The sequence below is a fragment of the Rhododendron vialii genome, chromosome 3a, assembly GCF_030253575.1.
Source record: "Rhododendron vialii isolate Sample 1 chromosome 3a, ASM3025357v1".
Lineage (NCBI taxonomy): Eukaryota > Viridiplantae > Streptophyta > Magnoliopsida > Ericales > Ericaceae > Rhododendron > Rhododendron vialii.
In genome coordinates this window covers 3099967-3160563 of record NC_080559.1, presented here as the reverse complement: position 1 = coordinate 3160563, position 60597 = coordinate 3099967, and the positions used below count along the sequence as shown (strand labels likewise).

Here is a 60597-nt window from a genome sequence, read left to right as displayed (position 1 = left end):
GACTTATTATGTTGCCATTTTGAACTTTGCAGACTTGAGAGCGACTGTGTTGTGCAATTTGAGTGCGCAAGTGTTTCGTACAAAGAGTGCTACTAGAGTTCTTTGCCTTGAAAAATTATTTGGTGGTCTTAGGGCACCACCACACTAAATAATTGGTTATGAATAAGGGGTTGTCTTCGAAATGTTGTTTTAGAGTTCTTGACCCTGAAAATTGCGCATCGTCACGTCATTTAGTAGAAAACACTTAAAAGGGAACAAAACGATTATGGTTTTGGGCCTTATAATTCATTCAAGGATTGTGCCGGTGATCACGCCCCTGTTGGGTATTTTTAAAGACAGTGGGTATTTTTTGTGTTTAACAAACTTGGTTTTAGCTTCTTATTTTTATAAAAGCATTTAGAAGTAATTTTCTATATCGATATGAGGAATAAAAGAAATTATCGAAATAGGAACCGAAATTAACAAAAAATTTAAAGAATACACTTTAAAAGACAAATGGATCTTATTTGCCGAGATATCGCTTGCCTTTCGAAAGGGTAGCTTGCTCGTGTGCCGTGCTCTCGTGAATTTCATCGGGAATGCATTGATTCCTGGCTGGATCTTATTCGCATGTGTCCGGTTTGCCGCTTTGCCATGCCCCGCTCTGCTATATACGATGGGGCGTAAAAAGTTGGTTGCATGTTATCGTTAGTTTTGAGAGGCACAAACACATTTGCATAGAGTATGTACTAGCGTTGTAACCGTTCGATGAGTATGACAAAAAAATTACATTGGTTGGCCTAATCGGATAGTCACCGTTTTTTTTCGTCTCTTTCCAAATTCGTAACTGATATTTTGGTTAACAAAAACTGTTCTTACATTTTAATGGAAATAATAGTAACATAACTTATGAATGGCTATCAATGATACCACTCTCTTATTAAATTGTTTTTCATTTTGTGAAATTATATGTTCGAGACATGTATGAATTTGAGATGCAAATAATTTAACATAATACTACAGATAATTGATAACGGCGTGTATATATAGTCAATTCGGTGCTCATTTTCCGTAAAAGAAGGGTCAAGATACTAAACAATTATTTGACAACCACATCGACAGTAAAATTATTTGTCATTTCTCAAAAGTGACGAAAGAAACGGCAAATAAGGTGTCACCCTCACATCGTCATAATTTTCTCAAATTTGGCGAATGCGATGTCCTTTGCCATGCATGAGTCCATGACAAAATTTATGGTAAACTTGTCATATTTTGATTGGGAGAGAGGTAGAGAAAATAAGAATGGCAATGGCAAACAACATACAAATGGGCCCGAAAGAAGCCCATTTGTTGGAAAATCGAAGGTAGAAGCCCAAGCGGTTGTTAGTAGTAGCCAGCAGGCGACCAGGCTCTAAATGAAGCCCACAAGCCCAAATGAAAATAAAATTGGCCAATAATAATTTAGGCCTTCACAGATGGAAATGACCCACTAACAACAGGCCTATTCAGCACTGACTTAGGGAAAATGACGGCCAAGGACGTGTTTGATAATTAATACTCTCTAAGGACATTTTCAGCATTAATAAATATTCTCAAATGTTCTCAGCATATCCTTAGCGGGTATTAATTATCAAAACACGTCCTGGGCCGTCATTTCCGTGAGCCCAACCAGAAGAATAAAATACTCCCTCCGTCCCATAAAGTTAGTCCCTACGAAATTACGAGTAATTTTTAAAATTAAAAAATAATGCTCTAAAATTCAAGTTACATCGAGAAAATGTCCCTTACGTACAGAAATTGCTCGAGCTTGATCAGTAGAATTCTGTAAAAACAATGAAAATAGTGAAACTATATTAAGTTCATACTGTCTCGTCTATGACAATTAGCAATGTTAAATTTCTTGAAGGGTTACGATCCAAAACCAACTGGCAAAAAGCCTCTAACATATATTCATCTAAACTCCCGAATAAAAACACAAATACAATTTTGACAAGTTATGAAATACTAATATGTAATAAATTTAGGGATTAAGTCTTAATTGTTGCCCCCTGCTATATCTTGTCGCTACGGAGTAACACAAACACTAAGACGACTACACAAACCTGTGAGAGTGCGAACCAAGTGTCGACGACTTCACAAACATGCGATTGTGTGAAACAAGTGTCGATCGTCAATCTCCTGAGCTAGCGATGAGGTAATATATATGCATGTGTAATGTTATGGAAATTAAAAGTGACTGTTCTTGTAAATTTGTAATCTCAATTTTGAGTCTTATCGATACGAACTCACTTTGTCTGTTTTTTTTTTTTTTGCGATGATGAAATCTGAAATGTTGTTGAAATTAATCGATGATGAAATCTCACTTCTTCTTCTTCTTCTTCTTTTTCATGTTATGTAAAAAGCGATTGTTCTTGTAATATTAATTTTGGCAGTTACCGATAAGAACTCACTTCGACGGTCATTGTAATGTTAACGATGACTAAATCTGAACTGTTGTTGTGATGTTATCGATGATGAAATCTCACTTTATGTTATGTAAAAAGCGATTGTTTAGAATTCATCATAACATGAAAATTTTCATTCTTATACTTTTTGTTTTACATCCCTATCCAAAAATTCCAAGTGGAATACTTAATACCCATTTTGGACACCCATATTAAAATACAATAGGGGCATGAGTGGGAAAAGGATCCCAACAAAGGATATGGTTCCCTCAAATCCAAGCGTGCATCCAATTAACAAGTCTTGTTGTTTGACCATTTCAGATTTTGCTCTGAAAATTGAAGACACTCAACAATTTCTGCGTAATAATTTCCATATTGTTGGCAAACCTTATGCCACATAAAAGAAACCCCCCTTATGACCTCGCTCTCAATCTTCTTTCTACAATCATGTTCTCGATTTTTGCTTCCGCAAAGCTTAGTAAATTGGGATGTCTTCGTAAGACGCTTTCACGTTCGCTCTCAATCTTCTTTCTGCAATCATGTTCTCGATTTTCGCTTCCGCAAAGCTTAATAAATTGAGATGTCTTCGTAAGACGCTTTTCACATTTGCGATGTGGCTCACACTTATACAACGTGTATTACGTGACTATGGGCCCAATACCTTTGGGACACTTTTGTCGCACACCAGTCACCCTTGCCGCAACCCCAAATGGGAAAGCAAAAACGTGGTTGGCGGAGGAGCACAAATGTCAAAAACAGGCCAACGTACATAACGCCGTATGACTTTTGTTGTTTCTGCTGCTTTCCTCAAAAGAACTACGTATTGACATTTTAGGATATTTTATTTTATGGTATATAAATACTAGTGGAGGCCGGGGGTATTAAATTCTATAGTCAAGAAAGCTCAGCTGCCCAACTAATAAATCAGAACCTTCCAATTTTCCAAACCACAGCGCGCGGTGTCACGCTACAACCTTGATGCAATCCATCCATTCGGATTAGATTGACATCCCTAGGTATGGGCGGAGTGTTGGATCAAGTACTAACCAATTCACCTAAAAGCAATTACTCTTAGAGAAAAACGCAACTTAATCTTTAAAAGGCGGCGTAGAGCCCTGCATTTAGCGGCAGATGGACATGAGGGGCTTCGCAATGCTGTCCATACAACACCGACGGGTTAAGGCGGTTAGTCCTCCCTATACGCTTGCCCCGCGCCAGTAGGGAGCGTAACAAGTACATGGTAGATGCTGGCCCCCATAAAGCCAACACGGAGGCACTAAGGGACAAGTACTCACTTTGATTTTTCACAAGAACATTTGATAATTTGCAACCAAATTTTGCTATTTTGACCATACCAAAAATCTCTAAATTGCTCCAACTTATTTTAAACACATAGAGAATTTCCAAGCTTTTTCTTCTTTTCGAGAGTTGATAGTACTAGAAATGAGACTATCATGCATTATTTTTCAAATATAACAAGTCTTTTGGGACCAATTATGAGGGGGGAAATGAATTATTAGTGCATTTCGATCTTATAATTAACCTCTTAATTTAGTTATTTTTGGACTTGTGCGTAGAAAAAATATATTGCATATGAATCTAATTTTTGACCCCACCAACCAAAATTTCTGGCTCCGCTCCTGTCCTAGGGCAGCTGATTAAAATTGTTCAGCACTTAAAAAAATAGTAGAACGTAATAACTTTAATAGGGATTTATGGAAAAATGCATTTTCTTCCAATTTCATTGCAACGTGTTTATAAAAAGGGAAAGAATTGGTGTGGAGATTGCAAGCACGCGCTGGACTGATGGTTATGTTGCACATTTTCTGCTTCTTCCAATTCTCAGAAAAGGAAAGCCCCGCGATAAAGTCAAAAAGACACTTCCTCCAAAGCCGCATTGGATAATGATGGGTGGAAGAAATCAAAATATGAACAGTACGCGCGTAAGAAAACACTTTTTGTTGGAATGTACTGTGTTTCGGGTCAGCTTGCTTGCACCTCTGGTTAATCCCTACAGCCGTTTCACACACTTAAGCACAAAGGTGAGGTAGCCCCAAAATTAAGTTGCGGGTAAAGAGAATCGAATCTAAGACCTTACGAGGAAACGAACCCCCGAGTCCCAAGTCCCGGACCAAGAAAGCCTTGGATGGAGGGATTTGCACGTTAGAATTTAGAAGGATGAGGAAAGCATCACCTCACCAACTCGAATAAAATTGGCCTATAATTATCCCTTTTTTTTTTTGATCCGCGCCTATCATTATCCTTCAGACTGAAAAATTCCCAAGAGAGATAGAGTGATACAATTCCCACAAAACCATGTCCCATGTACCCATCAATCTCAATCCTTAATGGGTAATTTTTCAAAGTGTTTGTCCAACCAGACCACTTGAATTTCTTGATTATTCTTCAGTCAAATTGTTCTCTTGTTCACAACTTCATCAATCAATCTTCCATCTTTTGTCTGCGGATCAAAAAAAAATAAACTTCAATTTTTTTTCTTAACTTACTCAAACTCGAATAATTTTTTGGAGGACCAATTTTACATACTGTCCATTTAAGGTGGGGTCAAGAATTGGAGAAATTTTTCGGTACCGGGTGCATGGGTACCACGTGGTGCCTGCTCAGCGCATCCGGACCGTCTAAAAGTGTATTGAATGATCCTGATTGAAACCCTCTCTTTCATCTCACCTCACCACAATCTCTCATCTTTCTCTCTCCTTTTACTCTCTCCAAATCCGATCCATCCAAAATCGAAATGGACGGCCCGAATGTGTGCCGAGCGAGCAGCATATGGTACCACCCGGCACTAAAAAATTTCTCACTTGATAGCTAGCACATAAGAGATTTTTTGAACTTAAACTTGTTGGAAGGAGCAAAACCTTAAGTTCCATGTTGACCAGGCCAACCTCTCTGGCCTTTGGGGTTAGTTAATTAATCTCCTATCTTTCTTTCTTTTTTTTAATCTCCAATCTTGGCCACTAGTTTGATCAACAAATTTTGTGTTTAAGTAATTTAAGTGGAACCACTAGATTAAAAATTTTGGGTTTAAGTGTAACGTTTGTGAAATGAGCAATGCTATGGTGACCATGTCTGAATACCACATTTGGGTATTATGTGAGATGTCACTGTTGCATTAGTAAAAAATAGCACATTCTACCAATACAGTGGTGACAAATTATCACATGGTACCCATATATAATGTGCATGGTACTCTAACAGGGTCACTAGAACAATGTTCATTTTGGGTTTTAAGGTATTTTTTGGGATAATGAGTGGAGAGAGAGAGAGAGATGAGGGTAAAAATTTATTAAGGCCCGTGTGCAGAGAGAAAAGTTTGAGTCTAGAGTCCCAAAATGAATATGGCCTAAAGTATTACTGTTATAAAAATTATTTCCATTCCCATATGCATGCGTAATGGAGATGTTCTCTTATGTCATTGATTGCTTGTAATATATATACTCTAAGCTAGAAGAATTTTATTTTCAATTTTTTTGATAAGAAAGCACTGGTCAATTCAGGAAGCTTCTCAGGCATTGCATTAATAATTGCTCACAACCTTCTTTGATCAAAAGCACTGAAATAGTCATGCATAGTGTTTGACTGTTTTCCCTAGTAATACCTGATCTATAGCTCCCTCTATTTCCAATTCCACCACCACCAGTAAAATATATGCTCCTCCCGGTACGAAAATAAATGTCTGGTTCATAAAACGAAAATTTAAAAATAATATAAATTGACGGATTTCACATGTACTACAATCACGTTTGTGGATTACTTCAATTCCAGTGGCGGAGCCACCCAACGCCAACGGGGACGGCGGACCCCGTTTCCACGGAAATTTTATAATTTAAACTCCACTTTGATCTACAAGTTTGAAATTTACTTTTCTCTCTATTTTCAAAATAGAATATTTGCTCCTATTATCCCCTAAATTCTATGTTGAATTTCAAAAGAAATCTTGTAAGTTGCTGACTTTAGTTGCGATTTTTGTTTTATATAGTGTGGTCTTTTTAACTTGCACATGTTATCCATGACAAACTAAAACCTGGTAATTCTATCGTGAAACTATATTGTATATCCGTAAGTGGGCAGTGAGATTTTTCTTTCAGAATTAATCGAAGTGTACGTAAGCTGATTCGGACACCTGAGTTATAAAAAGAATATCGTATACCCTCGAAGCTTCCCAATGAATACATCAGTTTTGTACTTGTTTTCAGAGCTAAAGAAATTACTATTTACAGTTGACTATTATTTATTAATGGCATAAATTATTGAGGGTTAGCTTAAGAAGCAAATTCCTACACGTACATTTTTGGTTATTTGATAATAACCCTACACCTATATTAATAAATACTCGTATGATCGATCGATTCCTGCTATAATAGTCCGACACACCAATTAAGGAACACGATTGGTGCAAAAGGGGACTAGTATTTCTGACTAGTAGCGGTATGGGATGAGGAAAAATTATTCAATGCCTGGGGCACCACGACGCAGCAAACTATTTTTTCATCACATATTTGTGTGGTTTCCACCACGGTGTAGAGCCCGCACAAATGGTGCAATGAAAAAGAGTTTGGGGCACTGCCATGTGAAAGACGGAATCAACATTATGAGACAGTAAATTAAAGGGCATGTCCTTAAAGGGGGTCGTAAGGTCGAATTCCGAAGGAGAAATAATTCAAGCTTTGGAGTCACATAAGATCAGATTAGTCGAGATGTACGCAACATGAGACCCCGATTATAAAAAACCAAAAAAGTAGGAGTAGTATATATCTAAGAAAGGGGGGCCAAAAACATACAGCATACGTTTCAACCTTTCTAGAGAGAGAGAGTGAGAGAGAAAACGATCAGGCAAAGCAAAGCTCTTGCAAATCTCATGAACTGCGGAGTCGTGTTGGGTTTCTATTGTTGGGGTTGGGAGTTCTTAACCGCCCTGCTTCTCTTCTCCTCTTAATCATCTCTCTCTCTCTCTCTCTCTCTCACCTATATATTTCTCTCTCTCCTCTCTCTCTCAAGATTTTTCATGATGATGGATTCTGGTGAAAACACTAGTGATGATAATAAGGGTAGTGGTGGTGGTGTTGGTAGTTTGATGGAGTATGTGATGATGAGGAAGTCGTCGCCGCCGCCGTTCTTGATGAAGACGTACATGCTGGTGGAGGATCCGGCGACGGACGCGGTGATATCGTGGAATTCGGAGGGGACGGGATTCGTGGTCTGGCAGCCGGCGGAGTTCGCCAGAGATCTCCTCCCTACGCTCTTCAAGCACAGCAACTTCTCCAGCTTTGTTCGCCAACTCAACACTTATGTACGTATACACAAACTATTACTAGTGCAACTCAACACTTATGTACGTATACGACCCCGCGTAAGCCCTACATATTATGCAAGGGAAGAGAGTATACTCCCGAAGTATTGATGAATACTTATCCAGAATCCAGTGTGTTTTAAATAGGGGATATATTTTTTAGAGGTCAGCTTGTTTAACAACAACACTACAGCTGTGAAGGATATATGATGATATTTTTGGTAACTATATGTGACACACTCTATTGGGATCGTATATCTAAAGCATGTTTAATTCATTCGAGCCAACAAAATTTTAACCAATATATGAGATATGTGATCAAAACAGATATACAGTCCAATCATATATATATATTCGCATATATATAGTCCAATCTGATATTCGCATCTGATCGATCAAACAAACGAGCCCTTGGTTAAGTTACAAGATCATGTATATGTGGTCCATGTGGATATTAGATATCCAATATATAACAGTACTATATTGATAAATATCAATATTGTAGGTCCAAAATCTCAAACATATTAGAATTATTTTAACTTCCGTCCAAAAAGTATAGGATAATAGATAAAAAATAAATGTATTGATATTTGAAAAAAAACTGTATTGATATTTGTAAAAGTGTATTAATATCCGTGAGATATCCAAACTTGTTTGAAATTATGTGCATATTATCATCCGCTTAGTGGAAGAAGGTTAGCAAAATCGAACATATTATACCGGTACGATGAAACAATTGGCTAAATTTGCATATTTCATCATTTGATAGTGGGCAACAAAAAGTCTATGCACCTTTAATTAGTACTCTAGTATGAATATATATAATTAGTAGGAAGTGTGAGGATCATTTTGTCGTGTTTGCATGGTTGATCATCAACTCCATCATTTGCTAGCAAGTTTCCAATATAGGTATATAGTTTCCTTTTACTCTTACTTTTCCTTTTCCTTTTCTTTTTTAATTCCTCTTGACTATTATTTTCTTGAATCAAAAGTTGCCCAATCTATTTCAAACCTACCTTACACTTAGAGTATATTTTATCTTATTTATTTAATTTTATTTGACCAGATTTTGGTGGAATCCAAACATGTAAAAGTATGTGGTTTGAGGTGGGCTCCATACCTTGGGTTTTGTTTGGAAAATGGGCCAAGGATGAGTATGCCACACATTCAACAACCACCAATCAAAGTTACTTGTGTCTACCACCAAAAACATGGCCTTATCACATTAATTAGTTGGTTCTTATGCAAATAATATACATGAAACTTATACCATAAACTAATTTGTGAAAGAGATTGAAAACCATTTACTTGGATAAATTCATAAATTTAATTGCAGCACCACTTGTTTAGTAAATTATGAGGATCTAGATTTTTTGTATCAACTTCAAAAATTAATAAAATTTCTTTTGTTGTTAAAAAAAAAAAAAAAAAAAACTTACGGTGGGAATGTATGGTAGTCTTTTTTCATGATTAATGGATGTAAAAGAGCTATGTGAATAATATTTTTCGTTTAGCGGTAACATAATTGGGTGACATGGCACTCTAACAACCACAAATCACCTATTTTTTCTCTTTAATGTACCCATCATCGAGTTATCTATATAAATCTTCTTCGCCGATAAAAAAATAAAATACAACTCACCTATTTTCATGGATTCTGATGATTGATAGGGGTTCAGAAAGGCGGCAACAAGCCGGTGGGAGTTCTGCAACGACATGTTCCGCAAAGGCGAAAGAGACCTACTATGCGAAATTCGTCGAAGGAAAGCGTGGGCAAACAAGCCACAGTCGGCACCACCACCCCAATCTCTGCCGAAAGAATCCGACGAGGATCAGAGTCCATCATCAACTTCATCCTCCTCGGGGTACAGTAGCCTCGTGGACGAGAACAAACGACTGAAGACAGAGAATGGGGTGCTGAGCACCGAGCTCTCGAGCATGAGGAGGAAGTGCAAGGAGCTTCTTGACCTAGTGGCGATGTACGCGACGGCAAGCTCGGAGAGGGAAGAGGAGGAAGAAGGAGAAGACAGCGACGACGAGAGGCCAAAGTTGTTTGGAGTGAGGCTGGAAGTTGAAGGAGGTAGAGATAGAAAGAGGAAGAGATCAGCAGAGATTAATGGAAATGCTGCAAGGCTTTTGCTATCTCAGTCATGCCAGTAATTTAGTACTAGCCAATTAGTACTTAATTAAGCATATGCTACTTGAAACCAAGTGGGATTTGCACATATAGGTTTTAAGTTCTATCATCAATGTATGCCTATATAAATATATACATGTGTAATTAAGCATGTAATTTGCAATGCCTTAATGAACTGTGAAGATAGTTCAAGTACAATTAGTGCAGGATTTATGTAGTGTCTTTTTAGAAGTGAGAAAATAAGCACAAAAACATTGGACTGGGAGGTGAAATAATATTGTGCATAAAAACATGTTCGATATTAATATTTGTGGGGGAAAAAATGATCTAGAATGTCTGACACTTTTTTTTTTTTGAAACAGAAAAAATATTATTAAAGAAAACTCGATGGGGTACATCGATGTCTGACAGTACATATTAACTGTGGCATTTTTGGATTATGTGTAAGAGTGATCATAAGTCTTTTGTTTGAGATGAAATGATCATAACAAAATGCCAAATGATATCATTCTACCCGAGAATTTTGTGTGTGTGTGGAAATTTATGTTTGTAAACTGTTAGCTTTATGTTTCATCAGTACAAGGATATTGAGGAAAAGCAATTTCCGATGATTTAGGCCCATGGTGAAGAACTGAAAATGATTGAACAATTTACTTTACTCTTTAACGGAAGTGATAGGGTACCATACGCTAAACATATATAAATATAACAACAAATTAAAAGGAAATGGTTGCACAGAAGCAAATTATTTCTTGTAGTATCTTTTATTGGTGCATATATAAATATAAAAACAAAACGCAATGATTCTTACTAATTAAATTACCGAAACAAATTGTACATAATGCATTGGCTTTTCCCGGATTAACTGAAAGATGAAATGAAAACGGTATTCATGGAACAAGAGAAAGATTTTCCATTCCTTAGTCGGAAAGATATGTAGCCATGAAAGAGGGATTAAGTGGAATAGAATGACTGGATGGTAAAGTCGTGGAAACTTCTTTCTTCCCTATTTTTGTACCTTCATGGAATAATATGCTACTGCTAAAACATGGAAGAAGTGAAATTTGAGATCAAAACACTATGTATGGATGGTATGAACTGTTTAAAAAAGAATTCTTGAAAGTGATCGAGCTTTAGATATTCACGACCAAGAAGTATTGGATTCTCTTTGTACAGAGAGAAATACTTACCGAAATAATACATAACACCCTATCTATCTATATATTTTGTACCTACTACATTTGAGTATAAGTAAGAAACAATTGATCGAGTTCGGTACCATGAGGTTGGTTTGAGTCTAAATCAGAAAATCGAACTGCAGTCAATGATTCTTACTAAATTCTTGGCAAGAGAACCTAAGCATTCATTTGAAAAACAGGACCATGTAGCTATCAGAGTCCAACTAGCTAGTTCAAGCGCAAGTCGACTAATTCCACAACTCTTATGTCAAATGACCGAGCAAACTCCAATGGCCCCGGCGTAGACCATACAATTAATAGGGTTTGGTAGTTGGTACAGTCTGTATCAATTTTTCGATTCCACCGGTTTCATGAACAACCAGAGGACAATATGTAAAAAGTGCATCAATATCTAATAAAAATGTATTGATATATGTAAAAGTGTATTAATATCCTAACTTGTTTGGCATTATTTGCCTATAATTATCCTACGCCTACTAGGCAGAGGTTAGCAAGACCCTCTCTTTGAAGCTATTTCTAATCTAGCACAACAAGTTTTTGAAGAGCTTACACATTTCTCGCCTAATTTTGAGACTCCGAAATTAACGAACGAGAAAATCTCTAATGAATGACCTCAGGCCATATAGTAAGGTCTGGTACAGACTGGATCAGAATCTACTTGGAAGTCACTATCTTCTCTCTATAGCTATTTACTAAGCACAACAAATTTTTTAATAATTTATACGCACCTCGACTAATTTTGAAACCCTAAAATACACGCTCAAGAAAAACTCAAATGAACACAGACCGTATAGTAGGGTTTGGTGCAGACTGGATCAGTTTCTATTTGGAAGTCACTGTCGTCTCTTTATACACAGCTATTTTTCCAAGCACTCAACAAATTCCAAGTTGCACTTTTCCGCGTGTTTGAAAGTAAGGTTTGGGAAGGATGACTTTGTTTAAGCCATCATCATGATTTCCATTTTTTTTTTTTTTAATACAGGGTGTTCCGGGCTATTCTGCGCGCACCTCAGACTAATCTCTACAGCTCATCCCACAACCATTTCACACGCTTACAAGTACAGGCCGGTGAGGTGGACTCAAGAATTGTTGGTAAGAAGAATCGAACTTGAGACCTTAGGATGGAGTAAAAACCTAAATCGATCCTAGGTCGAGATCACTTGTCTTGGCCAACCCCTTCATGATTTCCAACTTCACCTGTGACAAAGAAATATTTTGGAAGTTTCATGGAATTGTCTAATTAAAGGTCAACAATGGCTACCATAATTTTTGGAAGGGATTGATGGTGGAAAGTGGAAGAAAACGATTTGGTCTTCCGTTGACTGCAGTACTAATTTAATTAGCATTAGCAAAAAGTCTATCAATGTAGCGTAATTCCATTTCATACATTTTTAATTCCGCGTGTGTGCGCGAGAGAGGACCGGATGCTATGTGTTAGATTATGTTGCGGATATCACGTCGCATAACAAAACGCGTCAACCGAGGTTCTGAATACCGTACTGGCATGAATTAATACCAATTTTTCTTCTAGTGATATACCAAGTACCGTTTCAAATTTATATCTATTAGCGTCAATTTCGTTCATCGAAAAATCTAGCATAATCTATAAACTAAAGATAGACGGCTTCATCAGGTACCAACTAGCTGATAAAAAATTATTACAAATCTAAAATACTGAATTTATAAAAAATAAAAAAAAACGTTTCAAATCGATCGTTGGCCTCAACTCAAATACCACGTTAATCCATTGGTTTTAATGCCTCTCTCTCTCTCCCTCTCTCTCTCTCTCTGCCGTGAAAAAAAAAGATGGGGACTAATTTTTTTTTTTTCCAATAATTACTCCCTCCGTCCCATGTTGACAATCCCCTTACGTGGCCCAAACAAGCCAGATGGGAACTAATTTTTTTCACATGGTTAGCAGGTTACTAATTACTCCATCCGTCCTATTTTGATAGTACCTTGCAAAAAGAAGTGCAATTTTTAAATAAAAAAAATAAACTACTTCCATACATAAATTTTCGAGTTTCTTTGCACCAAATTAAATATATCGATTAATTCTTTAACTTGGTGCAAAAAATTATGACTAGAAGTAATTTACTTTTTAATCCAAAAATTGCACGTATCTTCATAAGGAACTATCATTTTAGAACGGAGGGAATAACAAATTACAACAGACCAAAGTTTCCTTCCCCGACAAATTCGGGGCCTATTCGATTAGTAGTTGATACTTACTCGGATTTTGTGTGCATAGAGACAAGAAAGAGTATGCCAAAGACTCAGAAAGTTCAAAATTTTCCACCATGTCATGCTCTTGAACACAACATAGTAATATATAATCAATGGACAAAGTCACAAGTCACAAGTGCATTTTGTTTTGCATGTTTGGAACATATGTTGTGCAAGTTTACTCACAGGTCAAGCAGCACTCAAGATGTCTCCTTCCACTTTTGCCCTTCCCCAAATAGTAAAAACTAGCATCATCCCCACCATGAAGTTGATAAATGGCTATCTTTTCAACAACAGAAAGGAAGGAAAAAAAAAAAAAACAAGAAAACAAAATGTAATAAAAGCAGCTATTCTTTACTCCTCTTTTTTTTTTTGGGTTTAATTAACAAAATGACTTTCTGGAGCCCTTGGTCGTTGCCTGGCTAGCATTATTGTACCAGGAAGGGAGGTGCGGTACCAGGAATTCTACTAGAACCACTTAGACGTCAATCCAATAAGAAGGATTTCCTCTCGCGAGAGTAAATTGAATGAATATGGACGCTCGTAAATAAACAGCTATTAAAACAAACACCGAAGGTTTAACGAGGGAAAAAAGAAGCAAGAACTAAATTGCCACGTAAATCACTTTTTAAACCAAATCTGAATGTAAGTGGAGTGAAATGCAGTTAGTATCTCATTTATACTCTTATGCACATGGGCAGTGTTTGATTCCCGTAAGCACCCCTCTCCAAGCCCCCTAAGATAGAATAGATTAGGATTAACGAATGAAAAAAAGAGAAAAGAAAAAACCAAATCTGAATAATAAGGATTGGATATATGTATCTCTTGGTCACGACTTCAACAGAACTAAAGTTTCACATACTTTCTCCGTCTCAAAACAAGTGTCAGATCCGTAAAACGAGAACTGAAAAATAATACGAAATTTGAATAATAAGGATTGGAAAGCCAACCCAAGAAGTTCAAGATTAGATACATGTATCTTTCATTGTAGATGAATCTCTGAAATGATTTGGATCGCAGCACATTCTTTAGCCACATTTTTTCTTTTTCAAGAGGCGCATTGATAAGTCAAGAATTTAACATGTAAGGAGGGGGAAATTATACAATAGTCTGGGAGGACCGCCACGTGATACTCCGGACCATTTTACAACCACACATTCTTGTGAAGTCCACCACTAAATGTATGAACCCCACAAAAACACGTGGTTGTAAAATAGTCCGAAGTACCACGTGACGGTACTGTCAGACTATTGAATAATTACTGAGATGGATGCAAGGAGGAAAAGAAAACAAAAAGACAAAAAGAACTAGGGGGTGTGGCTCCTTCCTTTTCCCATTTCAGGTTCTCCCTTTCCCATTTTGAGTGTTTGGGAAGCTACTTCTGAAATAGCTTTTTTGAAAACTTTATTCACCATTTTTGGAATTAGAGGCCACAAGTGAGAAGTTGGTCCGGAGGTACTTTTCCCATTTTTACATTTTCTCCTTTTTGGTTCAATGACCAAATCGCCCTACCTAAATGAATGTATTACCAATTTTACCCTTCTTTCAGCCTTATCATGTACACGTAGTTTGGACTTCACTTTTCCCATTTTCTCCTTTTTGTTTTTCTACCCTTTTTTTTTTTCTCTTGAAGTAGTTGTGTAATGTTGGCAATGTGTGGATTTTTTTTCAGTTCGTTAAATGAAGTTAATGGTTTTCTTATTTCAAATATTACTTACATGGAAATATTTTTAATTACCAAAAAACTGCAATAACCAATTTTTTTTTCGTATAAATACTAACTTAAAAATAAATGGAAAAAGCATTATTCATAATCTTTTAACAAAGGCAATATGGTAAAAAATACAACCTATAATTCATTTTCATCATTCATCTACCAAACACTACCATTGTTCCAAAATATATTCTCCACATATTTCAAACACTCCTACCATATTCAAATCACAATTTGACCATAATCCAAAAAGCCAAAAAGCTAAAAATGAAAAGTCAAAAAGTAGGCTCCCAAACACCCTCTTATCTTGCAAGAAAATCCAAAAAGAAGACAGTACCTAGGTTCAGCTTAGTTACACATTCATACAGTAGCTAAACCAAATTTCCTAAGAAAACAAATGAATTTTACGTTAAGTTGATACTTGTATATATCAAACAGTTCAAGGAGAAGATGATCACCACTTATCATCTAATAAATAAAATCAAATTAGGCTGCTTATTTTCATTGAAAGCAATACTTTTCTCCCTATGATGCATGCACCAAACAGTCGTCAAATTTGAAATTTAAACCGAGGTATTTTAGACAAGTAGCTATGATAAAAAGGAATAGACAAGAAGCAGGTAAAGGGAGAAATGATTTTCCAAGGTAAAGATTAAAAGTATGATTTCTGGACACAAAACATAACGACACTGAGAAAGTAAAACTAAAACAAGAAAAAAAGACCCCAAAAATTTTGAAGTATACCTATCAGTCTGAAATCGTCTGTTTACGCCTACCAAGCAGTTGAGCGTTCCTAATTTTCATTCTTGCTACAAAGGCATAAAATTCACCGAAGGCTTACATTTCACTCTCGTAGACATGTATCAAACATAACAAAAACAACATCCTCGAGAGTATCGCTCAATTATACATATAAGTCTGAATTCGTCACGTCTATCAAGTGGTTGGCTCCTGCAGATCCGAGCCGTCCATTGGCAAGATGAAATCTAAACCATTGATAGCTAAGATGGATGGCTTGGATTGCACATTGCATCCCTATAGTGCACCCCTGCACTACACGAACCGGCTCCAGAATTCAAGACTCATTAATTTCTAACCAATGGATTCCAGGCGTACAACAAAAGCATGCTAAATTTGACCAAAGATGGTACAACTGTTTCTGTTTTCAATAGGTATCTTTATGCAGCAAGAAGTAGAGAGCATAAAAAAAATTCAAGTAGTGAGGTAAGGTTAGTAGTCAGCCAAGAGTTAATCTGACAATTGATCCAACACCAACCAGTTTGAATATGTTTAAGCTGTTTATTTAGACCACTGCAAAAGTACAAATACTATGGTCATTGCAGCCTAATTTGTCAAAACATGCTGACTAAAGTTATCCTTTAACCGGAAAATTGGGGGGAAAATATAACCAATAAATGATCTCTCAGTAAAATTGGCATGTAAGGCAACTAATTTTCTTCTTCTTTTAGTAACACTGAAATCTACACAGTTGGATACTTGGATCATATCCGTACACATTATCTTGCTTTGTGTATTTACATTGGTCAGACAGCTTTAGAAGGGGCGACTCAAATTGAAAAGGATTGAGACGAATCCTTCTTAAGCCTCTTAACAGAATATTGGGTAAGAGTTTGTTACACTGTGGGACTATACCTCATGATTCTGCTGCAAAATGATTAAAAATGGTTTCCAGTGTTGATTGGCTGATGCTGTATTCTGCTATGCCCATTAAATCCCTGTTCCGCTCCAAGTGCCCAAAAACATCGGCAAGGGAGAGGTCTTCATCATATGGCAACTGCAAAAATTCTGGGAGCAATTACTACAGAGATTACAGCAGCCATAAGGCAGGTAATGGAATGGATGCCGTTGTAAATTTTTCCCATTACATGATGTCGTCTACAACACATGATTCCTTGTCACAATGCTGATGCAGTTTCATGGTCTGGGGTACAAAAATCTAGCTATTCTAGCGTGGGTGCCTTAACGAATATGTTGGGAGTAGGGGCATCCAAGCTTGCCCGACTTATCATGCATATTTCTCGTGTACCTAGGCAATATGAGACTTCGCAATGCCAGGTTGTGCGGTTAGAGTGTGAGAATACATGCATTGTGCTTCACTTTATCTCCAACTCTTTCACACTTTCCAAAAGAACAACACTCGTTAATAATTTAAAGACATTTGCTATTACACAGTCACCCTCCTTATCCTTTGTGCAAAGATATCATCTTGACTCTAACACCTCCAATTTTGCTCTTACAGTTGTCACCTAAAGTTCCATACCTAATTGCGCAACTCTTTCACACTTCCCGAAAACAACAAACTCGCAAAAATTTGAAAATAAAGCTCAGTATCATACATATTTAAACCCTGCTCGTCCCTCGTGCAAAGATGACATTTTATCTCTCAACACTTTCTCTGAAGCATCTTAAACTACGAAAGGAAATAAGTAACGGGTGAAAATAAATATAGCGGAGAGAAACATAAGTTAACCTGTAAATTCAAGTATTATGTAGGTGCAGTAGCGATGAGAGAAACAAAGAAAGGACCACAAAGGTACATTTTCCACAACAAATGGCTTTGGTTTTAGCTGTCCATCTGCTTGTTAGATTTCTTGGAGGGTTCCAACCTAAAACCAATTGGCTATAGGTGGAGTAGCCTCTAGAATTTATTAACCAAGCTTGGGTGGCCTAGATGAGCGATGTGGGACAAGTCTAACACTGCCTACTTGGGTAAATCATACGGACGAGACATTTTGAGGAGCAGAATTCATTTCTGCCAGATCTATATCTAAATTGGAAATGTGTTGTAATTCACAAGGATTTACCTGATATTTGACACTCAGCCCATTACAACCTTGAAATGTTGCACCAGGAAATGAAGATCGAATGAAGGCATCAATCGTAGAGAACTTCTCTTTGGCAAGCCACCACTCGGAAAATATTGGCAATGGGATACCACCTAGGGGAAATCAAAATCATAACTTGACTTCGGGTTTTAAGAAAATAAAAGGCAAATGACACCAAAAGATTAACTGAAAAAGAGCACCTGGGAAAGAAACAGTTAATACTAACCGCGAATCATGATGATAAAGGACAACAGAGCTAAGTCCATAATACATTAGTTACAAAACTCCACTTTAATGGAAGAAAAATAAATGAGACAACCATAAAAGAAAAGTGAGAGAGAGCATGTACACCGCAAAACAATTACAGTAAGAAAAGCAGAGTACTAACAAGTAACAATTACCAATTCGCTGGACTAAAGGGAGAAGTCAGGAAGTAAGGATCAAGGTACTTCTGTTCGTATCCTCGTGAAAATACTATAATTGATCGAATTATCGAACTTATATAAGTGCGACAGTAAATCTCCTAGTGAGGACAGCTTATCTCCGTACCAGGGTCTCAGGCAAAAATAGAAGATTCGCACATAATTCCTTACGACAGGTAGTATAGTTTTCCTATAATGCAAGCTATTGGGTGGCAAGTGGCGTGCTAAAGAATCAGATGGGAAGAATTTTCACCATGGGATAATAAAAGTCCCCTTTCTAGCGAGGATAGAGTGATGGTATCCAATCTGATGGCAGAATATCGAATATTTCATATATAAAAAAAGGTTACAGACTAGGCCACTGGAAACTACTTTATACGTGATTCTTGAGAGTGTTTATGCGGTCTTTGAACTAAATCTGGAAAGGACAGGACCTGTGAATTGACACCTTTCTTCGGCAACTCTCCAAATGTAATTCCATGTGACCTATTTGGGAGCTATTCCAGCAGTACCCATTTTGAGAGCTAAAGGTTATTACATTGAACAAAAGTGCTACATACACAACACCAAACACAACCTCGGGTCCACACATACTAGTGCATGTGGGCCCCACATGTATGTGAGAGGTTGTGTTTGGTGTTGTGTTCCTAGCATTTTTGTACATCGAATACCCTTTACCTTCATTGCATCTTCATCATCCTAGTAGGTCTCTGATTGCGCAATGGGGGCGCTATCAAGATTTGCACCAATTAAAACTTTAGCAGTACAAAAGATCTATTTGATAGGATGAAGTTCACTTAAGATTGCAAACACAGAGAGGAAAACATGTATACCATCGCGAACCAACTGCTCTGATAATTCTTCACCAGAAGCCCCGGCAGAATGATACGTTGAAGATACAAGTGTCCTTATCCTTTCTTGGTTGCCAAGCCAACATCCAATTACGACTATCATCTCCTCTGACAAGCTAATCTCTGCAACTGATGCACTTTCTGAGGTTATGCAGTCAGTGCCCCCAATGCAAACTTCAAGGTCACTGAGTAAGCTCCTTGGATGAGTAGGAATGTCAAAGAGCTTTTCTTGAATTATCCGGCACAAATTTTCCAGATCCACCAAGCTAACTTCTGTTGGCTTAATCTGAAAAGAGGGAGACAAGAATTATACATTTGAGTACATCTATTAAGACCATGCTGTTTGACTGACTTATCCCATATTCCCATTGGATGAGTAATCACATCGGACTAATAGTGAGGGAATTAATAATACCGCATCCCATACCGTAGTTGGTATCCCATGTCCCGTTGTATAAAATGTCCAACAGAATATGTGGACCTCTTGGTTATAAAGTCCAATTTGATTTTGTAATCCAGACAAACTAATGCGCCAAGAGAAGAATAGTTATTAAGTACCTCAAGCTCAAGATGATTCCCAAAACGTGTTTTCAAATGTTGAGGACTTCCAATACATCTTAGACGGCCACCAACCTTTACGCACAAAAGAGGAAGCAATATGATTCTATAAGAGTTTCAAAGAAAATATTTGAAACCTCATGCATCAAATTAATAATCCCACATATACCATTATTCCCATCCTGGTGCATAGTGCTTGAGCTTCATTCATGCTGTGAGTAGTTAGAATAACTGCACTCTTTCCTCGTCTGGTTGATAGACGAGATATCACTTCCCACATGAATCGTTTGGCAATTGGATCCATACCTAGAATCCATCAAATGATGAAATAAGTGAGGCACTTATCATCTCATGTGACAGCACTTGAAAGGAAAGTGACTAGTTGCATGTTAAAAGTTGTAACCATCCATAGTCTAATAGAAATGGACGTGTTTTTGATTGAATGTCCTGTAGTATTTCATGATTCCTTTGAAACTAAGACAATACCTATAATCTTTTACTGCCCTTCTGTAAAAAAATTGTACACCCATAGAATGTTGGAGCGGAAAGTTTATTGCATATGGCTTCTAGACACCATGCCCTTGAATAAACATAACATATTGCCACTAGTATTGGACCATTGGTATGATGGGAATGAAAGCTTGAAATCGATTGCACACAGCTTCTAAACACTACATTTTCGAATAAATGTACCATGAATGAGGGTAAAATTTTGAAATTTGACCAACTCTAAAACTGGGTGAAAACTAATTCTCTTGCATACAGGACAGAAGATTCCTTGTAGTTCCAAACGGGAGTCATATTGCACTCATAAGGACAGATTAATCACCCGTGGATGGCTCATCAAGGATGACTATGGGAGGATCTCCAATCATGGCAATAGCAACAGACAATTTCCGCTTGTTTCCCCCACTAAGAGCAAATGAAGGTTTATCAGCATGCTGCAACAAGTCAAACTCAACTATCTTCTCCTTAACCACCTGTACATTGAATTTATAATAGAATTAGAAAGCTATGTGATGGCAGCTATAACCCACGTCCATAAGACTTTTTCCCATGCAAATACGTGATATTTTGTGTGGCAGTCTGACAGGCAATGATGAACTTAACTACAATGAAAGAAGTGTAGTCATTGATCAGCTTGCCCAAAGCAGGAGCAGAGAACAAAAGAAAGAAAGAGAGAGAGAGTAAATAAAAAAAAATTATCTTGAGAAGGAAACCCAGGAGGACAATCATTCAGTTTCCAACAAAACCCTCACAAAGCAAACAGTAACTGATTATTGACCCACTAATTCCTTTTAAATGGACCTCCTCATCACCCGAGCATGAAAAATAATTGCACACATACATCTTCCAGCCGATACTGTGGGACTCCTTTTATTCTTGCATACATCTCAAGGTGCTCCCTAACAGTTAGGAATTCAAGCAGAGCATCAAACTGTGGGCAGTAGCCAATCTGGAACATACAGATTACAATAAATAAAGTTAAGTACAGTCAGTAATCCTTCAAAAATGGGTAAATTGGCATCCAATTAATCATGAAAATCATTAACAAGACATACATGACAATGGGCAGCCTTTGGGTTTGAACTTATGTCTTTGCCAAATATAAATGCAGTTCCATCACTTGGACGTTCTTCTCCTGTAGACCAATACTAGGTAAGACAAAGAAATTGCGTCTTTCCCCAAGCATATTCAAAACCATAGGAAAAGTAAGAAACACTTCATTGTTGCCAATAAAAGCACATAAGGTCATGGGAGTTCATGCGCAGGGAGTAAACTATCCTAGTGTATTTATAAACACAAAAAACTTATTGTTAAGATCTCATTAAAGTTTGCAATCGTAACAGATGATATTTGACTCCTTTTAAATTTGTGAAGTACCTGGGTTAAATTTGTAAAGTTTGCAACTGTATACATGTTTTAACTTTTAATATATTTAAGTTTACCACGAAGCTATGAATAAGCCTCACGTTCTATTAAATGAAAACATGTATAAAAATGTGTAAACACCATCTTGCACTGAATTTAAGAAATAAAGAATCCATTCCATCTATGAAAGTTAGCCATGTCCTTAGGCATACATTCCCAAACCGGACAACTGCGTCCAAGTCGAGGTAATTTTTTCATGTAAGGAAACCAGCTAAACTCCCTATGAAAGCACCAAAAAAACTCCATAAAATCTTAGAATGTACACCACCCCTATAGGAGAGGCAATGATTTACAGAGAATGGTTGCTTAAAATAAAGTAACCACAAGATGGATCACCTTTACAATAAGAGATGCTCTCTTTCATCGATTGATCAACGAAATCCAATAAAACGGGCGGAAAATAGTATAAGAAGACAAACGTGTGTATATTTAGGATCTCATATACAAAGTATTTTAAGTATTCTGCTAAGTTCTTGGTCATAATTTGAAAGATACCATGCCGATCAAAAAAAAAAAATTTGAAAGATACCAGATAGCATTGAAAGGGTTGTAGTTTTCCCTGCTCCATTTGTTCCTAGAAAGCCAAAACATTCTCCTGCTTGAACTGCGAAAGTTAATGAGTGAACAGCAACTTTTGTACCATGGTAATTCCAGCCAGGATACACCTGTAATTGGGGAGATACCAAGTCAGGAAGAGACTGAATCCTCAGAGATTTCAAATTATAAAAAATCATAATGAAAAGTCATACTATGCAGACATAAGCAGAAGTACCTTGCGAAGATTACGCAAGTAAATAATCGCATTGTCGATGGAACCCGAAAGCACCCTACTTCTTTCTGCCCGAACATCAACATCATCGTCGAGGTCAAGATCAACATACTTTGACGATGATTCCAAAAGAGGTTCTTTGTAACTACTGGAAGTTCTTGGGTACAGCGTCTTTATACTTTTCCAGAACTCTTTAATGGCGAGTACACTTACTTTGTTAGGTGGCACAAGTTCAAGACCAAGCGTTATGAGGTAATAAACAATGCCCTGTCACGCATATGAATTCAACTGAATCAGAGTGAACCCGACTTCGAAGAGTATCTGTATCTATTCTTAAGATAGACGAAAATAGATTGATATAAATTGCGGCACTAATTCTCTCAACAAACATGTCTATTACCAACTTAGCACAAAGGATTTTAGTTCTCAGAAAGTAACCAATTGCTGCCCGCATAATAATTTAATGCAGAAAGCTGAGATCAGCTAAGAACCTCGGCAGCCAAATAACAAATAGCGGCACCAGAAACATTCCAGTCAAGAACCCCATAACCAGATCCATCCTTCATCCCTTGACGTAAAAGAGCCAGTGAAGCTAATCCATCAGCAAAGCAAAATCCTGGTGATAATCTGAAGATGTTCTGAAAATTCATGACAAGTGAAAATGAAAAACAACTTTTCATTATTTCAGCACGCACTTCAGCAGCATCCAAAAAATAAAATGCTAATAATAGTAATTCATTGCACAAAAGTTATTGTAACTTGAGATCCGAATAATTGTGTCTTTCTATGACCCCTATAAACTATAGCAACTATGAATAAGGGGATCATAGAAATGATGCAGCCCAAGGAGGTCCTGTGAGCTAGAACCTATCTATTCTGATGGAGTAAGTAGGCAAGCTCGTTAAGGCGACATAATGACATGATAGTCAATCTTAACACTATCCAAACAAATTTGACAGCATACTAACTCTTCCTGAAACATACTCCACCTATAGAAGTTCGTAACTTCTTTGTTCCATTATTAAAACTCATTCTTCCTGTATAGAGTGTATATACATGCATAGCAAGAAAATGCATACGGTGATGCACTCACAGGAAATGCAAAACGGTTTCCCCGGAGTTAAAATCTAATAAATATTTGATAAGGGTCATTCCTCTCATTTAAAAGACAAAAGTAGAGCTTAATATTACGCCCATCATATTCATTAGATTCTAGTAAATGAAATGACAGGAAGCACACCAACCTTTAGAACAGAATTTGTATGAGCAGTTGTTTCCATCATCCCCATAATAAATGATATAACCATAAGAATGAGACCAGAGAAAAAGTGGACCAACAAAACAACGTTCTGCAAGTAGGATTAAAATGTCACCAAGGCAAAAAAAAGGACAGTTTAATGGCACAGAAGAAAGAGTTACACGAGGAGAAGTAGCCATACCTGTGCCATTGTGTGTTCAGAAAAGAAAAAGGTGAGACAATATGTTGATGATGCAACTGCAAGCCCATACTCTAAAAACATGAGGATAGTAGGCAAGAAGGAACCTTTTCCAATAAACTGATCCATGCCTGCAAAGCAAATCAACCTTTGTCTGAAGTTAGAAAAGACAACAAAACGATGCAATGACCATGATTCACAAAAGAAAGAGCTGACAATATAAGGATGCTGCCTCAGATTAGCAGGTATTACATAAATGTCAAGATAGTACAAAAAGATAGTTGTAAAACTTTGGTACAAAAAGGTAGCAAAATTTTGGTACAAAAAGATACCAAAACAATAGAAACATACAAAATCCAACTCGGAAACAAGATAGCAAGTTGATTGCTGAGAATGAACCCAATGGTTTAAAGACCAGACTTAGAAAAGTGGACAGGAGCAACAATCATGGAGTAACATGGACTAACTATGAGAATCCGATTATAACTACATAAGTGCCGCTATGACCAGTCAGACTAGCCATTTCACAGCGTACTACTCTCCTAATACGGAGTCCAACAACCACTTAGCTCCACGCCACTGCACATTAGCAGAAAAGAGTGATTAGGCAGGGATAGGATTCAAACCTACAGTCTTCAGGCCATGGGCCTCACGAGTCAGGAACTTGCACGAAACCTCAGTTCTCAATAAGGGACGCATTAACCTTTGGGAAGACTGCTGGGGATTTATTACTACCACCATATGTAGGGATTTCCTCGTTGTTTGAGACCAGATAGGGCTTTCTTCTACTGGAACCGAGTGGCAAGAATCAAGGACATGCTTGGCCCAAGTTCCTAGCTCCTACTCCCGAATATCTCCGTTGCACCGAAAAAAAAGCTCCTACTCCTAGTACATGGCTAGAGGAAGGATACCGAAGAACTTAGAAGTCATCTACGACGCTATTACTATTGTTTCCATTTGTCAATTGAAGTATCTCAGACATCGTTACCACCTAATGGAAATACCTAAACCAAGATGATCTGGCTAGTCTCTCGAAGCAGCAGTAGAGAGAATCGAAATTCACGCATTGTTTCAACAGACCCTCTATCATTACTCAAAACTCATCACCTTGGACATCAGCTCAAGTATACTGTGAGATACCGTGGCCTTCACTAAGTTTTTAATTCCATAAACACACATAATAACTCCTGAAGCTGGATAAATTAACTTCAAATATTCAAGTGACCTAAGTATAAGTCCAAACTAAAGTAAGCCTAATTCGTTAGTTTTTACTATATAAAATCGGAATCAGGAACTAAAATCCAACAACGTACCAAAGATGTAAAAGAGAATTATTGCAAAAGATGTTGGAAATAAGAAGCTGACGAAGTCCCATACATATGTTGAAAACCAATATGACCATATAGACACCTGCATGGCAACAATGATTTACAAAACACAAAACTGATTAAAAAATCTTATGAAGAAAAGAAATAAACTTGCTATTTCTCTCAAATAACATACTCCACTGATCAGCTGTTGGTGCTTAGCTTTTACTTCACGCTCCTGCATCGACAGATCAAATGTTAGAATATGATTCTTTACCAGAAAGCATTCTATCAAGTAACAAATTCACTTTATGCCCGCAGGTTTACAGACCTCAAAATAAATTTAAACATGTTTACATACCAGAAAGATTAAAAGATACCATAAATCTCTATAGGCAAATGCTTCTTTCATTAATTAGATTACACAATAATAATGTGATATGCTTTCAAAAATATAGATAATGAGGGCATGGAAGTGACAATATTTCAGAAAGGTCGAGATAAATTCAAAGTCATGAGATGCTAAACAAGAATCTATGTCAATCTGTTAGGCATAGCTTCTGCAATATCCATTATAGGCACACACACAAAAAAACAACTTTAAAGAGCTGGGGTAAATTGATGCGCTTTTTAGCTTCTCATTTGCAATAATTAGCTTTTACCATGAGTTCAGCTCCAACAAACACCCAAAAACTAGGCTACTGACTGCTTAGTGTAAATAATGTGCAGGAGAATTGTTTTCTTATAGCAGACATACTTTCTCTGCAGCTTCAGAAATTCTTCGAAGCTTCAAGCCCTTGCGTATATGTGAATAATATTTTAAAATCAAGTTCACGAGGTCGGATTTAGTGTGTTCGAACTTCAAAGCCCAGAGAGATGTTTGCTGGCATTATCTACAATACAAAGTAAGTTATGGAACAAAGGAGTCTTAAGTAGCCCTACATTTCAACCTAGTAATATGGAAAGGAGATATTAAAATGGATCGAAGGAGATACATTAGCTACATTTATATATGAAAAATCACCATTTGGTGAAATACCGAAGAGTGACGATAGTCGGAATGATGTTTCCTATGACGTCGGGTTGGAAGTGGTTAAGGGGAAAAAATACAAGGCTGTCCTTTTCGAAAAACACTTGAGAAATAGAAAACCTAAGATGGCAATTGGATAAATGTATTGGTGGAGATGTTTATTATTCGACATTGTTACGGTACAGCTTTCTCAAGGGAGCATATGATTGTCAAACTGCAGGGAGGTGGTCTTGAATGTCAGTTTGGTAGGGAAAAGATAACGAATATGGGGGCAGTGAAGCATATTCAGTGAGTAGGGATTTAGAGAGTTGACCTTTTGGGAGGAGTGTGTCTAAGTGCAATTTTTGTATAGTTGTACAAAAAAGGGTTGATCGCTAAAAAGACAATATTTCTGGTGAGGACCAACCAAATTCAAGATCAAGCACTAGCAGCTACAGTTTGAAGCATTGTAGGCTTTCATTTTGGGATTTGACCCTCTAGCACCTCCCAATACAGCAAATTGTCCAAGGGCTAGTGATTCTTTATCTGCCTCCATTTTTCTCAGAGATGAAAAGGTGGTTGACAATAACATGTTGGGAAGCAATAACTTGGCCCCTTAGACCTGGTTATTACAGCTGCACTATTCAGAGAGGTACCTCTTGGCACTTTCAAGTTGAAGCAGCTAAATTTTCTATGGAATTAATTTTGCTACCCCTCCCCCTTCTGGCACAGATATCAACCAAAGGCGAGTTAGGTGTTGTCTATATTTCAACGAATATTTACCCTTTACTTCATGTTCCACATTCTGAATGAACTGGTTAAAACTCATAATCTCTTGAGATTATTAGGTCTTTTCGTTCAATTAGTTGTCTACCTAGACAAAGATTTCCTTGATATAACCACATATAAAGGTTGTTGCCTAAAGTTTCTTGCTACTCGGAATTCCAAAAATAATTGTTCTTGGCTACAACTACTTTATCCATTTTTCCAATAAAGAGAACTGCAAAGTATTGAGTCAAATAATATAGATATTTCACTGAGCAAAAAGCTCTCAACATCATGGACATTTCATAGGCAAGAAGTGTACCTTTACAATAGAAACTGCAAACGATGCAGGTATAAAGGAGAAGGCAATATTGACAACAACTACAGCCGCAAATGCATCCAAATCCTACAAGTGTAAGACATAATCCATATGATTAACACAGTGAAATATCTAACACTATAAACAATGAGAGAAAAGAGATAGGGTAACCACATACTGCCATGCATATAACAAACAAAACTAGATTAGCTAGAAGCAGCATTAACCAAATGCTTAATCTTATCTAAGCATTGTAAATTTGGAACAAAAGAAAGGTCAATCTGCAATTGTCGCCAACCAGAGCACTTCACAGTTTGTTTATAAAAGCAATCACAACACACTCTATAGACGTTGAAGAGTGATTCATAGGAGGTACATCATGCAAGCTAATGTGAGTTCATAGACACTTTTAAAAGAAATAATAACAAAGTCCTTTCGAAAAGGGCCAGAAAAATAGGAAGACATAATTATGATCTCTTTTTCCCAAAAATGAAGGCCGAAGTAGATAAATTAAAACACAAGAGACTAGGGGTGAGACCTCATGAGACTCCTCAACCAATTATTACCCCACCTCATGCTTAGTTGTAGTTCTTACTAACCCTGCACTGCTACATGCAATACCTATGTTACCCGGAATGCAGATTGTTTTGATAAGAGCAACAAGAACGGGAAAGCGATACGCACATCCCCTGAACTATAAGACAGCGGGGTTTGACTTCTATAAGTTACAATTTCAGAATGCACTTACTTTAAGAGAGCAACATCATGATAAATGGAGTACTATATTCTCGATCTACTCATGTCAAAACACATTTCTAAAAGCACTTTTGAGAAATTTTTTGTTACGTTCCCTAGTAAAGCTCCATTTTTTTGCTTGTCGGATCTTATATGATTTCCTACAAGGAAGAATATTAAGAACACAAATAGAAAAGAACTTTGGCATTGCTTTGGATTGCTAAATTTACTGTCTCGGAATCATAGGTGTACCATATATTGGAACTTCCACTCATGTAATTCGATACGGTGTTAGCCGTTTGTAGTAACACAGCGGAAAACAATGCAAGGTAAAATGTGACCACAGTTAAGCAGAATGCAAAAGCAAGAAATTTAAAAACTCTTCAATTTTGGCTCTGCAAAATACTTTAGAGGCGGAGAGTGTAACATGAAGAAGACAAGAAATGGAAGAAATATTAGTACGGAACTATTGCAAGCTTAACTCAATGAGGGAAACATCCATCTTGAAGCTCAAATTCATGCTGTGTAATGCACTAGTAAAAAACTTCCATAAGAATCTATTAAGTCAAGCTCAATTTATATCATTGAAAAAATGATGTTAGAGACTTACTTAAAGACCTTGACTCCAAGGGACCTTACCTTTCACGTTAGAACCACACTTGATGTCTTGCAAGTGAGCCTTTGGACTTAAAATAGGTAGTATTGCAAAATTACCAAATGAAATCACCCATTATTAGAAATAGACTTTCTACTAGAACCCACATCACACTCAGGATGCTCATATCACACTCTGGGTGCTCGAATCGATCCTTGGCAAGTTGGGAGATGCACCCACAACGTAAACACAGATGTATATACAGATATATGCCAATTTTGACATAGAGAGCTCACTGATGCATGGACTGGGCCAGACTCAGTTGATGATATAGATCTTAAGGCATAAACATGGGGTAGCCTTCAACACATCCAGAAGCTAAATTTCGAAAATTTTGAGGGTTAAGAACTTGGTATGTCTGGACCTTATCAAATACTAATCAACAAACCGTGCATGGGTATTGATTGTTTTCATCTTAAACACTCTATGCAGTTAAATTCTTGTTTTTCACCAAAATAAAGATAAATTTGGTTCGCTAGAATAAAAAATCGTGGATCACAATAGTCATCATCAATTCTAGTAAAAAATGTATTTACCTATGGACCATATTGATTTTCCATCAATCGTGAACTGAATTGTGATTAGCAAGATTATCACAAGTCACAACTATGACGAACAGTCAAAACCGCAGGGGTAACTTCAAGGTCTAAAACAGTTTCACGGTTTGTATGATGTACATAGGCATCCTATCAAATTTACTATGAAGCACGGATACTCTATTTTAGCTAATGCATCACGTACCGTACGCGAATCAGATACAGATATGCTCTGGATACGTATCCGATACATTTTTTTTAGAGTATCCTGTTTTTTAATTTAATTTTTGGTATCCCAATACGTTTTGGATGCGCTCAGATATGTTGTGGATACGTTTTGGATACGCGTGGGTTAAAAATGTTATTACTTAAAATAAAAGGGTCAAAACTGCAATTAGGTTCACATATTTCCCCTTCCAGGACAAGTCAAAAACAGAGAACGAAAGTCAGAAAAAAGAAGAAGATCGATATCTCTCATCTCTCTTGACAACGACGACGACTGTAAGTCTCTCTGTGTTCTCTCTCGTCTTCTTCTTCTCTCTCATCTCTCTCTGTCTCGTTGTGTATCAGTATATATGTATACATATATATATATATATATAGGCATATAATATACCTATACGGAAATTCCTCTCTCGTCTGTCATCTCTTTCTCTCTCGTCTTATTTAGGGTTTTTTTTTTAACAGTATAACTTATTTTTATTTATTTTTATTTTTATATTCAACGTATCCCCAACGTATCGTATCCTACTTTTTGGAAAAATCACATATCCGTATCCCGTATCCGTATCGATGCTTCTTAGCAAATTTAAAGCCACCTCATAGCATAAAGAACCTGATTAATCAGAATAAACAACACGAGGGACACTGAAATCAAGGATTAGTTAAATGTTTGTCTCAATGAAGAGCTCGGTTCATGTGTTGAAACACCAATATGTTCAAACCTACACAGCCTTACCTAGATTCTGATCATGTTTTGTAGAGTCAGAAGTCTCAAGACGATTTCACACGTATCAAGTATATAATGGAGTTCTCTTACACTCTCCAAGATGACCAGGATCACTCCGGACTCTTCCAGAACACTCTAGATTCTTTGATGCTCTCCCTCTTCCAGAACCTTCAAGGTCATTCCAGAATCTTCTCCAACATTTTTCCCTCTTCTAGATTGTTCTAAAACTTTCGGAACTCCATTTCTAATAGTCTGCAAATTTCTTTCACGTTTCTTATGCCACACAATGTGCGCTTTGTTAATGCTTAGCTGAACAACTCTACCCATCGATAGATTTCCTCTCTAGATATTTTCATCTTTGGTAAGCATATTCATATATCTTTCATCGATGTTCTACAGATTCTGTACATTTCTAAGTATATTCTTTCCAACATATTTCTAAGACAAGTTTTGTAATATTCAAAAGTTCACATTTTAAAGTTATATATCACCAAGAACCTTCAAATGTGCCAGCTTAACCAAATGCGTCAAAAAAGGATTCAGTAACTATTTGCTAAGCCAAACTGGATCAGGGTATTACATATTCCAACTAAGCAAAATGACAAATATTTCTTGAAAGTTGAAACATAATCATCACATGAATATATATATATATATATGATCCTCCCATACACACTCTTAAAGCCCTCGATCCCATGCGCCCGCCCCCACTTCGTGCAACTATGCTCTATAGTACTAGAACCTAGTCAAATGACTGTAGTCTTAAGAGTCTGCATCAGCTGCCAATGGAGAAGAAAGATAGCACAGCTAATTGTTGCATTCAAACAATATGTTAACGAACGTGGGATCCTACATTCAAACGTTGCTTTAAGAAGGCTTATAGTGGTATACTGCTATTGAAATGGACACACGGGGAGTACCCAAGATGAGAGAAGCATACATGACGTTGCAAGTTCTGGCTTTTTGTTTTGGGCAGAGGATGGTTACGTGTTCGTATTGTCATATTTTCATTTTGAGTAGCAAGCCTGAGAATTGCTGAATTCATCAAATTAATATATGTTGGAGAAGCATGCTGACAAGAACTGTTGTGTAGCACAGTATATCCCAGACTTCCATCGTCATTGCGATCATCCATTACAATTGCTCCATACCTGCAAATAAACAAGCATGAAATTGAACAAACCAAGTTGAAAACTTTACATCTGTGCCTCGTGCCAATTGAAATTCAACCGCGTTTAACTGGTATTTGCCATTTTTGAAAGCTAAATAGAAGAAAAAAGATGCTCAATCACTCATTTGAAACAATCACAAAAAAGCATTTCATGCCCGAAAAGTGAATTTTGAACAGTAGAAGCAGGAGAAAGAACCAAATAAAAACTTAGTTGGACAACATCTTTTGAGTTTTTACCTTGAACAATAATGGTAATCTTCTTTTCCTGGAGAACTCTAATGAACTAAAATTTTGAATTGATAGTATCAGGACATGGGTCAATAGAAAAGGCAAGAATGCAAACACAACAATAGACTGACGAAGTTCTGTTGAAGCAGTAAAGCCTTCAATCCAACTTGAATTTACTGAACAAAATAGCGCCACAACCACTGGCCCAACTACTACTTTAACAACCTCGCACCAACATAACATGTAAATCAAAGAGAAAACAATTGCAGAACTTCATAGATAGATGTCCCTGTTTGTGAATTCTATCTCAATGCATCCCATGCTCCAAGTCCATTGAATGACCACCCCCCAAACACATCAGCTGCCAAAGGATTTCAAAACTCATCGAAGGGAAAAAGGCAAAGTAACAAGTTGGGGAGAACTGTCTTCAATCTAATTTGTTAGATTCTCATGTCAGTGCTTACATTTCGCTTCAGGAATTCGTATCAAATTCATGTTCCAAACCTATTCATGGCACCCACTACTACCTACAAGAGGTGCAATAAATCGACCTTTGACATACTTTTGCAGTTTACAGATGTCGAAACCAAACAAAACAAATTGGTTCTTAAGCAGACCTGATTGCATTAGCATACAACGGGAAACAGTAAATTGTACCCCACCACAGGATTTCACTTGCAGAAACCTGAAGTGTCAAATCTATCATTTCAGGATTGATAGACAACAATCGTTTACATCATGGAATGCAACATGATAACTTTATGAGAAAAAAGATGTAATCCCAATTGATTTCTAGGATTCAAGCACAACAAAATTTATGACGCACCACAGAACTTTCTTGCATCACTACAAACTAAATCCTTCTAAGGTGTACAGGGACAGTAAATGGATCTAAGCTCACCCTGCAAGCTTTCAAAATTAAACTTCACTTCTTTATTTACATATAAGCAGAAAGTGGACAGGGGCCCTTTGAAACCCAGCTCAACAAATCAGAGACAACGTCAGTGTACGAGACAAATAGAGGTTCTTCACAGCAAGACAACAACTGTTCCTTAAAAGTGAAATAGAAATGCTCAACTGAAATAAGCTTCTTAAAGTAACATGAAACAAAGAAGTTTGGTGGACATCTTATCCAACGTGGGATACCCATTTCATTGAATCCTTAAATCAGGCTAAGCAGAATCTAGAAGCATTAAGGCTATAGAATCCGAATCAACCCATTTCATTTCAAAATCATAATGGTTTGAATGTCAAAACGTTACCTTGGTATAGATTTCATACAAAAATGGGGTTAAACAGATAGAATCCAATTCATAACCATAACTACAACGTTATTTTAAACAAAATCCATGTTCTTTAGGTCAATAGTACTTCCTAAACGACCAGAAAGACGGAAAGAAAAATAAAATCTTGTCCATATAGTGCAAATAAGATGGCATTCATTACTTTAGGTAGACGTTAAAGCTTCCAGAGAAAAAAACACAGAGCAAGTAAATTAAAGCTTTTAGTAGAACGGCAAACTAACACCGATAGAAATGGACAGACTACTATAAAAAATATAAAAAAACACAAAAAAACAAAAGCATACCAAATTCAAGTAGCATAAGGAGGAGATCTCATGTCAGATAGTGTCTGCAACACCTTGTGATGCATAACAACCTTCTTTATCATGATAGTAAAGTACAAACCTATGTGTGGAATGGACATAGAAGTATATCAGAACACACCTTGATTGGTAGGATTCATTAAAGCTAGACATCAGATATTCACTCATAGAAAGTAGGAAAGGACCCAAAGTTGGCCCTGCTGCCTCAATAGCATCCGTTAATGCCTTTTCTGATTGGGGAAATCGATATGTACTTGGCCTGAACTTTTGAATCCAACCCCCTTCTACAAACTGTGCAACCTGCAGTACGCATAGCAACGATGTAATGTTGAAAAAATTGCCATAAATGTAAATTGCAATAATCTAAAAAGATGGACTTCCATCAGTTAAATCAATTGCAAGGCCGAATTGATGAACAGAAGAGGAGAAACAAATAAAGAAGCCAAGAACAGACCTTATTTGAGATTGGCCATGATAGATCATAAGGAATTGGACCACCGCCACCGCCACCTCTTAATAGAGGATTAAAATATGAAGTTGTGAGAGTAAGAGACTGCTGATCAGGATGGGGTTTAAGTTTGAGCAGAAGTAGACCAAATAGCAAGAAGACGGCAGGAATCAACAGCTGGAAAACAATAGTTTTACGGTCTCTCTGAGCAGATATCGCCCTTTTTATAAATAAAGCTCTAGAATGCTCCCAAAATGTAGACCTTACTAAGAAACACGAGCAACAGCATTGCATACTTAGGAAGTTCAAGAAACTCATGACAGTGGCAAAAAACAAACCACAAGCTCTTCCAATTATGGTAACAATGACTCCGATGAACTTATAATTCCCACATAGTTTGTTTTTGAGAAAATTCTTTGGAGCATAATCATGAGAGGCATCAGAAACCTCAGAATCAGGTGAAACAAGGGTAGTCTTCTCAATAGCCTCAGCTTCATTAAAATCGCATCCTGCAACTCTTAGGAATACCTCTTCAAGAGTTGTCACTGATATACCATAACTCTCAATGCCAATAGAGTGATTATGCTCATCACCCGCAGCTCCTGAGTTGGGATCTGATAGTCTCATACAACCCTCGATCTCCCTAAACATGTTCTCAAAGGACGATGAAGACGCTAAAGGAAGCTTGAAGCAAATCTCATTCCCAACCTGTAAAGGCAGATCCACTCCCATGAATCAAGACAACAAAACACCAGCATTGCTAACTCTCAGAAAACCATAATTGCTGGATAATAGGGTTACAGAAAAACGAAAAAAGTGGTAGTTTCCCAGAAGACACTCTGCAATGACAATGGAATTCACATTTCTGATAAATTAGTAATTGTTGGACTCTGAAATTACAGAATTTTCATCTTGTATCTTTTTTCTAAGAGCATTCAGGTAAAATAAGCAAATCAGGTGTAGAGACCCATAATCAAGTTCTTTAATTTCAATATTTGATTTGTGCTTGAGCCATTAAAAACGAAATAATGATGTGGTAATGCTTTGGGGTCAAAGTGTAATGACTTAATATTTGTGGGAGTTGGTGTGAGGTGTATTTGGTGGAGGGGTGCAAGAGTATTTTGGCCTACAAACAAAATGTCAGGAGAACCAACTCCACTCTCTCTCTCTCTCTCTCTCTCTCTCTCTCTCTCTCTCTCTCTCTCTCTCTCTCTCTCTCTAGTTAGCTCCCTCTCTCAAACGGCTCACTCACTTGGATCTCTCAAATACCTAAAACCCATGAAGATCTACCACAATCTTCTTACATCTTAGCGGTTAGAAGCTTCAATCTTGGTGGGCTTCATTGAATCTAGCTCAGAGGGGTGTATTTGGTGGATCTCAAAGTTTGGAGCTAGGGCTTGTGGATCTTGGGAGTTTGCTCTTGCTCTTTGAGGTGGGGATTTCTCACTCTCTCTATGTGTTTACTGTTTATTAGATGATTTGGTGCTCAAATCTTGTGTTTGGTTGTCCTCTGTTGTGTTGGTTGAAGTCTTGCAAAAGCAGTAAATTGCACTGTCTGAAACCCAAATGCTACCGGTAGCACTCTTTTGCTCCTACCGGTAGCCAGCTTTCTGTACTAAAGATTCCAGTTTTCCTCCTACCAGTAGCCAGCTTTCTGTGCTGAAGATTCCAGTTTTCCTCCTACCGGTAGCACCAGCAGATTTTGAAAAAATTCCTGTTTTGTGGATTCCAAGTCAGTGGTTCATTTATATTGGATTGTTCTGATGTCTTTGCATGAGATTGAGCTCTTAAATACATATTTGATGTGTGGGGATGTGATACGTCGATTTGAGGATAAGTTTATGGATATAATGTGAACGTATGTAGTGTAACGGATGATTATCTTTGAAATTGGAACTAGAAACCAAAGACTTGGAGTGGATACACAGGATCCTAAATACCTGAAATATGGAATGGATATACGAGGTCCCAAATACCCAGAACATGGAGTGGATATATGGGGTCCCAAATACCCGGAACATTGAGTGGATATACGGGGTCCCGAATACCCAAAACATGAAAAGGATATATCCGAATACCCAGAATGTCTCTAGGATCACCATCAGGGGTGTCACTAGGAATGGGCTTCAAAAGCTCTCATATTTGGCCAAAAAGGGGGACATGCGGGGTCCCAAACACCCGAAATGACTTTAGGTCCACCTTTGGGTGTGTCGCTAGGAGATTCATGTGACGTATTGAGATCGAAATCAGATTGTTTTATGGATATTCATGGATCTGAAAACATCATTTTAGGTTTAACATGTAGTGGTACAATGAATCGACTTTGATAATAAAATTTATGGTACGGAGAAAAACAATTGAATTCGTATCTGTGTGCTGTTGATGTACTATTTAGTTAATAAGTCTATTGAAAGTACTCCCATTTGATTTGTTGTGGTTGTACCTGTTGTTGTCTACTAATGGATTCCATAATGACTTTAAGACTCTGTTTGAGACCAAGTGTATACTGTGTAAGCTTAGAAAATAGACCCTGGAAAAGCCGTGGAGATTCTACGGTCGAGGTAGGACACAGTGAGCGAGCCTTGAGATAGCAATTGGAAATTGGTGATGGGTGATCATGGTTCCCATTTTGGGCTTGGACGCCCCTGTTATTGTTGTGGTTGTTCTGATAGTTATGTGGCTCATTGTTTAGTATAAACGTATATTTGCTGCTGTGAGGTGTGATACGTTGCCAAGGGTTATATTGGCAACCACAAGTTAGGTTTCTAAAGAGAAATTGATAAAAAGGGATTCGATAGATGATAATTCAGGATTTTGAAAGAATGATGTGTGCATGTGAGTTCATTGGTTTTAAAATCGAAATGGTGATTTGTGTTCTTGCTTTATTAAAAATGTCACCGTTCATGTCATAATTACCCTTGCACATGCCATCTTATATATGTAGTTAGAGTTAGTTGGAGTCCTATTGGGCAAGTGTATGCTCAACCCTACCATTTTCACGTGCACATCAAGGTCAGTAGCGTGGAGTGTTTGAAGCACATATGCCGGGCAATTCTTTTGAAAGCTTTCTAAAGAGTTAATTAGTCATCTTAAGTAAATCACATTTTGAAGACGAAAATGTAACTTATGTAAATCTTTTGATTTGGGGGGTATGTAAAGACATTTAGATTCTCTTCTCTATTGACACTTGTGGAATATTGGGGTATATGACCCCTGGGATGTATCATTTGCACGGACATTGGTTTGTGGAATGATTTGACACGTCATCTATGGGTATTTATGTATGGATTGGTCGATGTTTTATACATGAGAAAGTTATTAATATTATGTTTAAAATCGAGGGCGTGAAATCAGGTCCCATCAATGTTCAACTAGTTAGCTATAATTTGTATAAGGGAGAAGAAATGTTTCATGCATAAATGTAACAACAGCAGAAAGAAGATTGGATGAATACTTCAGTCACGCATGTTGCTGAAGGAACATGGCGGTAAACAATATCAGCAGCTGCAGAGGCAGTTGGAACATTCTGAATGGCAAAGACACAAACAAACAAGTATGTCAGTGCATGAGAAATCCAAGAATACACAAACCAATTGCGAAAAAGTGAAAAGGAACAGCATACCTTCACCAAAGTAAGAGTGTAACCAACTCCGTATTGGTGCTTCAAGAAAAGTGAACTATTAACAAAGAAACACCGAGTTCAGAAACTAATACAAGATTAAATGTTCTTTTCTTCTCAAAGGCAACGAAGAAAAAATTATTAATGAGACGAGAAAATGTCACAAAAGTGTGAGGATCAGTTATCTATGAAAAAGATGGACATGGACACGAGAACAAATTCGCATGGCTGCATACTTGAGTTTACTCTGTTTCAGGCAATGACACTCTCATTCTGTACCTAAGATAATGTGTAACCGAACTTTTCGCCTAATTCTTCTGATGATGATGATAGAAGTTCTTAAGAAAATGAAATTCAACCTTGTTTCTGTACCACTAGGCATGAAATTATAAGAATGGGACACGCAAATCCATACCCGACCCCTCTCAGTCGGTTCAACATAGCAGATATCCGCATTAGGAAGCTAGATTAGGATTGGGTGATTTAAATACCCCAACAAAGACTCCACTCTTGATTAACATTGGTAGTTCACAGAAGGTGAACAAAGGAAAGGGGAAGCTCCACTTCAAGAGGAAACATACAGTACTAAACATTTCATCTCGCGATACAATTGGCAAAGTGATGGGAGTACTTCATATAATATAATAAGCAAGGAAATATGATGTGAAAATATCTCAATTACAGTATCGAATCACGTATCAGAAACATTGGTTTTCGCAAAGCTTGCCAAAGAAATCCTAAGGCTTGTTCACTTGTCAGGAATGTTGTGCACCATAAATTCTCAGGGAAAGTTAAGTATAGGAAAAGGGAACTCATTCTCCTGCATGTGTTGTGTTGACAGAATTCCGCAGGAAAACTGAAATTCCTTTTCCTTTTTGCACGATCTATTTTGGAGGAAAGTGTTCTCAGTGGGGAAGTTATAGTTGTGGGTCCCACAACTTTCTTGGTGATTTCCTATCCTGTCCGTCTAATTGAACAAGGCCTAAAAATTGCATCAGTTTAACAACTGGCACAAATTGCTATGGCTCAATCCTATCAGAGAGCGAAACATCTTCATTAATCTTTTTGTTCAACAATATTGGATTCGTGCTATCAAATTGAGATCTTGACGTAAAATTACTCAACTGTGCCAATTATATCTTAAGGATCTCTGAGAAAACATTTCATATTGAAGTGAATGGAGCTTCTAAACAGATAATATCGTCAGAAGTTCATTATGTACCAAAACAAGTAAACACACAAAAGAAGAAAAAGAAAGTGGGAAAATAAATGCAACCAGACAAAGAAAATTTCTTAGTTTCGACTTTCAACTTTGAATAGCTGTATAACTGAACTTTGAAACAACATTTTAGATCTACCACTTCCTTTTTTCCATTTTGGTTACCTGGAACAAAGAGACCACACAAAAGAGAGTCAACAACTTATGCATCTCAGCCATTCTTTTTCCAACAGCTAAGAAGCATGGAAATTTATATAGCCGAGACACCAAACATTTCTTCAATGTATCTTGCCAAAGTTTAGATTATCGTATAAGAGTTTGCAGTGACACTTCGTGAAACCTTCAAAGACGTCCTATGTGATGACATTCTCTTTCTTGTAACTATATTTTGCATTCCTCAGAAAGCAAGTTATGCACTCTAAATATGATTCAAAGTTTCAAACATTTATGAGAAGAATACATCTTGTGTATTACATTTATGAAATGTATAGTGTTTCAAGTTTAGATGCTGAATTTATGCTACGTGGCATATATATCTCATAACCAGATGAACAAAAAAAAAAAAAAAATTAAGGTGTCCCAAGAGTTTTGTCACCTGCATTTTTTGAAATCGACACATGAGCGTGCCCATTTCAAGTGCCTGTGTCCTGCCGTTGTTTGTGCTGCTTAGCTGAAGAGTATAAACCCCGCAAGTGGGCTCCTTCATTAGGTTTGGAAGCATAGCCTTACATTCTGCCACAAAGTCCTATCTTTCTTTTATGGTTTTCTGGTGTCCTCTCTCTCAATAAAATCCATGAAGTCTCACACTTGTTGCCCTACCTCCTGCAAGTTCTTATCCCTAACCCCTGTTACATATTTTCTATGTCCTTTGATTCAAGTATGCAATACCTAAAGCCCTTTCAATACGTGCTCTTTAGATATTCCAACATTCCATCTTCTGAAAATCCAGCAACCTACCATCTGTTTATATTACATTTTTCTAGGGCCCTTTACGGCCTGCATCACTAACCTATTAAGTAGCCAACCAATCTAAATCAACGACCACCTCATCTACAAATCTTAACTCCTATTTCGCAACCCCTTAAATGATTGAACCAGTTTCCATACCAGTAGGGCCGTAGTGGTATGTCTAGTCTATTTTTTATCCTTCCATAGCACATGAAACATACTTCGTTCCTGGGCTCTGTTAGAGCTTGTCAAACATCAGTTAATAACTTCCAAAACTAGAATACGAGTCTAGGCAGCCTCTTCACTCATTCCAATTGGTTGAGTTGGATGGATTAACTCACTCATATTCTCTCCCTTTAATTGCCTCACCGAAATCATGTTTCTTGTTTCTCAAATTAAAATGATAACAAGGAAAGAGTGATGCACAGAGCTTAAACTAAAAAAACTTAGGCACTATTCAAAAACTGAATATATACTATTAATATGGAGCAAAGAAGCAATACTCAAGTACATGAAGCTACACAAAATTAAGGGCACTAACCCTAACGGCTAAGAAGAATGGATATAGACACAGGACATGGAAATGACATGACACAGACACACGGATAACAACGGTGATAGGATATATTACATCACTACCTGTTCATGCCCCAAACTCATAGTAGATAAGATATAATAAATTGTGAAGAACCTAGAAGGATAAGGGACTCAAGATCCTTACAAAATAGGACATGGACTTGATTAGGAAGTGCTACAATTGATATTGTTTTGTTTATTGAAGATAATCTCTTTTATAGATGGATACATATAGACTATATTCAATAAAATGTGAAAGGATAAATAATTTTCACCACATCTTGTCTTACAAATAAAGTTGCGAGCATACATAATTACAATATGCATTTCATCGCCCTAAACCCATTCCTTTGACTACTCCCTCCGTCCCATTTTGTTTGTCCTTTTTGATGTTCGTGTCAACTTTCAATCGCTTAAATCTTCTAATATGAATCTCCCAAACTATGCAATATGAATCTTGTTTGATAGTTCTCGATTAGATCTATAATACAAAGTTTTCGAAACTATGAAAAACATTATAGATTGAGACATATAAGCATTTAAAGAACGGCACCAATAACGAAAATGGATAAACAAAATGGGACAGAGGGAGTAATTAACATAAATTTTTCCATTTTCTTATGAACTTCAAGTAAAGTTAGCCTTAAATACTACATATCCCAACTTGTGTAAGAGAGTGACACCAAATTCCTAAAATTTCTGTATTCACATGTTAGCGATTGTCTAAAAAAAGTGTTTATCACGAATGAATATCCAAGTCATAAGCACCTAACAAGTGTTGCAGCCTTGGCTTCACTTCAGCTCTCATCACCTCACTCCATCCTACAAAGGAAACTTGAGTCGAGGTGCTGCAAGAGCGCAAAGAAGCACTTCTTGTAACCAAAACACAAACTCCATGGATCAGCAAAGGCTTGTTCTAGACCACGCCACTAGATTGAGACTGCCCGCTTATTTTGGGATTACTGCCACATTACTATTTGAGTAAGGAATGAATATCGGACCCTACTGACGTTCAACCGATGACCGGGCCTAGTGATGCTTGCGACTTTTCCTATTTTGGCTTGGATGGAAAATACTGGACAGGAAAGGAAAACTGTCCAGCACATGTAGGAAAAAAGAGTGTTGGACACTTGTTGGAATTAAGATTTTTATTCCTCAATTATGGACATGACAAAAGGGTATTGGACACGTGTCCGAGAGTGTTCAGAGAAAGTTGGTGTCTGAGACCAGTCAGACATGGACAAGTAATTTTCAATGAAGTGCCTGGGCTTCTTAGCCTAGTAGGAATCCAGAAATGTTGCTATTTTTATTAACTACACTCACAATAAAAGGTGTGCACTGTTTTTCCCATTTGAAAGACAATTTCAATCAGACTATGAAGTACCTTCCGCAGCATTTCAAAGAACCGTTAGCCATGATAGCTATCCGATCTCCTAATACATCAGCTTCATCCATAGAGTGTGTCGTCAGCAATATTATCCTGCCCTTCTTAATCTTTTTGATTAACTGCCATGTCAATCGCATTGAATATGGATCCATTCCGCTGGTAGGTTCATCAAGAATTACAACCTGCACAAGAGAGAACAAGGGGCAGACAAAGAAATTAGCACTCTACACCCCAAACAGAATGAGATGATGCATACATCCCAAAACTTGGCTCACCTTACTATCTCCAATTAGTGCAATTCCGAGGGACAACTTCCTTTTCATGCCTCCAGAGAGAGCCCTCACGACAGTGTTAACTTTATCAGCCAATCCCACCTACCAAAAATATAAACAGGAAACTTATGATACCAACAAAAAAAAACATCTATCGAACCAAAAACGAATGGACAGTAGTTTAACAGTATAAGAATCACAAAGATCAACAAAGAAATCCTGGAGCTGCTTCTACAGATCCACTGCAATTGAGCAGAGCATATCATCAATAAGTCCAAAGATATTGAGGCCAGTAAATTGCACTAACTTTACTGTTATCCAAAAGGAATCCCACTGGAAAGTCACAAGATAAACAGACTCTCTTGCAGTCTAATATAGCAAGTTAGCAACAGAAAGCAGAAACCCTATGGAACAACTGTGAATACTTGAAGGTGTGAGCGAGCACATGGACCATCACTCCGTTGTCCAAAAATTAACAGAATTCACAAATTTAGAAAATTAGCAAATTTGGAAAATTAGCGATCCAAGTGTAAGAGTTCTGTTAAAGTCCTGGATTCAGGTCCCAGGGTTGTGCCCAGCATTTGTAACCCCAATCATGTTTGTCACATTTTCTTCTGTTTGTTTTGTGTTCATCTTTTTGCCTCTCCATGTCTGACATGTAGGGCCCATTTCGAAACGATGGAGTTGAATCCTAGAGATTTCTCTTTAGATGAAGAAGCTTGATGCAAGCTGAATCCAATAAGTTTCTTTCATGGACCATTTTGCGGGGAAGGGAATACTGCCTGCCTATTTGGGATTAATTAAAAGCTTGTCCAAAAAAAGAGATAATGCAACCTAGGATTACAGGACACTCACTGTGACAATGCAGAGAACTTTAAAGTTGCAATCCAAAGAAAGCTACCGCATAACGATATAATCTTCTGGAGAGTGACTCGCTACAGGATTTTCATATCGACAACAAGAAAGACCTTACGACAAGAAGTGCAATACTACTTGGTCTATTACCAACGTTAGAAGAACAACATTGACCTGAGAGTCACAATGCAGGGGGTAACCAGCTTCTTCCTTGCAGTTAGACAGTTAGACTAATTTTTTTGGGTAACTGAATAAGAATCAAGAGTTTGTAAAATGAAAAGTGGCAGTAAGTTGAAAGAAAGAACAAATATCGCAGTCCCTTGTTCATCTTGTCATTCTAGATTAATCTGCTTTCATTGTGATAAATCAATAAATTCATGAAAGAACCCAAAACAAAACATAAAAGAAAGAAAGAAAAAAGTTACATATGCCACCATTCCATTTGAGATACAGAAATGGAATGTGCTTATGCGAAATAACTGGCAACAGCTCAAGGCACATTCGTTTAGTAAAAGATACAACTACGTTTGTATGTGACCGTGTGAACTTCACTAGGTACAAAGCAAGTTGAGTTAATAAAATTAGAGACAAATGAACGAAGAGCCTGATGACAAGTAATGGCAAGAACTCACTTCATCAATCATTTCAGTAACAACACCATCCAGAGAAGCTTCATTCACACCCTTCAAATTAGCAAATAATTCCAAATGCTCCTTCACCTGACAGAGAGTAATTAACCAAGTCAACCAAGTACCATAAATTTTTTCCATACAAAAAAAAAAAAAAAAAAACTAGATTTGAAATTAGAGATACAGCAAAAATCGAATAAGATCCTGCTTTACCGTTAATTCAGAGAAAAGAATATCGTTCTGGGGGCACACACCCAATACTTTCCGTATCTCATCCTATGAAATCAGGGCAAAAACAAATGAGATAATTTGAACATTAAATATTGCAACACTTAAATATATTCTTTCATGTTAGGTGTCTCACATAAATCGAATTAACTAACAGGGAGACAAGCTAATAGAAAGCGAAGTACATGCCCAAATAGGAATTAGGAGATGCCTATACTTGGCAAAATGTACCAATCACTAACAGCAAACAACTTAGCCAATGTGACCTGAAAGCCAAATCCCTGCTTTTCATTTGTACCTATGTACACACCCATTAGACTATTTCAGTCACTTATCCACATACTCTCATACTTCTAGACATCAGTCATGACAAGACTTTGAAGTTTGAAGCCATTTCTCGATATCAACAATGCCCTAAATAACAATATAAATACTCCACATGACTAGAACCTATTTGTCCTGTATTCTGCTCCTACAGACACATTCCCACATTTCTCACACTTAACTGACCATAGTACCCATTAGGACTTTACTCATTTCTGGACAGCATACCGCCCACGTCAAGATAAAAACCAACATTTTTGTTCCCAGTTCCAAAAGAAAAGCAGCGTCTAATTTACTTGAAAAGGCAAGAGATGACAACATAATACTTCCTTCGCCCCAATTCATTTCTCCAATCTTGGAATTCCAAATTCCTGAAGCGGACAAAATGATTACTATCATATAGCTTTGTACCTTCACCTTTTCAGCATTAAATTGAAGGACATTTCCTCCTATGCAGAGTTTTGTGCTAATACTCTCTTTATTGTTGCTTTAAAACAGACTGGGCACAAAGGGAACTTTCAAAAAACAATTTAAAACTGGACAAATACTTTGTGACGTACAAAATTCAAAAAGTAGAAAAACAAATTGGGACACAGGGAGTGGTAACAAAAGTGGCTCCATCTAGTAACCGAAGGCACCAAATCAAAAGGAGCAAAAATGGAAGGACGGAGGGAGTGATTGCAAAAGTGGTTCCATCTCTAACACAATAAAGCAGTTCAGATAATTTATTTTATTGTTGCTGGCCCTTAGAAGGAGATTACCTTGGAAGACTTGGAGAAGGTCTCAGGTATAACGCCTGAGAGACTTAACCAAAAATTCATTTTGTGTTTTTCCATTCAACGAGTGATCAGCAAAGGGTAAAAATCATAAAGAAAAGTAACCAAAAGATAGAGAAAAGTAATGTTACCATGTCAGTTAAAATATTTTTCCCAAAAACCAAAGCATCCCCTGAAGATGGGCGAAGAAGGCCAACAAGCATTGAAATTGTCGTGCTTTTACCAGCTCCATTATGTCCTTCACATACAATTCAAAATCATCTCAATGAGGGGGACATCATATAAGGGTTATAGATATAATGAGGATAGAGAAAATGAAAACAACATTACTACACTATACACAAAATCAGAACAATTCATAATCACTAACTTCTTTGTTTCATCTTATTGATACTTCAATTTCTCTCTTAATTTACCGACGACATTAAGCTAACTACAGTGGTACACGTCCAATAGCATATCAACTATCTATTCTTCAAGAAAGAGGAAGGGATAACATGAAAAGTTATGTATTTAACATCAGATCAGATATATTGTTATCTATACAGCATAAACACCTCGTCAGAGGTCTCCATGGTCGGGCACTTGTTTTGTGAATGTTATTGTGTTCAGCACTTATGTTACCTTGGTTAGTTCTATTTTAGTGTTGGGATTACTAAGGTTTACATCATGACATTCAGGGTTTTCCTACATAACTATGACGTTGCCTTGAAACTTAACGTTCTGAAATGCAATAGTTGTTTAGTTTCTCTTTCTATATTTTTACATAATACTAGAGCAATAGGTTAAAGACCTAATTGATTCTCATTCACTTGCGGGCGGCCTGGCACTTTCCGTAGTACCCTGGACCATCCTCTGTCCTGAGTCTACAATTGTCGGACTAGTTTAGCAAATTGGTTAATAAGCTTCTTAATCAATCTTTTTCACTCTCTTTTGGTAATCGTCTTACCAAAAAGTAACGTACAGATTGAAGGGTGCCCACAAGCATCTGAACTTCACGTTACATTTTTTGTACTCAGGTTATGTTCACGCTCTCCCTTACACACAGCGCAGTCACTCGGCTGCACATGCCACGCGGAGGCCATCAATATACATCATATCCATCCCCTTACAGGTACATGGTGTTGGATGAAACTCAACTCCAAAAGCTAGTTATTTGATGAGACGATGCCCTCGTGCTGATTTATTGCACATAACTTGCATACCCATGTGATGTGGGACTTGGCGTCACACCTTCCCACATGCCCGACCTTCTTACTTGGCAGCTCCTGCCCGTGTGTTCACCAGGAAAACACACCCTACTCATCCCCAGAACCCCAGATCTTGAGAAGAATTCATTCACAAAAGCTAGAATTCTTGGTGTCACACTTCCATACCAAACCTATGTGTGACTTTGCTGCACACCCTTTTTTACAACCGTTGGTGCTCAATTTCATAAGAAGCCTAGTTGTGTGATACAGTAGAGTTCAACTATGGCGAATTTGGTCTCACCTTGGTAGCAATCATCTTCGAACTACAAAGAGCTTTGTGGTCCCAGGTTAAGGTCTGCAAAACAAGAACAATAAGCCGCCTAATGAACTCCAATCCTTTGCCTTCCCCTTTGACTATCAAACTAGTGACATAACCCCATAAACTATTGTCGTCCCTAGTATTTTACAATAACCCCATCAACTAATGTTGTCCATTTCTCCCCAATCCCCAAAAACTTTCTGCCATATTAAAAGCTAAACACTAATCCTACTAGCCTATCTTAACCCTAATCCACCATGAAACTAAGGGCAAGCAATCTCAGAACAAGTTTCCTAACGCTGTCCATCATCAAAACTCTTCAGTTGAATGCAGACACAAGATTCAAAACTTGAGCAAAATAGTAATGGTCTTTGGAATGGATTCCTACATAACTGCGGACATAATTACAGAAGTAAACTAATGAACTCCAACTACTATAGTCAAAGATTCCGCAATCAGTGAACACATTATTTTCAGCATCACGTAAATCCTTTAGAACATGGTAGAGGGCTGAAATTTCATAGATAGAACTAGTTGAGTAAGAGCCAACAAGGTAGTTAAAGGGCTAGATGGCGTTTTCACCTAATGGTTGCCAAAGGCCAAAAGGCAAAAACAATAGGTTCTGTTGAGAGCCACTGACTATATACAATAATATTAGTGGATAAGAAAAGGACAGACAGGGCAAAGAGAGAAGAAGAATCTAGAGCCCAAGCTTGAGGGTGAATCGGGTGATAGAGCATGACAAAAGCACTGAACTATTACACATCATACACAATTTCTCTACCAGGATAGCATACTTTCCATGAGTTTCAGACAGACTTATTAATGAAGTCATGATGACTAACTTTTATCCCAAAGAAAACATAAAATGCTTGTGTTTTTACTTTTTATTCTTCTTATTTTTTTTCCTGGACAAACCCGATTATGAACGAAAGAGTGAATGCCACCAAACATACGGAACAACACCACCCCAACCAAAAAGGGTCGGTGGCAAAACGAGGTACTCTCTAAATCAAAGTTGGGAACTCTACAGTGTCCAGACTCGGGGAAACATTGCTGGACACCCAACTCAATAAAATAATCTTAAACCAAATCTTCAGCTGTGTCAAAAAAAAATCTTCAGCCATGCAGAGGATCTCTATTCCGCACAATCCGAAGAACCTACACAGGACACAGTGGAGCAAGGATCCATGCCTTCCGCCAATGTCTTCCAACCCTCCCACCCTTCCAGACACAATCGTAAATGTTAAAAAGGAAACTTTGTCCGAAAGTACTTTACCAATTCAGCAGCAATGATAAAATGTTGCATCCTTTAGATACTTGGAAATTAGGTCAAGATTATGAAAACAAAAGCTTAGAAAAACCATAATCCACTAACAAGTAAAAAATGAGGAAGTTATGCTGTTTCTTTTTTTTCTACTTGCAACAGTACCTAGCAGTGAGAGTATCTGATTTTCGTATAAGGTGAGCTGTAAAGACTTCACAGCACAACACCTCCCTTTCTTATTAGTGTACTCCTTCCTCAGATTCCTAATCCGGATGCATCTGAAAATTCAATTGCAAATGTAAGGGGGTAAATAGCCATGTACTGGAGTTGCGGTAAGGTAGCATGTTTAGGACCTTCTACCTGCCATCAAGCTCTTGTTGCTTCATTTCCAAGCTTATCGCTTCCACAACAGCTTCAGAAACATCATTTCCAGGAAAATTGACAGCTCCTTTGGCGACATCCGAGCTGGAGGCCCAATGTTCACTGGGACTTTTCTTTCTTCCAAAACACTTGTGAAATAAAAAATTCCAAGGATGACGGACTCCACTCGCCGTTGGAAGGACCTAATTAAATGAAATTTTTCCAAAACTCTCGCACATAAGGTAGTACAACAAAGAGAGAGAACTAGACATAAGGAAGAACAAATGACATCTGAAGTGATCGATGCAAGGTAAAAACAATAAATATGCCAGAGAGCATAAGCTCATAAACCATAATTTGAAAGATGGGCAAACCACAAGAAAACTGTCTGACTGAAGGTATTAAAAGTAGACACAGAACACCACTTGTCATTAAGCAAGTTGATAAGATTTCCTTGCACAAGAAACCAATCAGAACACAGTTTCACTAGCAACACTTACAAGAAGTACTCAACAGAAGAACTAGTACAGCTCTAGTTAACTACATTAAACTAAGAAGATAGAAAATTAACATAGTACACAAGGCAACTCCAAAAACACATCCAACACCAAAAGAGAAACAAATAGTAAAAATAAAGCTTCACAGGTATACCTTATCCAGGTAAAGACCAATCCCACAATACAAAATTGAGTCAACCAACATCATCAGGAGGCAGACCAAAAAATTCACTCCAGATGATGCCTGCAGAAATCATACTGTGCTGCATTTCAGCAAACAATACAGATAGCTCAAACAAAAGACAAACCATCCGTACACTACCTACCTGCCAGATGTTGCTCCAACGAAGTCCAACATGTGCATGCTCATAGTCAGCGAAGTTAACTGACCCCAAAGCAAATGCCGTTGGTGAAAGTAAAGAAGCAATGACTTTCAATATCCTGTTTGAACACAAAACAGATTATTAATATGCATTGCAGGAAAAAAAATCCAGTAGGAAGATTCAAACATGGTACTCACATAGGACCACCTTGGTCGTTGACGGTATAGTAAGGGAAGAAGGCCCCAAGAAATGAAAGGGTACCAACTGCCACAGCTGTTTTTGCTCGTGTGAAGAATGTAGATATCAAAAAGGACAGCATTATTGCACTGAGGCCAAACAGAAAAAAGTACATGAAAACCACCGACTTGTCGCTGTACTGGAAAAGGGTACTCATTGTGCATAGGGTGATGATCCCAGATGAAATTGCAAACTGCGTAGACAAACAAAGACATGTAAAATCCCATGATAACATTAAGACTCACAAACGAATGTTTAAGATTTTGTTCAACCACTTCTGCTTCCATTAACATCTGTGATAGGATAGGATAGGACACATCTGTATCTGCAGTCGGATACCTACATGTGAAAAGGGTATTAAGATAACAACTACAAAGCCTAGTATATGAGCCTGGACAACCCCTCCACTATTTTCCAATTGGTATTGAGGTATCAAAATTTCGGGCTAAGACCCCCAGTTTTGTCAGTGATTTATTACCCTTGTCAGTGCCAAAAGTGAAAATCCTTCCAACTGCAATTCTAATGCTAAATGCTATGTATCCCCTGTTTGCCTCTCTGCATGGGAGCCTGAACGGCCTTTCGGCTCATTGCCAACTGGTTTTGAGTAGGTTTTATTTTCCTCTTCCTTCTTGTCCTCTTCTTCTATTTTAAACCCTAATAACCTTCTTGTCCTCTTCTTCTATTTTAAACCCTAATAATTGCATTCTTCAGAACCTAATTCTTCATATACAGCATTAAGGTAAACTTTTTCCTCCATGTAATATAATAAAACCCTACGCAAGTACTAACATTAGAGACAGATCCCCAAAAAGAGTTTCTGCCAAGAACCAAGTGATCTTCTGGTATTAACTATTAACTGAATTCGACATGCTGATCTGTATCTGAATCTTGCTGTCTTGGATAAACAAACATCAAAGTATTCTCTGAATTAGAAAATCTCACTTCAGATTCCACGTGACGTTCAAACTTCAACCCCCTCACGGTGTGTAGCCATTTTGAGCAACAAAGCCAAAGGTTATGTACACATTCCCAGCGCCCAACACTAGTTAACAAGTGGCCCCTTAACAACCATATTACATTATCAGCAGATACTGGAAAAAAGCTCAAGCCAAGTCGTTTCCACCGGGCTCAAAATAGATCCCTAAAACATGGCATCCTCGAAATTCAAGTGAACCAGTCATGATAGTCATTCACATTAAAAAAACTGTCCAATACACATTTATCAAAAACAAATTTTCTACTAAATTTACAAGCATATATGAAAGCCAACAAGTTGAATAAACATGAGATCACACTCTAGTGCATCTTAATCCAATTCTTCGTAAGGTTTGAAGATTTAGAAAAACTATTGAGTCCTTCATCCATCACAAGTGCAAAATTTGTTCCCTCTAAAAAAATGTTCGTACTTGTTAACGGCCAGCATAATAAACTGGGATTTGAGGTCACCCATCAAGACGATGACTGCTTATCAATGGAACCAGATCTTAATTACTCAAACTGTGGAATAATTTTTACCTGCAAAGCATAAGTTATAAACCAGCTCGTCGAGATGAACAGTTGGTTACTGTCCGAATCACCAGCTAAGGCCCCTAAATGACTGCTTAGCGATAAACAAGATAGGGGTGCAGAGACAGCACAGAGAAAATAATGCAGAACTAAAGAACATAATCCTTGGAATAAACGCTTGTACAACAACAACAATAACAAAACACATCTAGTCCCCAATGGCCCAATCATTGGGGGTATGGGCGGGGAAGGATTGGAGCCAGACCTAAACTTTGGCAATATATGCACAAGGTGGCTACTCTCAAAATACCACTAAAACAGTGGCCCCCCTAACCCTCGGAATAAACACTTGTCTCGTACAAAAAACAAAATGACTAATATTTATTACTTTAACTGTGGAAAAAATTTACCTGCAAAGCATAAGTGATGAACCAAGAAAGGTAGAATATCTCATCTTTCAGACCCATCATGTAGAGACCTTCTTTTATCTTTTGTTCCTGAAGTAGCAGAAATGAAAGATATGGTTACGCCGCACATTTCTACAATCAAAGACCTCTCTTTGTAATACTATAAGCATATCACATCTACACATATCATCTTCGGAAAACGCTTTAAGCTGAGTCCAATAGTTATGCATGTATGGTACAAGTTTCAAACCTTCTCGAACACAGCAGAACTAATGAGGCAAGACACTGGATACAGAAATCCCAGTAGATACCTGATCATCCAAATTCCGAGTCAAGTATTCAACCATAGTTTCTAAACTAAAAAATAATTTTTCAAGGGTACAAATATCGACCAACAAAGGTTACGCTCAACAAATATGATACACATTTGACATTCTTCATAACAGAAATAACTGAAAATGTTAAGAATGTGACAAGGCACGTACAGCACTCCCATGACTTCCTTGACGATGGACTGGAACTCATCATCGGTATATTCACGAGTTGGAAATGGAGCCAGCCTTATTGTGGAAGGGCTGAATTGCCTCCATGATATCTTAGGTGGGGAAGGTGCATCAATTGAATGCAAAGGTGACTCAATAGCATCAGTGTCCAACTTAGATGCAGTTTGCTGGGAAGCATATATTATGAAAGAATCCATAACTTGTTGAAGCTGCAACAAGAATTGAAAACATAACCACAAAAGTAAGGAAAAGAATAAACATCCAGAATGGAAGCGTAAAGCTCATAACACAATTTGGGAAGCTGCATACCAGGTAATGTAAGTCATTAGCCAACTTAAGGGAAAACCATAACTTTCAGATGCAAAGTGCCTAATGAACGGAAGAGGAAATCTAGAACTTGTCTTGAACACGAGTAGGAGGTAACGGTGCTTTATATAACCATGGTTGGGGTCAATTAAAGCCTTTTTTTTAATGTGTTTTATAGGTTAGAAGGATCAGAGTTCGTAAGTTTTCTTGAGTAAGGTATTTTGGTCATTTTATAAATGCTGGACATAAGCTGCACCGGTGCCCATGGGTTATTTAAGGGTGACATGCTATCTGGGTCTAATGCAGCAGCTTTGTTAGGTCTCACATATTCTAATTGGTCAAATGCCCTTGTTTACCTATTTTGGGATTGTATTTTTAGTATAACTAGGAGAACCAGCAGCCCATCAATAACTGAGTAGCTCTTCTATTACATGGAGTCTGACAGAATGCCTTTACCTTCGTGGGTATCAAGCAAGTTTTGGTGAGATTCTTTGAGTCTTATTCTCCTCCTTCTTCTTCTCTTCAACTATATCACTATTATCTGCTAATGTGGACAACCATACCACTTGTTTAAAAGTCTAGATTCTCAGCTCTAAACTCTAAAGCCCCACCAATCAGATCCGTTATTGTTTCATGCAGCTCCATAACCTCATAAATCACACCAAATAAACACTACGGTTCTCTAACCCCTCCACTACCAACAAAGCTCTTATTTAAAAGCCTAGACTTATCCCTGCTAACCCAACTTCACACCCAAGCCAACCCTAACCCCTTTCCCAACAACAACCTGCAGCTTTTAAAAATCAAGTCAATCTTTTTCAGCCAGAAACCCTAGAAAGCTTTCTTCCACTTCATGAAAACCTTAAGCCAAGAACTCTGTACATCCAAAAACACACAATTCAGGCAAACTATAGCCTGACTTTCTGGATGCACAATATACCCTCCCTAATCAGGACTAGAGTAACCATATGGCGGCTGTTTGTACGATTGGATATTGGGGGAGATTAACTAATCACGTGAACAAAGACCAGAATGCATACCAGGGATCGGAATAATAGGATATCTCAAAAACTCAGATCGGAAAGGGTTGGATGAAGAATGAGATAAGTTGGGGCCAATCATTCATGGCAATTGGATCCCATGTTACAGGGTTATCACCCATCTCATGAGCTAACTAGTCAGGTTCGAATGGTTTGTCAGGCCCAAATTTTCACAACCAAACCTTGGAATATGTTGGCCCCTAGGCATCAGGAACTTAATCCAATGAATCCATTCACTCCTGCACAAACCTGACAATTAATACAATGATTCCATAATAACTGGTCATTGGATTGTGCGCCCAATTTAATGGTAATTTACTAATATGATACTTCACAAGCAAAAGAACATGTAGAGATTCAGTAACTTTTGTGCACTGACACTATTTTAAAAAGTTAATTCCATTTTACCATCTTAAACATCTCTTCAGCTCCTTAGTGTGCACACAGATATTCAGACCCTACAAACATTAGTTTTCCTTGGCAAATCCTGTGTTTCTAATCAAGATAAATACAACGATGCATCATGACTACACCAGAGTAGCAAATGTATAAATACTTGGTGCTAGCTTCACTAATAACTGTCAAGTACTTATCTTATTGTTATTAGCATTATCATCAAGGTAGTATAGTCTTTCTCTCTTATTAGGGTTTGCTTAAGGTTATTAGGGTTTGCCTAAATAACCAGCCATTAGTCTTATTAGTCATGTATGATTTCCAATCACTATTTGATTAGCAATACAATTTCTTTTCGGCTTCTCTCTTTTCCAGCAATGAGATAGACCCTTTCTCCTGCTGTCTGCATGCAGGTATGCAAGGGGGATCATCTGTAGCAATGAATCTTTCAAACTCAACATATCGATTATATTAATGTTTCTTCCGTACCATCAACTTTAATATTCCTTGTGTATCATCTACTTCCTCCAATCTTGATTAACAAAAACACAGTTTAGTAGTATTGTAACCAAGATTTTTTGACATCAATTTCCACCCATCAGATGTTTACAAACGACATGTGAATGTAGTTGCAGACTTGCAGTTAAATGCAATTTTTAGATAGCAATATCATAACTGTGTTACTCGAAAAACCATTATTATAGCAGCCAGTGTATGTGCTCTTTAAGGAATGTGTACTTGCAAACAAGAAACAAATAAATATATTTAAGAAAAAAGTGAAAGTGAAAAGGGACAACAGATCATACAGTGAAAAATCCACTGAAGCTGTACTGCATAATAGGTACAGGGTTGACACCCAATCCCAAGTCGTTTAGATAAGGGCCATTAACATCCATGATAGTCTGAACATCCGGAAATCCTGAGAAAGCCCATGAGTGGTTGAGGCGAATGCTATAATCAAACAACTCAGGACCTTGATCATGAAAAATTATTGCTCCTTTGATTTTTGGGTTCGAACAATTCCTGTTCAAAGAGGGAAAAAGAAAAACTCATAATATCACTGTATGCTCTTAGCCCAGAATAAATTATGCCAGTCCTTCAGCAGTTTTAAGAAGATACAATTAGATCAAACTGAAAAAAGAAAATTGAATTTTAACATGTTTAGTGACCACAAAACACGTGCAAGTTCTACAGTTTAGGAAGGTACAAAATGAAGGCAAGCACAATTACATCTTATTTTCAATAAGCAACAAAAAACAAAGACATCGTTTTGAAAATATGTGTTGAGGAGAAGGGGAACAAAGTCCACTACCACAAGAAAACAAAACAACATCACAAACAGCTTTCCAATCTCTAGTCATTAAAAACAAAGACATCGTTTTGAAAATATGTGTTGAAGCCTAATCTTATCCCATATTGGTCATATGTCCTAGGACTCCTACTGCTATAAAGCCCTATAATCTCTTTCCAAGCAAAGTAAACATCAACAAAGAATCCTTGCTCTGGGACTAAAACTAACTCCCCAAATCAACACAAAGTATGTGAGCACTAGAAGAAGGTACCATAGAATCCTCCTCATCCACAGAAACACACCCTCTCTCTGCATAAGCCCATTGCAACGAGACAATGCGAGAAAGAAAGATTGCTGCTTCTCTGATTCATACCCATGGCATTGAGTTTCAAGTGAGACAACTTCAAAGTAAATACTTTGCCCCTAAGAGGCATTATGCTTTCTAAATCAACTTCAAAGCAAATACTGGGAAACTTGGATCCTCACTAATCTCATTGAATTAGGATTTACAAGACAAAAAACCCCAAATGAATGGAGAGACCACACCAATTTATCTCCATTTGTCAAAGAAGCACTCTCAATAACCTCTTAAATTAAGAATTGATCACTTGACACTCCAACATTAGTAAATCAATGGAAGTCACATCAAAATATTCTTTTTTCCTAATAACCAAATAAATGAAAAAGGCGGAATGCAGAAAATGATACAATTACAAGTTCTCGCTAGAGTATAACCCTCCTAAGAAGTATACTAAGTTACTAACCAAAAAGGAGGACAGACAAACATCCCCTTAACCCATCTCATGTCTAGGAATATGATAAGATGACTTTCTTAAACACATGCCCTTGTATAAATACAAAGATAAGAAGGATAACTCACTTGACTTTGTGCCAGACACCGTAAAGATCTGAGCGTATGTAGGTTTCAAGCTCTAATTCATCTTTGTAAATTCTACTAACCAGCTGCAAACATGAAAACTAGAGTCACGATTGGGACCAAAAACATCTAGCTTTCCTTTCAATCAAGTTGTGCAACCCCCAAGAGTAAAAACAGTATATTCAGTTAGTGACGCAGAAACGAAGCTATAAAAACAGGCAACAAATGCATGAAGAAGCGCCACCAATTTAAATCCACCAAATAGTGCAGAAAAGACACCATTTCTTACGGGAGACTACACCTATCACCTTTCAGATGACATAATGCCAAGGACCAGAAAGGCATTAGTAATGCAATGCAGTTAACACAGTACAGTCCTTTGCATAACAAGTCTGTTTTGGAATCTGTACTAAGGTCAGATCCAGAAATTCCTCCTTGTCAGGGTCATAAAGTTATGTTGCTAATAGTAGTGATTGTTGTTTCACCTAACTTGTATAAATTGCCTTTTACCCTCCATGGTGAAAACACAGCTCTATCAGTTATCCTTGTGTTTGACATGGTACAAATCCAGAATTAAAAAAAAAAAAAAAAACAATCAAAGCATCCTGGGACCGTAGTTTTTGGATAGCTAACACATAAATTACATACAAATAAAGAAGGTGAAGAAACTGGAAACACACCCCTAAGGGATGAATTAAACACTCAAAATGAGAGGCAGTTTGAGCCACACCTGGCCTAACAAAAAAAATCCTCAAAACCCATAAGAAGAGAAAAGTTCAGCAAACAAAACACTGCAGTTTGAAGAGTAACTTAAAGATATGACACATGAAGTCACTGATTGTTGAATTAAAAACACTACCTTTAAAACTTAACTTTATATTTTATCCTAAAAACCGGCGGAGCTAACAAAAAATGCCAAAAATTGCCAAAATGCTGAATCGAAGTTTGATTCTTACTAACGGACTCACAGATGAAGCAGGTAGGCAACTCCATGAAATCAGTCATTGTGGCAAGGACGCGTCTCTTCATAGTGATGTAAAGTTTAAACTAGCACAAAAAGTACTACACACATTTGATAAGGTTTAAACATTCACCAAAACTACCAAACACCATTTCAATTCCCAATAAATGTGAGTTTCAGGTAAAATTATTTGAATTGGTATACTTCCACGCAAAGTTGTGTAAAAGACCAAAAGAATCAGGGCTCCAATTGCCAATTTGTCACTACTGTTGTACTACACACAACATGAAACCACTACGGCAAGTAGAACCATCTCTATAACTTCAACATCCATCAATATAGCTCTCTTGGGACCATCTCTATAGCCCCTTACATATACTCAACAGACAGATGTGTAGAACAGCAGAGCAAGTTTTCAATGCCACGAATAGTATTTTCCATGTCCCTATCTCTGTGACTCAACACATCAACTGGAAAAACAGAATTTTGAATCTCAAAAGGAAGTAACTACAACGTGATAAAAGTAGTGGAAAAAGTCATCTTACACTTTCCAAGAACAAACCATCTAACTAACCAGTTGCAGTGCAGTTATTCTTTTGATCAGCAAATATACATGCAATCATATGCCAACGCATGCAGACAAAACTGTGATTCCAGGAAATGACATACCTATCACGGCTGAACAACTGGAGAGAAAGAAAATGAATTACAAGAACATGAACATAGTACTGCAGTGGGTACCTTCAGTAGAGGAAATTTTACGGATAATACATCGATCATCATCCTGGTTTCATTTGTATCCGGTGCAAAAGCCAAATACTCACCCTTGGCCGCCAATAACTCCAAAACTTGAACAAAAGTAGGGGAAATTTCACCTTTTCCCACCTCAATAAACATCTCCTTTTGAATGTAACTGCCCATAATATGCATAAGATAATGTTAATCACTTACCACAAGGGCCATAAAAGCTGGAAATTTACATCTTGATTCAAATAAGTGGTCTGTTCCCTAATACCTAAAGGTTTTAGAGTAAATACTGGATACTTTTCAAACATTCTCAGACCATCAAGGCCTAAGGCTCAAATTGACACCTCTCTAACAGAGAAAACAAATTCGCAAACATAGAAGTGTCACTACACACAAGCCATATATAAAAGCTTTAAGCTTTAGTTGTGCACTTTTTAAGACCACATTCAGAAACCAATTAGGTTGAAATTTTTTCTTCTATCCTTTTCTTTCACCGAAATCCTTAATTTGGTGGCTTAGCAAAAACCCAGATAAAAAAAAAATTCAATGGAAATCTCTTACATCCTAGTTCTGTGACTTCGGATGTCACAAAATGCATATCCACTTTGAAAAGTCAAAGAACAACACTCCTTTACTTTTGAACAGTTCTCTCTTACAAATGGTCACGAATAATTTATATGAGGGGACAGGGGAGATGTCAGAAATCAATACCTTCTAATTTGAGTTACAGTGCAACAAATTCATGTACCTTTAAAAAAATGAATTGACATTGTTAAGGAAATAGAGTCCCACATTGCTTGGGAGTAGAATGGGTGATGACTTAATAACACATTTGGGACCTCTCCACTCATTGCCAATTGGTTTTGAGATGGATATAAAATTTCCACATGGCATCATAGCGGAGCCCATTCCACCCCACATTTTAAAAATTCACAATCCACACCCCACGATGGGAGACCAGTGCTGCACGATGATAGGACCCAAAAAGTGGCCCTATGACAGACCTCAAACACGGCTGCACGTGAGGGGGATGTTAACGAAATAGAGTCCCATGTTGCTTGGGAGTGGAATGGGTGACCACTTAAAAACATTTGGGACCTCTCCACTGATTGCCAATTGGTTTATAGATGGATATAAAGTTTCCACAGACATAATAACATTCTAGGACAAAGGGAATGCAATTCACATACATGCACATATATACATATCGATTCCTGGGCCGGAGAACAAAAGCATCCACATATATCGACCAAAGACAAGTAGGAAAGTTTGCATTTCTCTTCTTTAAAGCAACAACTGCTTAAGAAAGCTGAAGAAAAAAAAATCAACATGAACTCTTGAAATAGGGCAATAGATACATACGGCTGTGCTGGATGAAGTCGTGTATCAACTCGGGTCCTTACAGCAATTAGCATGAGCATTACAACAGTTGGAAGCACTATCTGCCAGCACAGAAACAAATAGAACAATTTGGTGCCACAGCATCTAAGAAAGCTGACACATAAAAATAAATAAACGGGAAAGGAAATTACAATCATCAACCAACTTCCACGTAAAATAATCTAACATGACACCAGAAACAAGAAGTCGGTGCAGGTGATGTGATGATCAAATCCAGTAAATACGCTCAAGCAGTTTTTCTTTCATAAGTAGCATAAATAAACAACACATACACATTTTTTAAATATCTCAATCAAACCCAAATATAAAGAGAGAAAAAATCGACGAGTGTAATTGCCTGGGCACATATTAATGACTTGTTTGGTTTACTGATGACGGGAGTTTAAGAGAAGTAACCATTTTCTTTAGCAAGTTTTCATGTTCTTTTGCTTCCCTGTTATACTATTGTCAAGTCCAATTGGACAAAGCCTACAAAGTTTACTACAAACTAATCTTGGATGAAGCTGGGAGACAATTGCGACAACTAAATGACACAAAGCATAAGTTGCAGCCAAGCCTTTAGGGCGGCAATGGATGCGCAGAGAAAACCTAGAATAGATAATATCAAGTCCTCTGACTGAGAATGGCTAGGCCAGGAACTTGATTGTCAGTCAAACAATTTCTCTGTTACGACATGGATAACGCATAGTGTGTTAGTAGCAGGATCCTCCTAGTGGAGGATCAAGCAAGAATTCAATAAGAACCTTGCTTCCATACAGTATGGAACGCATTCCGAACTAGGATAACGCAGAGTGTTAGTTGCAGGATCCTCCTAGTGGAGGTGACGAATCTGCTCCGAAATGCCATTCTGTGCTTCAAGTAAGAACCTTGCTCCCATGCACTACGGATCACATTCCAAACTAGGATGTTACCTCTCAAGCATAAATCCCAAGGGAAAAAAACTATTTTCTAACTCAGGCCAATTTCTAATATTACCATATTTCTACACGTATATTAAGAACAATTCTTCTGAATAAATCACATATGGGTCGATAAAGTATGTATGTGCTCCTATAGATGCTCCAATCCTTCAAACCTTCTATAGCTCTCGCTCCCTATCCCCAACTCTCACACCATCTCCCACTACGTGCAAGGAAGATGTAGCACAGCAATGAATACCAGAGAGAGTATTCATGATAAATTTTCTAAGCAATGTTACTATGACAAAATTTTCTAAGCAACGTTGCTATGTGCTACAAATCAAAAGAGAGCTTAATTTTTGTCATCAAGGAAAAAGCTTCATCTGGATGCTACAGAACTTCAAAGGCAGCCGAGCCCTTTTTGAAAATCCGAATTTCCAAGTGGTTAAGAAAAAACGGGCAATCAAATACTAATCAGGCCGAGTTCCCCTACGGAGCTAAACAGGCTTATTTCCCTTTGTATTTTGCGAAGGAAAATAATCCCCTTTACCTTTAGCCCGTTTAGCCACTTTAGCCACGGACGGAATCTCGGCCCCAACATACTAATGGAACACGACAAGAACACTCCTTGATGATCAACTATCAAACGCAAGTAATACAACAGAGAATACCAATTCAGTGAAAATACCGTCGAAATTTACATGATATCCACAAAAAAATCGTCATCTATTGTAGGTATAAAACAGAGAATGAGAAACTAAAACTAAAGTTACGACTAAACTACAGTAATTTTTAAAACAGTTCTAACTTCTAAGAAATTAGTACGAGTACTGTGTGTGTATAACGAACCTCCGAAAAAGTGATGAAAGGATGACGAATTTTGAGGAGCCAGTTCTTCCGAAGCATAGTTTTCAACTGTCGCTGGGAAGTTCCCATCCTCTCCTCCTCCTTCTCCTCTGATCAAGCCCTAGACTCTGAGCCGCCGAAGGAAAAGAAGAGAGAGAGAGAGAGCGGGGAGGTTGGGTTTCAGAGAGAGAGAGACCGTAGATGAGACAGGCGTCTTGAGGGAGGAGGAGGTGGTGGCAAGGGGAGAGGCAAAACACTTTTTGGATGATCGAAACGAAGACATATTTGTCGTGACGTGCAAGGAGAGAGAGAAGAGAGAGAGAGAGTGGAGGAATTTTTCAATGAAAACGGCAATTACTTATTTTTAATTTCTCCTGGTATTGGGAAAAATTAGGAAAGCTTTTGTCAAAAGGTCGACTTTTTTTATGTTATATGGATCGAATTTTCCTAATGTATCGCTTTTGAAGAATTGAAGGTAAGATTTAAAGAAAAAAACAGAGAGAAAAATTTTCAAACGTTTAAGAAATATTAGTATTGAATTGGTAATGAAAATTACCAATTTCACTCACTTTGGTAATGTTTTATTACTGCACAAAAAACCTTATAATGCACTTTTTATATAAATTTCTGAAGATGAGTGCATAATTTAAAATATTTTGCGCACAAACAAATATCTCTTGGAACAATTATATGCATACTTTACTCCTCTAGTCAAAAAAAGCAAAAGAGTCGGCCAACTCCGAAGAAAAAAAAAACATGGACTCTTTCTTATTAGTAAATTTTAAAATAAAGCAAGCGATTAGGAACAAAAATCTAGCGTGGATACTATTATAATTTCGTAA

At 37.5% G+C, this 60597-nt stretch overlaps 2 protein-coding genes across 6 annotated transcripts; one reads left to right on the top strand and one right to left on the bottom strand.

The window, feature by feature from the left end:
* The first annotated feature begins 7210 nt into the window (after positions 1-7210).
* Positions 7211-10143, top strand: LOC131319454 (heat stress transcription factor B-3). Of its 2 annotated transcripts, none has more exons than XM_058349692.1 (2): positions 7211-7776; positions 9406-10143. In XM_058349692.1, exons 1-2 carry the CDS (start codon positions 7450-7452, stop codon positions 9892-9894), a joined length of 816 nt encoding a protein of 271 aa, XP_058205675.1. In that variant the 5' UTR covers positions 7211-7449; the 3' UTR covers positions 9895-10143. The 2 variants fall into 2 exon arrangements, with proteins under 2 accessions (XP_058205675.1, XP_058205676.1); XM_058349693.1 differs by having other exon boundaries at positions 7214-7734; positions 9406-10066.
* Positions 10144-16473: 6330 nt separating this feature from the next.
* LOC131318362 (ABC transporter A family member 1) lies at positions 16474-60085 on the bottom strand. 4 transcript variants are annotated; one of them, XM_058348055.1, is made up of 39 exons: positions 59759-60085; positions 57972-58051; positions 56604-56775; positions 54905-54987; positions 53540-53756; positions 50977-51203; positions 50742-50802; positions 50495-50581; positions 48539-48771; positions 48345-48459; positions 48173-48262; positions 47522-47724; positions 47327-47439; positions 44517-44623; positions 43271-43333; positions 43061-43147; positions 41577-41675; positions 41299-41483; positions 37175-37229; positions 37007-37078; positions 33559-34260; positions 33226-33404; positions 31040-31250; positions 27228-27311; positions 25328-25369; positions 25138-25234; positions 23828-23955; positions 23633-23737; positions 22880-23026; positions 22392-22655; positions 22149-22284; positions 21250-21329; positions 21036-21143; positions 20517-20667; positions 19857-19993; positions 19688-19762; positions 19112-19415; positions 17836-17969; positions 16474-16805 (listed from the first exon to the last, which is right to left on the bottom strand). In XM_058348055.1, the coding sequence occupies exons 1-39, from the start codon at positions 59843-59845 to the stop codon at positions 16665-16667; spliced, it is 5661 nt and encodes a 1886-aa protein (XP_058204038.1). In that variant the 5' UTR covers positions 59846-60085; the 3' UTR covers positions 16474-16664. The 4 variants fall into 4 exon arrangements, with proteins under 4 accessions (XP_058204038.1, XP_058204039.1, XP_058204041.1 ...); XM_058348056.1 differs by lacking the exon at positions 57972-58051 and having other exon boundaries at positions 59759-59775; XM_058348058.1 differs by lacking the exons at positions 50742-50802; positions 53540-53756; positions 54905-54987; ... (1 more) ...; positions 57972-58051; positions 59759-60085 and having other exon boundaries at positions 50977-50998.
* Between the last annotated feature and the right edge of the window lie 512 nt (positions 60086-60597).

Coding starts and splice junctions, on each gene's coding strand:
- LOC131318362 (XM_058348055.1), bottom strand. CDS start 59,845: ATGGGAACTTCCCAGCGACAGTTGAAAACTATGCTTCGGAAGAACTGG. Junction 37,079..37,174: donor ACACTCTTACTTTGGTGAAG/GTATGCTGTTCC, acceptor TTTGCCATTCAG/AATGTTCCAACTGCCTCTGC. Junction 33,405..33,558: donor CATGGCCAATCTCAAATAAG/GTCTGTTCTTGG, acceptor TGCGTACTGCAG/GTTGCACAGTTTGTAGAAGG.
- LOC131319454 (XM_058349692.1), top strand. CDS start 7,450: ATGATGATGGATTCTGGTGAAAACACTAGTGATGATAATAAGGGTAGT. Junction 7,777..9,405: donor TAGTGCAACTCAACACTTAT/GTACGTATACGA, acceptor GATGATTGATAG/GGGTTCAGAAAGGCGGCAAC.